Here is a 72,089-nt window from a genome sequence, read left to right as displayed (position 1 = left end):
AGGAGATAATGTCACAGCTCTCTCTGCACACACAGCGGTGGGGGGAAAATGTGTATACAAGGCATCCCTAGGCAGAATGAGGGCAAAACCAAGCGCTTTAAAATGTCTGGATGAGTTTGGCTATTAAAGTGATTTAAAGTTTAAATCCAAATGTGCAAACTTGCCTCTCAGTGTTCTGGACTGCAAGTCACGAATGAAAAACAAACAAAAAAGTCCAGTGGCAGATGAAAGTGTTGAATGTAATACTCCCATGCAGGCAGGTGGAAGGACTCTCCTGGAGCAACGAGAGGCCAGCTGAATAGCTCAGAGCTCCTCTCACTTCGACTCCTCAGCAATCCTGTGGCAGACACTTGCAGAGGGGGGTGTGAGGATCAATAGGCAATCCACCTATTTATCCCATGAAGTGTAACTTGCATTTTTGTTGTGATATTTGTATGCATTTGCAGGCAACACCATCTCTTCGGCTGCATCATGTAACCATATATTTTCTAACTTGCTTTTGTCCTTAATGTATGTGCTCTGTTTGGTTGTAGAGGTATGGGATCCTACAACTCCTCTCTCAGTATGTCTGTCGCCCTGAACAAAACACGGGTAGTGCAACAAAAGGGAATCCACTCTAGCAGCACAAAGAAAATACCAAGTCCCATTCGGAGTCCCAGTTTCAAGCACTGTCCTCTGCAAACGTCCCCTTTTTGTTTCCATTAATCAGGACAACCCACGATTTTAATAAATGAATCCTCGGATGCTGGCATACAGATAGAGATGAATGCAATGCATCTGTCAAAAGCAGCAAGTAAAAAGCAAGAAAAAAAAAGATGAGGGCGCTGATGAAAATGAGTTAAATCTGCAGCGAGGGAAGCGAGGGGACGAAGAGTCCCTCAGCCCTGGTGCAGTGAGAAGGAGAGATGCTGTGACTGGCTTACACTTCCCTCCCTCCCTCCCTCTCCACACAATCTCTCTAGCTTGCACACTCAGCCTCTCTCTCTTTCCACACACATACTCAAAAACACACACACATGAAGCCTCCCTCTTTCTCGCTTTCTCTCCCTGAGCTTTTCGCTCATTGCCCCGCCTCCTCCCATCCCAGCTGCACCTGAGGCGCCCTGCCACATTATTCTGTCTCTCACACTGGCTTTCTCCCAGAGGTACATTTGGATACATTCCCTATTTACATATTACTTATCTCTCAGTCTCTGTTTTCTATTAACTAAAGCCCCCCACACACACCCTCTTTTCTTTCCATTCCTATTTCTGTCCCACTTCTTCCACATAATCTCCATTTTCCATAGATCTAACTATAGCCCCAATAAGTAAAACATTTTTTTTTTTTTTACAAAAAGATATACCTTTTTTTATAATATACTTTAAAACAACCGACAGTATTTCAAAAATAATTATAGATACAATATCACTGATACTGGGGAACATGCACTTTTCATGACATCTTTCTTTGGGGGAAGAAAGTGTCACTGGTCATCAGCCTCACTATTATGTTCATGAATACCGGATGACCCTCGATCTCAATAATCCAATGGAACATCTTGGACATCTAATCCTAGTCAAATGAGTCCTCTCCCCTATTTAGCCAGATACCAGGTTATTTTGGATACTTCATGTATCCTTTATTTAACAAACAGCTAGGCACAGCTATACCTGCCCCTTGGTTACAGTTGCCCAGCATTTGGGCCAGTTGGGAGCATCCTCTGGACGGCAGATGATAAGGAGGATCAAGTGACAGCAAATTGGCTCAGCAGAAGGGAGGATGGAAAGAAACGGTCACGCTTTGTGGCTTGGCAGGAAAAAATAAACTTCAGCGCAACTTTTCTCACATTGTTGTTTATCATCATATTTTACAAGAAAAGAAAAAGAAAAGCAACACGAAGTGGTTTTTCGAAAGATGAATGGAAAATGGCCACTTTGGAAAACACATTTCCTCTCCCAGAGTGTGGTAATTTGATTATTTGGAAAAGAAGCTAGCTAAAAGAGCTAAATTCGAACGGCAAAATATAGACTTTCTGCCAAGCAATTGTTATTCACCTTTGTGTCAATTGGACAAAACTAAATAATTGAAAAGCGCAAATCTACACCGAACCATTAGAGCAAAACCAAATGTGTTATCTAAAAAAACAACAGGAGAGACATTCACAGACAATGGCTAAACCTAGAACTGACTGAGTGTCCTTGAGGAAGATGTAATGCAATGTCAGAAGATTACACAGGAAAATGTGGCATGCAGCCAATCCAATACTTTAAGAGAACTGTTTATCACAGAGCCTTCAATCCAATAAAAACGCCCAGGGACTACAGATGAAAATTAGCTCATCTTACTCTGCCTTAATTACATTCAGGTGGAAGCTGAAATGTTGAATAATGTCCCCTGTCCCTGGTTAATAAACACATCTGCATTTTAGGGTAACCTAGCAATACCCATGATACTCACGATAATTAGTAGATGAGGAATTAAAAAAAATCATTGGATAACATCAACAAACATAAGTATTATTACACTGATCATGTTAATATAATTATTATACAAATAATGGCATATATATATATACACACATAATCAAAATCACTGTTGAGCGAACTCTGTTGTAACACTGTTATAACATGGAAGTTATATCAGCATCAACACCAAATGTAGTTTAAAGTGAGCTAGTGAAACTGTACAACTGGGAGAACATATCATGTGTCAGCTGTTACAGGTTTTAGCTGGATGAGTATTGTCTGTTAACAAATGTTTATGAGATAACAATTAGAGGTTCAACTTGTGATGGAGACCGCATATTGTTCAGCACCTCTGTTGGTAAATCTGTTCATTCAAAATAAATGGTGTCATGGAAAAACAAAAGAGAGGTCAGGAAGAAAAGAAAAGTAAAAATAACTACACAAAGTAAAGACAACAAAAAAGTGAATGTAGACAGTTGTGCTGTCACTATGGAAGGAGTCAGTGAATGGGGATCACTCAGTAGAGTGCTCTTTGGAGGTGGACACTGATGAAAAACACGACCAGAAGGCCATCGTTAATAATTCATTCTGCTCCAAAACAAAGCCAGCAGGGCCACTTGGAAACAAAGGTGGAGGTTGATTCACCTTTCACTGCTTCTCAGCATCCCACCCTCCTTCACCCCTGGGCTCCAGCTGATTCCAGTCAACAGCAAAGCATTGGCATAAAAAGGGATTTACTACATTAGGTGCTATCGACACACAGTACAGAAAGTAACGAGGTAGGGGGTTTAAAATCTTCTTAAAAGGACAAGCGAGTCAGTGAGTAAAGTTTATATATGCAGCACCCTTCTAGAGTCCCTTTCTAGAGACTCTAACACATGAAAGCATCAATCCAAGGCCTAAAAATACGCTTTAAGATACATATAAAAAAGTCAATTTACAGAATGTGGCGGCGATGTAAACCTTAACAGTTGTCAGCCTCGGCCTGTGTCATAATGTTGACCAAGAAATAGCCAGTATTGCCAGACCTAGTCAGGTGAATATGAAATATGAGATAATGATGAATTACATTATGCTTTCCTTACATTGGGGCGATTGCTACATGTCCCAATGTGTGTTACTTGTACACACATAAAACCTGCATCAGACATTAAGTTGTCAAAGATTGACACACGAAAGAAAAAATGTATCCAGTAAAATAGATCATGTTTTAATTAAAGATCTCACTATTTACTGTTTCAGACTTTCTACCTCTCCTGGATCTTTCACATGTTGGAGTGTCAATGCCTGTAATTATCTCTATTGTGAACATCATATTAAAGTCAGTCAGGTAGGGCAGCTAAACATTTGTAATATAAATGAAAATAAAAGAGCAGATTATTGTTTAAGGCAGTGATGGTTGGGAAGGAACATTCTGTTGACAGTTAATGTAAGAGAGAAGATGTATGAAGCAGACACAGTGGGAAGTGGAAAATGTCAAATGTAAAGATAGGAGCTAGCTCACAGCATGCGGAAAAACTATTAACAGCTATAATATTCCTTTAAATTATAACAATTTATGTTGAACACTCTTAACAGAAAAAATGTATATACATAGTGACCTCCAGCACTATGTCACCTTGTATACTGCGCATACAGCAGTTAAATAGTAAAGACGAGCTGAAGGTCAAAGATTGACAGGATGCCTACTTAAATCACCGTCTATCATCTTCAACTCACCTCACCAAACATGGCAATAAAGACACATCTGACAACTCCGGTTGAGACATTACTCTGTTCCACTTATTGTCTTTACACCATGTACAGTAGTTCAGGATGTTACATCTCTTAGTTCTAAGGCTGATGGTAAACAGTAGGAATATGCCTTTAACTGTTGGTGTAACCCAAAATAAATACATTTCTTTTATCTACCTTGAGCTAGTTTTTGCCTAAAATTCAAATAAATCCTATTACTTTTATAGCCTTTGTTTTCAAAGCCTTCTAATACTCAACAGATTGACAACATTGTGTATGATGGCAATCCTAAAGGTTTTGTGCATTTATTGAATGAGAAAACACAAGCTAGTGTGAACCTGCAGTGAGGAAGAGAAAGAAGCAGAGCACTACTCGAGCTGTGAGGCTACAGTCGATCCTTCCAGACAAGCAAGTGTTGTGACCAGAGAAGACGCTGTAGGCTGGATCTCCTTAATCCGAGCTGTCATATCAGTGTCAGCGGGGCCAGGAGGCTATGCTAATTCACACACGCCGTGCATGCAATCCCTGCTGTATGGTAGCACAGTTACAACTACAATAAACAACATTATAAAATGATCACAAATGTGTCATTACTTGCTAATTTCCATCTACACATGAAATTCTACATTCAATTAAAAGCTTTCACGCCTTCCATAAATACTCCAAATGGCTAATAAACTCCATCTTAAAAAGTACTTTTCGCTTGATAATTTGTTCACATGAATCACAACTGGGAGAATGAGATCCAATATTTGGATTTTCTTTTCAAGATATAGATTTTCCTGAAGCATGGGTCCTTCCCTCCTGCGGGTATATAAATGGGAGCTGGAGTGCTGTATTCTGATGGCACACAGAGCCGGGTTAGAAAGGGTTCTGGGAATAGCCCTGCAGTATATTGTAAGGAGGGGAGAATAGAAGTGGTGTTGCTTGGCTGTTTTGTGGCCATACAGTGCAGCCGGTCCCTACAGAGACTATAAAGCAGACGAAAAGTATGTGTGTGTTTTTGTGAGGGAGGCTTTGATTGACAAGACTTAAGACCCCCAAGGGTTTTTTTTTTCATCCATGAATGAATGATGGAAGAAGTCAAACTAGTGGCAGGTCACAAGCTAGTAGAACTATGCTTATGTATGTGCATGATGTGTATCTGTGCATGCATGCGAACTGTATTTTCAGCTGAGAGTGAAAACCTTGCATCTCTTAAATAGCAATGTTGGAAGACCTCAGAAAAGCTCTCCTTTCTTTATGCTAAATGTAAGTATACATTATATGTGTACACATACTGTGGTTGCTAGAACGTTGATGAAAAGAATAAGGTCAAATCTGAGAGTGTGTATTCATGATGTAAGCAGAAGGCCACCTACCCGGTTTGCAATTATTCAAATATCAAGTACTTAATGAACTAAGGCACATGTTAAAAGACAAAAGGAGAAACAGAATTGTCATGGCGACAACAAGCACAGAGAAGTTCATAGACCCTCACAGTTACCATGGCAGCCTATCTTATGTACATTACTCCATTTATCTGTATGTGGGTTATCGGGAGTGGGTGTCATGTTATTCCAGCCTGGCTGATGCAACCTTTGATTGTACACCGACGTTCAATGTCATTGCTCAACTGACACATGGCCTCAATATGATCCAACATCAAAAAGTAAAGCACCTCACAGCCCTATACTAATTTGCTCTTTGATTTCTTTGCATTCTTTGTAAAGTATTAACTTGGGTATTTCTGGAACTTCATAAATCATACATTTCACGTCATAGTACCGGGATTCAATCTGATTTTGCGTAATCAATCAAATAAGAACCACATTTCTGCCCAGATACATTATGTGTTAAGTAGACACTGATGCCAGAATACAGGTTTGTGGAGTTTTCAAGAGTGGAACATAATGATATGACGTGGACACGCTGTGCCTCTTCACCTACATTTTGGTTCTTGTGCTTTCACTTAAATCCTAAAAGCTTGGATCTTATATTTAAAACTAAGGTTATTACTACTTCTCATTCTTCTAAATCTACCTCTGTAATATATTCATTCTATTTTCTCTTTATCCAAAACCTTTCCCCTCTCTGACCTCTCGAGGTTCTATTAGAGAGTAACAGGTTGCAGAGAGGCCTATACCGGCCGGGGAGTGTGGACCGTATTCACAGCGTACCTCCTTACCTCTCACCTATTCCAATTAAGGTTGCAGTGGGGACCTTGTTCCCTGCATGTGCCTCTCCACCTCTGTTTCTTACTGCTTACCCTTTTCCCTCAACCTATCCAAAGGGAGTGCATGTACGTAGCTACGTTGTGCCTCTCCACTTCTGTTCCTTACTTCTTACTTGCTACCCCTAGTCCCTCAACCTATCCTAAGGGAGTGCATGTACGTAGACACGTTAGTTTAGCTGCTATAGGCTCGGACTGTCGGGGGACGCCTTGCTTCCTCCTGTCTGTCCGTACTCTCATGTTCCGATTAACCCAGCCTCCCCCACATTTTCTTTTTTGTGTCTATATCTACGCCGGGATCCTGAGTCGAGGCTAATCCTGTTTGCTGTGGTCGTGTGTCCTGGATCCTCTATCCTGAGTTCTGGATTTGAGTCCTGGACTTCGAGTCGTGGCTGAACCAGTCTCTGCGGTCCTGCCTGACTCTCATCATACTACTTCCCTGATGGCTCCCAAAGGATTGTTGACATCCTCGTGGATTCATCTTCTTATTATAGACACATACATTTTCCAAACATTTGGTCTACCTACACTGTAAAATGCATTTACACACGGCATCTATTGCACGTCTGTTCGTCCTGGGACAGGGATCCCTCCTCTGTTGCTCTCCCTGAGGTTTCTCCCATTTTCCCCTTTAAACTGTGGATTTTTTTCTGGAAGTATTTCCTTGTACGATGTGAGGGTCTAAGGACAGAGGGTGTCGTTTTCTCATACTGATATTCTGTACAAACTGTGCTGTTGTATTTGTTGTAAAGTGTCTTTATTGTAAAGTATTTTTATTGTATATACAGCAGTTTGGCTCGACCAAAAATCATTTTAAAAATGTGCTATATAAATAAAACTTGATTCGATTTGATATGTAATTGATTTAGAATAGCCTCAATAGCAGTGTCTAAGTGTTCCCACACGAGTGAGTCAACTCGGTGGATAGGTGGGTTAAAAGGTCTGGACCAAGGAAGTCAGGATTCACAATGTGTCCAAATAACCAATAAGAGGGACAAGGTGTTTGTCTTTTGTACAGCCACAGGACCAAACAAAGCGACGGTGTTGGCACGAAACTGTAAGTAGCAGTAGATGCTTCTGAAACTGTTAATAAGTAACAACAACAAAATGATTTAAGTAGGAATTATAAGGCTCCTTAGAGTGTGCTGTGGTGAAACCGTTGTTCTATGACAGGCATTGCACCTGTGGAGAGACAGACCTCTGTAAACACACTGGCTGTGCTGTGAGATTGTTGTTTGCAAAGGAAGGTCTGGAAATAGCTAACTGGGCAATTTCTTTTTAGCTGCAAGCGAGGCACACCTTGGGCTTGTTCGGCTCTGGGGGGAGGAAAAGGTTGTTTAAATGTCACCTCCTGACCCTAACTACACACACATTGCTGCGCCAGCCGAGAAATAAGTTATTTGTAAATGTCTCAGATGCCCTAAGGCCATGGCGTGTGTGTGTGTGACAGAGTGTGTATTTGTGACTCCGTGTGTGAAGACTGTAAATGAGAGCTGTACAACACTGAACATGACATTTGCAATATATGATATCAAGCTAGCCAGCCGAAGGCCACATGCTGCTAAATGCTCAGTGAGTTAGTCTAACCCAGTGTTTCTTACCTTGGGAACAGACCACTCAAAGGTGACAGGATCCCTTTGGAAGCTTTCAACCTGTTTTATGAGTAGGTCGATTTGCCAATGTACTGCCAGATTGGCGGGCCACTGGGCCAAAAGTGACCCTTCTTGGGGGTAAGTATCATTTTATAATGTATTTTTATGATGTTTATTTAATAACTCAGTGTGAAAGTTATGTGTACACAGGGTGTGTTTAAGGCCTGCAATTGTATTAAAGATTTTATCAAACTGACCATCTGCCGCCACCACCACCATCTCCATTTTACTAACATAGGCCTGCTATAGTATATTTTATAGGAGAATAAGTGAAGGATTAATTCCTGAGGACGAAATATAGATTGCTGAAGGACATTTTATTCAGGGTGTGTGACAGTTTCATAAAAAAAAAACCGATGCCTTTTTTAAGAGACTTATAATCAGAAAGCGAGAAGCAAGGGGAAAAATTGCATGTTTTATGTACAAAATGAAACACAAACGGTCACAAACTCACACCTTTCAGTTTATAGAAACTTCATGATGTAGCTTTTTTTTCGTGTGAACATTCGTTTAATTTTTTTTAATCTACGCTTCCTCATCACAATAAATATCAGTTCAAATACCAGGTAAAATAAAAAATTGAAATCTGTTTCGTGATGTAAGTTTAGGACTAGAAACCACAGATGGTTTACAGCCCATCCGAACCCAACGCCTGAACAGTGCTGATTTACGATGACGATACCCTTCAATAAAGACGGCGGTCCAATTATTTAAAATTCAATCAGCATTAACGTTGTCACTGAGGCCAGACAACAGACATTAATAGGCTCTACATCCCCTGCGCACTTTGCTGTCATTTGCCTCTCTTCCCTGTTTCCCTCCCTCCTCCATCTTCCCCTAGTTCTATTCATTTGGCGCAGCTATTAATAGCCCGGCCACCCGCCTATCAATACCATCACAACTCCAGCAAGACAGAGGATGTGGGCATGGCCCAAGCCCAGCCAGTGGAATGAGAATAAATGAGCCAAACTTCAGAAACCTGGTCTTATGTAAGGTGATAGAGAGGCTCATCAGACAACTAGATACTATAGGAAAGAGACAGAGAGAGCAATGTAGAGAAATGGGACATAAAGAACAAAAGATTAAAACGTCCCAATTTCATGGATAATTGGAAACTGAAAGATCGTGAAAGACAAAAGGGAGAGATTTACACATTAGGTGCAAGGCAACAACAAATATGTGAGGAAAGCGAGGAATCCACCAGCTCTCTCAACATTTACACACATTCCTTTCCTCACATTCCCCCCTCAGTGCCTACAACCTCATATTTATGGGTCCACATTCCTCCCTCTCCATTTTCATTTTCTTTCCATCTACCCCCCACCTCCCCTCTCACTTTCTACTTATTGATCGAGGCAGGTTCACCCGCTTCTCTGCGGCAAAGAGAAAGACTATTGCATTATCCATAAAAGCAAGGTTTTCTGTCTGCTTTGAGTGTTTATATCACCTCCTCATCGTCTTCCTCCTCCTCCTCCTCCTCCTCCTCCTCCTCCTCCTCCTCCTCCTCCTCCTCCTCCTGCTGCTGCTGCTGCTGTCTGGCCTTTGTCACTCTACCTACTGGTTTACAAATCTCTCTATAGAAATCCAAAGATGGGTCACACACCTGCTTTCACAACTGCTCGATCACATTTGGAAAGTTCCTTTTACTACGATTTACTGTTGAAAACCTGGACAGGAAGGCCAGCTCTAGCTCAAAGAGCTATTGAAAGATACAATCAGACAGAGGTGTGGACTCGAGTCACATGACTTGGACTCGAGTCAGACTCGAGTCACATGACTTGGACTCGAGTCAGACTCGAGTCACCAATTTGATGACTTTGGACTCGACTTGACAAAATCACAAAACACTTGTGACTCGACTTGGACACCAATGACTTGGGACTTGACCTTGAGCCTTCTGACTTGAGGTGACTTGATCATTTAATTCAGAGGTCTCCAACACACGCCGATCGCGAGATGCCGCTAGGAGAGCAGACTCACTAGGATCATACCATTATGTGAAAGAAGGGTGGGGGGCAGACGCTCCAAAGACAGCAGGTGTAATGGTACAGGCCAGCTACACAGAGCGATGGGGAGACGGATTTAAATGCAAGCGCGTCGGAAAAAGTCAAGAAATGAGCGAAAACCGAAAAGAGAAGCAGCATCTGGCTGCATTTCAATGATATTGGAAAAGCTGAGTGCAGGATTTGTAAAATGAAAATAACCTTCAGAGCAGGGTTTTTTGGTAACTACTGAGGATTTATTGTCAGAACAGGGAGAAGTTCAGATCTTGTACTTGAGTAAAAGTACCAGAGTGTAGGAATACTCGGTTACAATAAAAAGTCCTGCATTCAAAATGTTACAAGTAAAAGTACAAAAGTATTAGCATCAAAATATACTTAAAGTACCACCTGCAGAGGGATCTAGATTTGGGTGTTCTTTCCCCCATAAAGACCGTCTCGCTGCACATTGTCCCTTGCATAAAGATAGATTGTGGGTCCCTTTATAGCATGTTGTACACAGTGGAAATAAACATTCTGGTCACCTCAACATCAGGGATCTTATTTATTAAACTCCTTCTGAATCAAACCGTCACGGTAGCCTTACCTTACTTCTACTACCCTCTTAAATTAGAAAAAAACACGTTACTTTACCAGCAGAGAGGAAATTGATTATTACATTAATGTGACAAATAAAGAGCAGTTTGATTATTAAGTATTATTCTGTTGATCGATGTCATTACATTTGTTGACAAGCATATAATGACTTGTTTAAGACTCGTTTTGTTTTGACTTGGACTTGACTTGAACTTGCCCATCCTGACTTGAGACTTGACTTGGACTCGAGCGCAAAGACTTGAGACTTGACTCGGACTTGAGCGCAAAGACTTGAGACTTGACTCGGACTTGCAAAACAATGACTTGGTCCCACCTCTGCAATCAGATGACCAAGACATTGATATATTTAAAACAAATGGTCAAAAATATCAAGCAAGTTTCACTGGATGACAAAATGATGGATTGGAATGGTTATCATACTCACGCAGTCCCTTGTGTTATCAACTCCAGATGCCTCCATAGGACAAATACATACAGCTATAGTCTTTGTTCCTATCCTACAGTGGAACTCAATTTACCAATTTGCTGGAATATATGTCAAATCAAAGAACATAAGTGTCTAAAAACTTGCTACCCAAATGTAATTAAGTGTTTATGTTAATGTAATATATTTGCACCTCTGGCCATTGAGGCTTTAACGTTTACGATCAGCAGTGTGCGAAAAAGCACACGTCCCACCATCCGGGACGTGTTATTTACAATAACGGACAAGTAGATATTGTAATTGACTTGTCCGGTGGACAAGTGACGTTTTTCGCCCTCATTTATTGACAAATTATTGACAAATTAAGTTTACAAAAGGCAGAACTCATTCGCAAATTGTCCGTGTCCGACATTGTTCGTTTAGAAATGTTAGTTTCGGTTCTGCTTGTCAATTCCTAAGGAAATGCATCTCGCCGCTTTCCGTACTGAGACAGGGGCATGGCGTGGCGGGACGTGTAGCACAGTGGCAGGGTTGGGAAGCAAAACTCGGTTCCGAGTAGGAACAAATAACAATTGTCAGGTCCCGGGATTAATAAGAGTTGTGAGGACAGGACGCGAGGCCGAACCCCGCGGACCGCAGCTCTCTCTCTCTCTCTCTATGCTCCGGATCAGCTGATCGCTGCAGCTCAGCGTCTCTCTCTCTCTCTCTCTCTTTCTACACACAGCGGATCCGCTGCCCGTTTAACAGCCTCATCTTTGTCAAACTTTCTTATGTTCTTTCTTTAACACGTAATGAAGATTATTAAGGGTTTTAGCTCCTGTGTTGTTAATATTGACCGCCATTTCCTTTATGAAGTGAAACAGCCTCCCTGTCTGTGTCCTCGCGTTTTCCTCACATCCCCGGACCCCCAGACTCGGAGGAGCACAGGGATGTCAGTATTGTTTATGAAGCAGGGTATAGAAAGTACATTATTGAAATGAACATACTATTTATTTACTTTTACAAACAATGAGCAGCTGGGCAGCTGCAGCATGTGTATTGCAGGACATGTGTAAGCGTGCAAGCTTCTTTAAGTTGTAGAAAAGCGTACGCCTATAGGCTATGAAAATAATGTATTATTATTATTAGGCCTATAGTGTTGGACATGTGTGGTTGGACTCTGTCTCACAGGCAGGTTGCAGCATGTGTGTTGCCATATTTTCCATTCTGGACAAGTGAAAAATGTATTCGGACAAGTAAATTGCCAAACTCACTTGTCCATGGACAAGTACTCTCTAAAAACTTTTTCTCACACTGCTATGACCTCCTAATCACTAGTGGCAAATAACATATTGGGAACAAAATGTAGGGGTTTGTGCTACACATGTTGGATGACATATTAATGTTACTTTTAAAAATAAATGTGATGGTTAAATGACATCAAAACCATGAAAGTCTCTTACCTGGTTTCCACCAAAACCCAACCAAAGGATTGTTAACTTCTGATTCAAATTACGCAATTGTCCATTACATGGCTAATTATTTCAACAAGTTTTTGATTGAGGAAACAGCTGATGGAACTGATGAAATAAAGGATTTCTTGTTCTGCAAGTTTCCAAGAGAAAGATGTAATACTTTCAACAGATTGTTTGCTAAATATTCATAACTTCGGAGGAAAACAAGGAAAACTGATGAGCTGAAAGATCAGAGTCCCCTCTCTAGAACCTGTGAGACTACGGTTTCACAAGTTCACCTTGAGTAATTAATACAGCGCAGGAAGAGAGAGAGAGAACTACACACATGAACCTGTGAAGTAAAAGAAACTCTTGACTCTCTTGTAGATACATGAATACATATAGCGGTAACCGCTTAGCATGCCAGCCCTCAGATCAGAATATAATAAGAATTTGTAATCTTTGCAACGTTGACGTGTTTTGATTTTTTTTTAACTAAAGTATACATATTATGAGCATTAGTCCCTCTATAAATCAGTGTGTGTGTGTGTGTGTGTGTGTGTGTGTGTGTGTGTGTGTGTGTGTGTGTGTGTGTGTGTGTGTGTGTGTGTGTGTGTGTGTGTGTGTGTGTGTGTGTGTGTGTGTGTGTGTGTGTGTACCTTGGTGATGAGGATGCGGTAGTGCTCAAGCAGGTCGTGGTTGTCGTGGCAACCGGCCAGCAGCTGCCAGACTTCTGCTCTGAGTGGCTCGGGAATGCCACTGCGAACCAACGAGGGCAAACCCTTCGGACGGGTGGACAGGTTCGCGTGCCTGATACACAACACACAGAGGTAATGCATTAGTTTCTAATCCAATTCAGCCTCTTTAAATCTTAATGTGAAGTGCAGCTGGACAGGTTTGATAATTGTTTCTTGCGCAGAGACAGTTTGTAGACCAATCAAATCGATCAAGTGCGTTATGCGCCTGTCACACTGAAGTAGACATGTGGCACAACAACATGACTGAGATTACGGTATGAACTTCAGTGAATGCATTATTAACTGCCTTACTAATTACAGTACGACCTACCTCATTAGTTGGAGTACAGTTTGGAGTACAGTAATACTGTAATCACTCTACTAACTACAGTAATCAAGTACAATAGACCAGAGTCTCAACCGCAGTGCTGCCATACTGTGAGAGTTCTCCCACTTGAAATATCTTGCATTTTTTAGAACACAGCGTCAGCTCTTTTTTAATGATGCTTGAAATCTCATCATAATGCATTTATTGAAGCCATATGAAAGCAATTTCTTGATAAACTACTTCACCTCATTGTGCTGAGGCAACAACAAGAAAACAGGCTGTGAAATCAAGTAAAAGTTGAACATCTTTCATCTTTCGTTTGGTTAATATATCTTCACGACTAAAGCTGTATGTAACAAAGTGGTTGCTATTACAGCACAAAGCATTGGAATAATGACAGGACACCGTATGTGTTAGAGAAGATACATTAATACATTAGCTTTGTAAGAAGGGAGCTGTTTTCTATAATACATTAGTTGATATAACAATCAAAAGTTCTCGGCATTTGCACAAGATAAACAGCTGGAATTCATAAATACATTAATGTATCGCACTTAAAATCCCATTGTTTTACCCTTCTTTATATTCACCTCAGATTTCTCAAAATTTAGATAAATATGGAGCATCTGCCGGCTCCAATGCTGTGTTAAGTATATTTTTAAATGCTTGTTATTTTTATTATTAGGATTTAAGTGCCTGAGATATTGAAACACTTTGGTAGCAGCTAAAAACGTTCCTTCAAATCTTCAATGAAATGTTTTCCATTTGAGGGTACAGTATTTCCACATTACCAGCACCTGGTTCCCTCTCTATTCCTCCACCATTCACCTCTAAACTCTGTATCTCTAGCATAGCTATTTCTCCATTTGTATTTCTATTTTTATTTTTATCTATACTTTCCAGTCCTGTATCCTCAATCGTTCCAGTATCAACCTCACCATGTCCAGCATACAGTTGTCTTTAACCATTTAATTTAATCTAAAATTAAATGATTTGCAATTTGAAACGTCTCAGTCTTTCTTTCTTTTTTTAAACCTTACCATCTGGTGAGGATTCCTCCCCAGGACTCCAGGATTTTCTCAGGACAATCTTTGGAAACGTCTCCTGTGCCACTGGAGATTTCACTGTCACTATCTGTGGGAAACAGACACACACAGTTTTAACAAACATTTAGAGCATAAATGGATAATTCCCAATATCTTTAACCTACAGTTCTGAGATCAACACCTCGTTGACAATTGCTTTAAAAAGTTATATTACCAAATGTGTTGAGCTACCTTCATGTCAATTACTATGCAAAGACAACAAGACACATTGTTTGGTCTTGAATAAAGGATTTGTGGAGAGTAATGTGCCATCAGCCATAAGTCAGCTGGAATGAGATTTATACTTGTATATATATATATACCTTTTTTGATGTACTGTATTTCTCAGCAAGGTCTGAACTGTTTGCATTTAAACCCTGTTAATATTGATGCACACAGCGGAATCTAGAAAGGAATTCCATTTTGTTTGTTGGCTTGTAAGGCAGACAAGACGCAATCGGCACATTGAACCACTTGTGTTTAGATGGAGAAACACTAATTGACCGTCTGGCCTGATCTGCTGCTGGAGAGATGAACGGACCACCACACCTAGCCCGCCCACTGGAACAAACACACAGACACACACACACACACACACACCACGCAGAGTCCAGCACATACCGTAGTACAAACACAGTGAAAATGATACCTGGGTATGAAAACCTTATGGTGGCAAGAAACTGTGAAGACGAGGGCCATTAAGGTTACCCTTTAATACCGAGAGGAGCTGTGCATTCACTGTAGGATTACTTTTAAATAGGATCTATCAGATGTTGAAGCCACTAGTTGATTGGTTTTGTCTACATTGAAATTGAGCAGAAATCCCCTTGTAGTGCCATAAAGATCTTCTACCTTCATATTTATAATATTGTAATCAACTTTAGTTTATCTCCTTTTATGTCCTTAACTTTGTCTTGCACTCTCACTGCCTCTTTTACCGGAGTCTACTCAATCAATCAAACTTTTCTTGTATTGTTGATTTTAATAATATTTGTATTATAAATGAACTGAATGGATGTATGCATGTTTTTGATTGCAGTCTATGTGTGTATACAATCAGAACATACATACAAAGGCTCTGCCTTCATGTGTATACAAAAAATAGATTAACAATGAAAAACAATCACAAAGCCTACTCTGAAAAGCTAAGGACACAAAAAGAATCGAGATTGTCAGCTTCGAGCCTATTTTCCCCCTTGAACATTTCGAAAAGAAGAGAAAAAAACCTCCAGATGAATTGAATGTGTGTGTGCGAACAACGGTGGCATCTACGCTAAGAATATATTCATTTCTGTAAACAATGACGGCGACCTCCAGCTTCATGGCCCTGAGCGCCTCCAATGTTCAGCTCTGGGGGAGGAGGGGGCGTTTTAGAAAAGGCCCTCTAAATGGCTCCTGCAGTGCCAGAGAAAGCTGTCAGCTTCGGCCTTGGCGGCTGACTCTTGACTTTGGGTGACAATTTGGGCGTCCCACTCAGGCTGGAGCCACACGAGAACGGTAACAGTCATATCCACTACAATTCTCTATCTTATACCTCATTCACACCAACGCAACTCCGGTTCAAGCTCCGTGCTAGAGCTTTTCAGGTTGTGAACCGGTTCTTCGGTTTAGCTCCGGCTCTTTTCACACTGCCGAGAGTCCGACTGGTGCTGCCTCATTGCGTCATCGTCATGACGTAACCGTTTGCGTGCCTGCTTCATAAAGCCAAACCGCGCGGAAACCCCTCACAGCTCACACCGACAAAAACAACAATGGCTGATTGTGCTCCAGCTTCCTCTGTACCTCTTCGGAAGACCAGATTCCCAGTAGGTAGCTGGTCTCTTCAGTGGACCACTGCTGCTTGTTACGTTTCTCCATCGTTGTGTACAAACTGGATACAACGCCGGCTTTTTGTTGTTGTTCAGGAGTTGATCCCGCCCCTTCCCACGCCTCGACGTAAGCGTGACGTATGTGGTGCTTTTGCTCTGGCCGGACAATTTTTTGGTGCTCGCAATGAACCGGATTCCGGAGCTAAGAGGCTGCTCCGCTGCGGTGTGAAGTGGAAAACCCGGTGCTTTTCAAGCTCCAGCTCCAAACCGGCCCTGAAACACCGTTGGTGTGAATGAGTTATTATAGACGGTTCGGCCACAAGAGGCCGACAAGGAAACGCAGATAACGATAACGGTTCCCAAGGTGGGTAGATCTGCGGACGAAACGCTCTGGGGGGCCAAACGGCTCCATGTCTACGCCCTATACGATAATTTGTTGATAACGATGACGCAATAGCCCCGCCTCCCCTGCTCACCCCCGTGTCACCTGTGTCATTGCTGATGTGTTTAGCCAACAACAACAACAACAGTTTTTCGAGCTAGGTCCCGGCATCTCGCAGGACAGTGCACCCAGCAGTTGCCTCCAACAGACCCCCCCGCACGGCAGAGTTTCCGTTAGCCGAAATCTAAAATTCTCCATTCAAAATGTAGCTTGTTGTTAAGGTGTCCTTTGACACTCAGGCAGTCATATCATTAGCTAGAACTAGCTAGAGGATTTTGTAAAACATTTTTACAGAAAATGAAAGAGCAATTAATTTAAGTTGAGATGTTGAATATTCCACTGAGGTGAATATTCCACTGCAATCCAGTAGTGCTATAAACCCTAACAGGATTGGGACAGGCTCAACACAGAACCACTCTCGCTTCACACACACACACAAACACACACTCTCGCTTCACACACACACTCGCTACACACACACACACACACTCGCCACACACACACTCGCCACACACACACTCGCCACACACACACACACACACACACACACACACACACACACAGTTATTAAACACCCACAAAGACAAATCTGTTGTGAACCACACAGAATCCCTTCATTTACTTTAACACATACGCAAACAAACACACACTAAAACCCATTCCCCATCATCTCAACACGTAGCTGGTATCTCATGCCATGCCTCACTCACTTACATATAAACATGCTCAACACACAACCCTGCCAATGTTTACGTGCCTTAACAAAATGAAACTTCACAGTTGATTCATGTCAGCCCAAAAAATAAACTGAGAAAGTGTGTGTTGGTAAACCTCTATTTCAAACTGAATATCTAGACATATGATCTCATTTCGATGAGGCGTTCATGCAACCCAGAAATACCCCCCCACTAGATATGTGAAACTTAAAGTAAATGCTCGCTCTGACAAGCTATTTGTGCCTGAGAGGGTTCAGAGAAGTCTCTCGTTATGTTGATGACAGTGAGGGATTTGTGCAGAGCTATGCAATGCTAGGTCGCCTTTTTCAATCATGCAAGAAAAATGACTTTGAGATGTGGCTCTTGGATGCATTTGTGAATCTATATACAGTATGTGTGGGGTTTTTTGGGGGGCGGGCATTCTGATAAAGAATGTTGGAGTTTAACAACAATGTCAAGCATTGTGAAGCCTGACGGGCTTTTGTCAGTTATGATTATGTATTGCGGTATAGTATGAGGAGAATCCAAGCGACAGGAGAGAGCGAGAGAGAGAAAAAGGAGGGAGACATCCATACCTTCATCAGCCTCCTCTTCCTCAGTGGGCGAGGCCAGTCGTCCTTCATTGCTCCTCTCTGCCTCCCTCTGAAGACTCACCACCTCATACACAGCATCGCTCTGTCCCACCCTCTCTGGTGCCTGCTGTACACACAACACATTACATTTAGCTGACGCTTTTATCCAAAGCGACTTACAATAAGTGCATTCGACCAAGAAGATACAAACTTGAAGAAAACAAAATCATATAAGTACATCAGGTTTCATAGAGCCAAAACATTTCAAGAGCTGTGACGCTGTGTGACACACACACACACACACACACACACACACACACACACACACACACACACACACACACACACACACACACACACACACACACACACACAGTTATTATCTTGAGTATTACAAGTTAAATCAGATGGATATTTTCTACAATAATTCTAAGCATAATGCATGAAGCAGGCAAAAAATGTACAAAAATGCATTGCCAAATTGCCTTTCACTACTATGGTTCATCAGTACACCAGCCATGAGACAATCAGGTGCTACAGGGCTTGAGGGGTTAAACTGATGCGCAGTTACGATCTTTACTTTTCTATATGCAGATCTCTTCAAGCACAGGAAAGATAGGAAGAGGAGGATAATCCGGTATGAAAATGTTCATTTACAGCATCAAGGTCCTGATTATATCACGGCAGCATAAAAAGCACCAGAGTCGTGGAGTAACAAACGAGTGCTCAAACCATTAAACCCTCTTTTCAGTTCTGCAGGACAGACGGTAGTCCCAGCTCTCCAGAGAACGAGTGCCGGTATTCAAGTGTCAGTATGAGAGTGGCAGCGACAGTCAATCTCAACAAGGCAATCGGCAGGACCACCCTCGGACCTAACATTGAGCAACTGTCTGTATTGATCTTGCAGGTGGTCAGAGCTCACCGTCCAATCAGATGACAACATTAGGAAGAAAAGGGCCATGTATCAGGAGCTAGGGTAAGACCATTTAAAAGACTGAATACAAAAATGAAAAACAGAATGAAATTGTATCTAAAACCAACCCTGATGACTGAGTAGGGTGGGTTATAAACTCTATGTGCTTATATTTTGGTGGCAAGAGATTTTCATTTTTTGTACCTTTATTAGAAGGAGGGGAAGAAAGAAAGACGTTAAAGACTAAGAGGGAGGAGACCGGCCACCCAATATTTTGTGTTGGAGACATTAACTGAAATGAATAAAATAAACAACTTCTCAGGACTCTTGTGAATACTTGACTTCCATTTGACAGGTAGAAATATCTACATCTATTACTCAATTTCTGTTTCTGGGCAGGCAATGTTTTGAAAGGGTTTGCTTCAGTCATACAGTATGAACTAGAAAATTGCAGAAATACATCAATGATCCCTGAAATTAGTTTGTTTTGAAATATATGGTGTTGAATGCTAAATCGAGCCTTAATCTAGTCCTTAAATCCATAACAATAGACTGAAGAAATACATAACACAACCCGGACTACAATAGGATTGACCTTGGATGAGGACCATGAGCTACTGATGTTTATTTCTGGTTTATTCAATTACTGTAGTGCTGCTGCCTCTCTCCTCCACCTGGTCGAATGGATCAATGATTCGCATCGATCTGCACACTCGCATGGCGTCTAATGACCAACTCAAGTCAGTGATGAGAGCACCAATTGGGAGTGAATCTCAAGCTTGGCCTATTTTTAGAAGAATTCTGAAGAGGCTTGGGTAACATGTTGGCTTTGCTACGGTTTATGAGAAATTGTTAAGCCTACGGGATGAATTATTAACAGTGATTAATAATGGTGAGAGAAAAATTGGTGCAAAAAAGATCCACTTTATAAACAGAGTATTATCTATTGTGGTTTTCTAAGCAGAAAAGAAACAAGAAAAAATGATTATTACTTCTCTTTGGTTGATTCATACAGTGTATACAGCCCTATGCTAGATGTTGTTCCATGAGATGAACACATCTTACCTCACAAAATAACAGAATTCCTCAAATGTTGGTCTTTGTAGCATCATTACTATTTTCATCTGTAGATATTTGAAATCTCTGGTAAACAGACGGAATCACTCTGAGCCATAAGTTTCATCAACCTCTGAATGATGGCTCTACTTTTAGACGCTCGTCTTGAAATCATCCAATCTGATCACTTTATAGATGTTCTTTTTTAGAATCAGGAAAAACACACTTGCAGAAACATGTTTGTAGCCTATGTAAATATTTTATTTTTACATATCTGCAGACTTACATTTTTTTTTAGCTGAAGTCTTGACTTATTCTCAACCTGTCTAAATCTGTTCCATACTTGACATCAACGTTGACTTGACACAGGTAAAGTAGCCTGCAGCCCCGGAAGGTTTGTTTCCCAGTGTAACAGACACCAATTACATTTTCTAGAGAAGCCGACGGAGAAAACATTCTGAGAAGTTGGCTTGGATAATGTCTCCCTGGTACTTCAGCTGGCTAATGACAGTTTTTGGATAAATAAGACAATAGGCCTACATATTTTCACATGTGTGTGTATCACCTCTGATTACCATCTTTCACAAAAAAACTCCTCACAATATTATCTTTTAATTTGCTCTTAACCACAGCACCAGTCCAACACTCTTCCACTTTCTGAGGAGATAACTAGAGAGGCAATCAGGCGGACGAGTCAGCGCGCCGCTGTTAATTACCCACATGCCAATAATGAGGCAGTCTCTTATTAGCTCCCTACAATCCAAAGCTTCCCCACACTCCACTGCTTTGCCAGCTCCCTGTGGCCTGCTAAGGAAGATCTGCTTTGAAACAGGAAAGAGGAAGCTTACAGCTTAACTGTTGAAAAAATTAAGCACCTGCAGCAACTGCTAAAGCTGGGTGTCCTTGTGTTGATGGGAGGTAAGTGAAAGTGCTTTCTCTCGCAGCACTTTTTAATAAGACAAGTTGTGAGGAAAACTCAAAGGGCAAACATTTCAGGGCCTGTGATGTTTGCCGTTATACAACACAGAGTGAGGTCCAAGAGGAATACCGTTTATTTGTCGCCATCAACAAAACTTGTCATGTCAGTGGATTGTGGTGAATATTATTCAACTGCCAGACATCAACTCAAAAGATAAATGTAATGCCCGAGTTGAAGATGAGCATGGTTACTATACATCTTAAGAGACGAGTGACTGACCTGTGCAAACATGACATTTAGAGCATTCCTATGCAGAGAGTACACATTCTCTCATCCTATACTTGACGGTGAGAATAAAGAAATCTGACACTGTGTAGGCAGGAGAGGGAATGTCTTGCTGAGCATCAATGCACCAGCATTACAATGAGAGACGGATAATGGAGCAAGGAGGCAAAAGTGGGAGCTGCACAGATGGACAGGGAGGAATGAGAGTCAGCTGATGATACCGATTTCAGCACATTTCTGTAGCACTCAAACATTTCAGCTCTCTGGGGAACAGTATTCCACTGGTCACTGAAAAACCACCAAGCCTCCAAATGCCCGCTCTGAACTCCATCGCTCCACACCTGCTCCACCTTTCCATGTTTGTTATGGAAAGCTGTGGCTGAGTTGGGACACGATGCCATTGTGGGCTGTAAAGCTTCTTGAGACTTATGTGAGGCTGGGAAGGTCTTCTCAGGAGGTTTTGCAATGTTCTTCCAACACCCAGAGATATTAGAGGGAAGGCTCAAACTGTATACACAGGATGGCAAATCACAAATGTGTAAAATCATAATGTCTAAAAGGGACATACCATCCAATCAATCAGAAACCATCCATGAATTACCAACTACTTCATAACCTCACAACAAGCTAACCAATGAGGCTATGAATCATCAAGACCAGAGGCCTGTACTACGAAGCTGGTTCAACCTAACCTGGATATGTTTGAGTTAGCCGGTTGGCCTAATCCAAAACATAGGCGCTCTCGCTAAACTGTCCTATGACGCGGGTTATCAAGTGGATCGCTCAAGCCAGCCGTGTCCTCTCTAGTTAGGTGCGCGTTCACATGAGAGGGGTGGTATTTGGAGCATTCGACCAATCACAAACATGGAGAAGCATACTGACAGCGCAGCGTCATACTTCCTGAATGAAAAGTCAACTATAATATTAGACTTATGAAGAAGTTACACTTTAAACATCCATGACTTAAACACTTTATCCAGGATAAAAGCCACATAGCTGCACCTGCAAGGTGAATACAGCTGGTAACAGAAAAAGTGTTTGAATGCGTATTAACAGTTTTATGATATCACTGCCCCGTCTAAGACACGAGTGGATCTGACTTTAATTACATTTGACTCAAGTGTTTCGTCAACTTAATGTGTTGCTTAAAATAATACTTCTGCATACAGTATGTGACACTGAGTGTTGCACGGCCAGATACGGCTCAGCTGACTCAGATAAGGAAATATATGATACATTATGATGTGATATGCCGCAGACTGTACTTAATGTTACTTTGATCCGGTTACTTATGTTGTGGCAGATATTTAATTAAGCTTTCTTAACGCTAATGTTATAATAGTCAGATTGCTCTGAAGATGGGAGGTGATATTCTATTAATGTTCACGTTCACAATCAGTTGATTTTTGCCGGCCGTCTTTCCTGCAACGGCAGTTTTTCTGTATTTCCTTTCTCCTGTAATATGACTTGATCGCTTTAAACTCCGCACACTGAGCTCTGATTGGTCAGCAGGCATTGCTTTCACTGAGTTGAGCTCTTAGTCTGCAACCTAACCTGCTCCGGGGTAGGTTAGCCGCTCAGCATAAGTTACCATGGAGATCTAGCCTGCTAAAAAGAGAACCAGTATCGTAGGACCGGAAACCCAGAGTTTTCCCTGAAGTTAAGCGAAAATCCTACTTCGTAGTACAGGCCTCTGGGATATCTAGAGGCAATAACTACACCACATTAAGTATGTTATGTAAGGTATGGGAATGCGTGCAGGTAGAGATACCTGTCTGAGTTTGAGGTAGAAGGTCTCACTGAAGGTCTTGCGGCTGAAGTACCAGAAGCGCTCGTTTGATGGATAAACCCTGAGCAGAGTTTCCATCAGGAAGCGAACTGGCTCCAGCACCTCAGTGACCACCAGGTCCACTGCCACCGTCATGTACACCTGCTTATCTGGAGAGAAACAGAGACGGATAGAAAACAAAAGCAATTTTATTTTTTGGGGGATATTATGTGGATAAATATAATTATATTTATTTCACTGGGTGAAGCCTGTTCGCCAAATGTTTGCAAATGAAAAATGGTTTTTACAGTGTAGTGTACACATGATAAACAGCTGTAAGTACAACACAGCTCTCATTGTTTAACCAGCTAATGAATTGTCCAAAAGCTGACACACAATGATGAGTCTGAACCAACCTTTATTACCTATGTCAATGTAGTGTACCATTTGTTTGATTTTAAGAACTAGTCAAATCTAACTTCACAGTTAAAAAGAAATCTATAGATACAAGCCTATGTGTTTAGTTTTTCATCGCCTATGGTGGCAGGAAGTGCATACTATGTATCCTGTGGAGATGCCACACCCCCTGGTGGATAAGGAAATAACTCTATAATGTCCTCGACTCAAGAAATGACCACAATAAACGTATTTTTTTAGGTGGGAAAGTTAAACCTTGGGGCTTGAACTTGTGCTAATAGTACTGAGGATTTCTCTTTATAATAAAGAAATATAATACAGAGGTGTAAGCCTCTAACTAATCACATAATGCTTATGACCTTTGGACAGTTTAATTATAAGGTGAGAATAAACTAAAGGAAAAAAGACAGAAGTGCTGGCAAAGTTATCTCCAAGTAGGGAGGATTTATTATCGTAATAAACTTGCAGAAGGCAACAAATTAACTACCACCATCTTTATTTAAAGATATTTGTGTTTGTCCTTTGGCCTTTAATTGATAGAAGAGCTACAGAGGATAAGGTGGATGAGGGATGCAGCAAACAGCCAGCATATCAATTATGATAATGTGAAGGGGGGTGTGTGTGTGTGTGTGTGTGTGTGTGTGTGTGTGTGTGTGTGTGTGTGTGTGTGTGTGTGTGTGTGTGTGTGTGTGTGTGTGTGTGTGATACTGTCAGACTCCCATGAGGAAGACTGCTCTGACAGACCTGCCATCTACCTTCAAGTCAAATTCTCAGAGCTTTTGAGTCAAGTGGTCTAGTTTGTTAGCTGTAATGGATTTGGCAATGCAAGCGACTGCATACACTGAACACACATACATGCTTCCCTTTTAAAATACAATAACATTGGTCCCTCTTCTCAGGTACAGTACATGAGGATATTCAACAAACGTAAATGTGAATTTATGAACACATTCTGATTCACGATCACACATTTCAGGCAGCTGCTTAAGTTTGACTTTAATAGCGATATTAAGGTTTAACGAATTTGGTGTATAAGAGAACAAGTCAGCATAGCAATACAAGAGGAAACAAGATAAATATGCCAATTGGGATTAGATGGAATGAAATAAAGTATAGAATAAAAAAATGTAGCACTGTATACATACAAGAACATTGGTTGTCTTTTAGTGCAGAAATACAAAATACCCAATACAGTTTTGTAAACATATTGTGTACCTACTGTACTTCATGCATTTTCAATTTGATGTTTTCTTTTTTTAAATGTATGCTCTAGAAGTAAAAATGCGTAATACAGAAGACATAATAAATAAACCCTCCCTCTTTATCTAACTTAATGAAAGCAAAGCAAAGAGCCTTTATAGGAAGGACATGTTTTAACCTCCATTATCTGCATACAGTAGCTTAAATGCTAGCAAACACTTAAAAGTGATTTGCATAAAATTAATCTCCTAAAATGTTGCTTTCAATTTCATTTCTCACACGAGTAAGTGTCCACATCTCTTTTGGCTTTGCTGACTAACAAGATGTGATCACACTCAAATGTGCGAAAATGTGCCAGGCCTGGACAAGTAATGGGTTACAAGGACAGGTCCTTCTCTAGCATAACATTATCACATTGAGGCTTGAATGCAAGCACTGCATAATTTTTAGACATGACCTTGAGCTTTGTGCAGTCCCACATTACATTTTTGACAAATGGAAATAATGTTATACTTCATATGTGTGTTTGCACAACCGGTACACAGGCACATGCTGGTCTCAATTAACACAGATCATAAATGTAGCAAAAGCTTGTGGACAAGGATTCAAAAAGCTAGACATTTCTGCCATGTGCACTAAATTCTATTAAAGAAGGAAACTGTAAATTGAAAACAATTTACAAACTTTGAAACATTTTACCAGGTTATCTTGACGCATAGTTGTAACTTACGTATTTTCTTTAAGTTCATTTTGACATTCAAAAGTTGCTGCGTTTGGTCAATAATATACAACTGCAAACGTGTCGTTTTTTACAGCTATCTTGGTTTTAAAAAATAAATATGCGCCTCACCTTTAGGGGTGTCTTCGTTCAGCGGCTGGAAGGCTGCCATGTTTGGGTTCCATGTTCCTGTGATCACATAGGCCTTCCCATCAGAGCTCTTTCCCATCGACTCCTGTATAGGAATTAATAAATGGAATAGGTTAAAAAATACAGTACAATTTCAAATGTAAAATATCAATACAGGTGGACATTATATTGTAAAAAGGCACATTTATCAGCTTCACAAATATATACTAGGACAAACAAAACTGAGAAAAACAGAGGACAGTAATAATAACTGGCTGAATATTAACCTGGCTATTGACTCTGGTTGTGCTTATTTAGGTCTAACAAATGAAAGGTCTGGTTAAACAAGCTAAGGTGGGTTGAGCTCACCATGTCTAGTAGATGCATGTCACTGTTGCACACTTTCTGTCCTGGACTCAGCAGCATCCCAAAACACCTAGAGCGAAGACACAAGAGATACAAAACACAAATCAATAATCACAAATGTCTCTGCTGAGGTACATTCTGGATTCACCAGCAGAGGGGATCACAGTAGTTGGGTGGGACTGAACTACAATCATAAATATTTTACTGTTGATGCGTTATGAGAATTTCAAGCATCAAGAAGACAATAACTGGAAGAGCCTGTGCATTGCACAATTTAAAAGTAATACATATATTTTAGCCACAGTTTTAAAATATCTTGATGACCTGTGTAGCATGTTTAAGCCGATTCAGGGTGATACAAGATCAACTCTCCCTGCCTCTTCTGGCCTTGCCCCTCACATAGAATAGGGAAGCATGGACACACAGGAAGTTAGCAATAGAGAGTAAAACAGGTACAGGCACACTTCTAAAACACATATCTGAGGTCTTGCACTATACTGAAGCAGCATCGCATGTGTTGTTGCAATTCATCATAACATCCTAATCACTTTGCTATAGTCCCTTCAGCTTTAGGTGGAGGTGCCATCCAGTGGTCAGCACGGAAATCTCCCAATTCAGAAATGCATTATATAAGAACATAAGAATAACTTATCCCAGCTCTTAATGAGGTGTGTTCATATTGGGCTTAAAAGTATAACGGCTGAGTGTCATGCAGAGTGATTTTTCAAAAGGTTTTGTCAGTTTGTATAGAAATATTTCCTTTCTTTAAAACAAAGTGTCCCAGGGTTAAAATAGAACTTATTGCATCTTTACACATGATGCCAAATCATAGAACATTTCAAAGGAATTAACCATCAAGACAGAGGCTATAACACAGATGAATATGGATCAAATAAAGTGTTGTCAAACATGTGCCTAGCCCCTCAGAAAGGAATGAGTCCTGAACACAATAGAGGTTTCCATTGGCACTAAAAATAAAGGAGAGGGCAGGTGTCTCCCTCTGATAGCGATAGGAGGTGAGGGAATGAAGAAGAAAGGAGGGGAGTGTTAACTGACCTACTTCTTTGTTGCTGCCTGCTAGAGCACGTAGAGCCATACAAATGGGGGAGACAGCAGGAAGTGGGAAATGTTAAAGTAGTATTTTAATCATGCTCTATTTGGGTAGCTCGACTTATATTACACCTCTGTTGTCCTTGTTGTTTTTCCTCTGCAATATTTTACCAACAAGTATGTGCACTCACTGTCCTTATTAAAAGAAAGCTAATCTGGTGGTTTCATCTGGAAAGTCATAATATAACAAGGCTTAATATTTTGTATGGCTTAGAAGGAAGTTCCACATTTTTGGAAAAGCTAACCCCTCTGGGAAGATGTGTGAGGAATAAATGCGGTGCAATACATGCGACCCTGCCAACCCATAACAAAGAAAAGCCAGTGGAAGGTTCTCACTGCAGGCCCTCGTCACGCATCACCTCTCTTACAGGGATCCTCACCTCTCGATGCCCAGCTCCTTGTTGCACATTTGCTGAACTGAAACCACAACCTTCTTCTGAACGCTCTGTCGCAGCTTGAAGTAGAATTTATCTCTGTCCTTTGGCACAGGACTGTGGATAGGAAAAAAGGGGGTTATTACACTGAACAAAAATATAAACGCAACACTTTTGTTTTTGCTCCCATTTTTCATGAGATGAACTCAAAGATCTAAAACATTTTCTTTCTACACAAAATAACCATTTCTCTCAAGTATTGTTCACAAATCTGAACAAATCTGTGATAGTGAGCACTTCTCCTTTGCCGAGATAATCCATCCCACCTCACAGGTGTGGCATATCAAGAGGCTGATTAGACAGCATGATTATTGCACAGGTGTGCCTTAGGCTGGCCACAATAAAAGGCCACTCTGAAACGTGCAGTTTTGCTTTATTGGGGGGGTCTGAAAACCAGTCAGTATCTGGTGTTAGGGTTAGGGTTAGGGTAATGTTGTGAATCGAGTGGCCCATGGTGGTGGTGGGGTTATGGTATGGGCAGGCGTATGTTATGGACGATGGACGATGAACATATATATAACCTTTAGGACTTTGGTGTAATTCAAATGTTGTCAAATGTAAGTGTACTGTGGTGTTCTTGATTGCGATTCTTAAGTGTATTTCCATATACCTTGTTCCATGTTATTGTTCTCTCTGTCTTAATGCCAGTGTCTTTAATACTTTGTCATTATCTGAGTATAACTAGCACAGTTAAATATAAAATAAAACGTTTATTTTCTCAAGTCTTCTGAGTTTATCACATTTTACAGGTTGTGTCGTTTCAGAAAAGTTACTGGCTGTTTTATTTCAGAGGAGAACAGAACAAAGAAAATCCATCACTAAAACACAAAATATTTGATAGCGAGTGAAAATGTAAAAATGGTCATGCTGTGCCATTACGTTTGATGCATTTTGAGGATGAACAATATCATTCCGATAAAATAGCAGAGCTGCAGCACATTACAGTTTTACAGATATTGAGATATCTGTGATACCAACAGTCCTGAGCTGATAAGAAACACACACACAAAATGCATTTATGTACACGTCTAACTCACATGTATGCCAAGGCTTTCCTCAATATATGGGATAATGGCGCCATGTTGTCATACTATAATGTCGTACCATCACTCTTCTTTCATAAAACGGTGTTTGATTCTCATGCAATTTGATATAATATATGATATAAGATGTGAAGATAATATTGTTTTTGTACATGTACACAACCATTATAGTCTGAGACACCTTCTTAAAGTAATAAATGGGTTTGTATCTGCACATATGTGTGAGGATATGTGGACCAGGTACCTGAAGTTGCCTTTGCCATCGTCCTCTTTGATCTCCAGGGTGACAGTGAAGGTGTAGAGGTCGCCTTCAGGCGGGCCGGAGAGCGCCGTGTCCCTGATGTCTGCCGGCCGCGCAGAACGCCGGAAGGCTGTGGAGAAACTGTACAGGATACGACTGACCTGTTGGAAAAGACAAGAAACACAAAGGTTTGTAGGCAAGAGACAGGTAAGTACACCGAGAAGATTAAACAGTGACTTTAATTTAATGTCATATGTCAACAGGTTCCACATAATTGTTAGTTTAACGCAATAGTATGAAGTTGAAACTTTTGTTTTTTATTTAAACTTAATATTATAGCTTACAAGTAACCTAATACAATTATGTGCTATCTCTTTACATTTTTCTAAGTGTACCATAGATTTGGAATTTTAAAAAAGTAATTGTAAAGAAAATATTTACAAATCTGAATGGAACTGATACATTTATAAATGCAAGCTGAAAAGATACAGTTAAAAGTTGCAAAAGTAAATTAGTAAATAAAAGACCAGAACTGGACAATTGAATACTGAAAAGAGTATTAAAGAACTGGGCATCATTGAGAAAACACGAGACAACAGCGCCCTCAGCTGGTTCACCAGTGTCAGCACTTATAGGGCTGTGGTAGTAATACAGCCTCACCATTTTCACATCAACATAAAGCGCACATGCTGTTAGGTCTACTATACTGCAAGTTATAACAGAAAATATCTATGGGGTTGATATCTCTAGAGCCTTTTATTAATGCAACTAACTCACGGCCTCTTTGATGTGGCAGGAGAAGACGTGGATCTGGAAGTCCTCAGCGCTCCGGTAACTCTCAGTGAAGGAGAAACAGTCACTTTCCACAGAACCTTCTTTTCCACGGGCACAAAACAACACCTTGTAGATTGGAAATACGGCGATCTCTGTTCCTGAGGCCTGGTCCACAACCCTGAGAAAAAGTGATTCTATTTTAAGTGCAGCCGTCTAACGATAACAGCAAAATATCTTATTATGTAAATGAATTGTTTTCTTTCCAACAACATTTTATTATTACCTAGTTTCTTTTTCCATTTACAGATTACTTTTTCTTTACTTAGGTTACATGACAATCCAGAGCAGTTATCTCAACATTAAAACATCTAAGATTTTGTTTATAGGAAGGTCTGAGATACTTCACACCACCAGGGGGTTACCATAATATATTATATATTTACAATAATCTTCTACCTCAATAAATGTCATTCAACTTTATATGTATCCTGGCTTCTATTCATTCAGAAAGTAAAGCAATCAGGTCACTCTCATCTACTTGAGCGGAAATGTCAGTACTTTCAGTGTGGTAAAAACAAAAAAAAAGCCTTCCATTTTCATTTTATGACTCAGGATGATTACACAAACTCATTTCCTCTCCAACTGTACTTCTTCTGTGGGCTAACAGTCTTTGAGATAAGGGGCCCCTTTAATATCCACAGAATTCAAAGTAAATTCTCTGTAAACACGTTCACCTATTTGAATGTGGCTGTAATACAGTTATACCAGGTTACTGTGATAAACATGACCTACTATTTCACAACAACTCCATCAATACAAGAATATTGTGTGATTTTCTTTACTGCCAATATGTATAAATACAAATATTTTGAACTACACATTTTAATGGAATATCTAACCCCAAAGGGATTATTTGTGAAACAGTTTTTCTGCCCGTGTTTATTTGTTCTCACAAGATGTATTTTCTCTTAAAAGGTCTCCTATTATGCTATTTTTAGGCATATACGGTGGGGCAAAAAAGTATTTAGTCAGCCACCAATTGTGCAAGTTCTCCCACTTAAAAAGATGAGAGGCCTGTAATTTTCATCCTAGTTACACTTCAACTATGGGAGACAGAATGGGGGGAAAGAATCCAGGAAATTGCATTGTAGGATTTTGAATGAATTCATTGGTAAATTCCTCGGTAAAATAAGTATTTGGTCACCTACAAACAAACAAGATTTCTGGCTCTCACAGACCTGTAACTTCTTCTTTAAGAGCCTCCTCTGTCCTCCACGTGTTAACTGTATTAATGGCACCTGTTTGAACTCGTTATCAGTATAAAAGACACCTGTCCACAACCTCAAACAGTCACACTCCAAACTCCACTATGGCCAAGACCAAAGAGCTGTCAAAGGACACCAGAAACACAATTGTAGACCTGCACCAGGCTGGGAAGACTGAATCTGCAATAGGTAAGCAGCTTGGTGTGAAGAAATCAACTGTGGGAGCAATTATTAGAAAATGGAAGACATAGATCTCCCTCGATCTGGGGCTCCACGCAAGATCTCACCCCGTGGGGTCAACATGATCACAAGAACGGTGAGCAAAAATCCCAGAACCACACGGGGGGACCTAGTCAATGACCTGCAGAGAGCTGGGACCAAAATAACAAAGGCTACCATCAGTAACACACTACGCCGCCAGGGACTCAAATCCTGCAGTGCCAGACGTGTCCCCCTGCTTAAGCCAGTACATGTCCAGGCCCGTCTGAAGTTTGCTAGAGAGCATTTAGATGATCCAGAAGAGGATTGGGAGAATGTCATATGGTCAGATGAAACCAAAATAGAACTTTTTGGTAAAAACTCAACTACACGTGTTTGGAGGAGAAAGAATGCTGAGCTGCATCCAAAGAACACCATACCTACTGTGAAACATGGGGGTGGAAACATCATGCTTTGGGGCTGTTTTTCTGCAAAGGGACCAGGACGACTGATCCGTGTAAAGGAAAGAATGAATGGGGCCATGTATCGTGAGATTTTGAGTGACAACCTCCTTCCATCAGCAAGAGCATTGAAGATGAAACGTGGCTGGGTCTTTCAGCATGACAATGCTCCCAAACACACCGCCCGGGCAACGAAGGAGTGGCTTCGTAAGAAGCATTTCAAGGTCCTGGAGTGGCCTAGCCAGTCTCCAGATCTCAACCCCATAGAAAATGTTTGGAGGGAGTTGAAAGTCCGTGTTGCCCAGCAACAGCCCCAAAACATCACTGCTCTAGAGGAGATCTGCATGGAGGAATGGGCCAAAATACCAGCAACAGTGTGTGAAAACCTTGTGAAGACTTACAGAAAACGTTTGACCTCTGTCATTGCCAACAAAGGGTATATAACAAAGTATTGAGATGAACTTTTGTTATTGACCAAATACTTATTTTCCACCATAATTTGCAAATAAAGTCTTTAAAAATCAGACAATGTGATTTTCTTTTCTCATTTCGTCTCTCACAGTTGAGGTATACCTAGGAGGAAAATTACAGGCCTTTCTCATCTTTTTAAGTGGGAGAACTTGCACAATTGGTGGCTGACTAAATATTTTTTTGCCCCACTGTATTATGGGTCTCAGTATATACAAATATATAAAAACATTTCTATGATGTGTTTTGCTCAAACTACCAAACAGATCACGCATTTTAGACATCTCTCTATTCCAGCCCTGTTAGAGAAATGCTGATTTTTGGTCCTTAGGTTGAAAAAAAAGGGGGAGCTAATGTCAGAATTCTACCGGCAGATGCAGCTAAATGCTGCCGTGATTAAACGCCATCATGTTCCAAACCACACCAAGGATTATTTCTGAAACAGTATGGAGCTCAAATGCTTTTTCTCTTGCCGGTTTACCACAAGGTGAGTTCCTTTTGTTATTTCCTGCTTTTTACACATACTCTCTCCAGTACTGGTTAGCTCTGAGTGTTAGCGATGCTTGCTAATGTAAACTAAGACCATATTACATCCAAAACACGTCGCACATTGTTTCTGATAGCAACGTTTCTGATAATGCCGTCGGTGTGAAGCCAGCCCACATTTCCGCTATTACGTAAATCTGGATCAGCTCCGTTGTACCCCCGTTTTTAGAAATGTGGGTACGGAGTAAAAAGAGAGAGTGTTTTGTTATCTGACACTTTGTGAGTACCCTGACACACCGGACACACATATTTATGGATAAAAGACGTAAAAAAAGTGCATTTCGCATGATAGGTCCCCTTTAAAATCAAGGCTTTTTGTTCACAAATTCAAGGTTATATGAGGTTTCGAGGGGTTAAGTACTCCTTTAACAAACTGTTCTACATTTGTTTCATCAAAGCCTGGTTTAAATAGACCCAGGTCTCAACACACACAGTCTCTGTCTCAGTGTCTGGCTGACCTGACGGAGCCGTCGGGGCCACAGGGCACGTGCAGTGTGATGGGGATGGGGATGGCGCTCTCGGCCCGCAGGGTGGCCATGGCCCTCTGCGCCTCGGCCTCGTTGCGGGGGGCTTTGACCCAGGTGCAGCCAAGGTAAGACAGCTTGTTGAACTGAACACTGTCCTCCTCTAGCACTGTGGGGGTGGATGGTGCTGGACATGTTTCTGTAGACAGAAAGATTTAGGTTGCATTGTTATTTGTTTTTTCTTGAGATCTCTGTTCTTATTTTAAGCAAAACAGATGTTTGCTTCTCTATTTTCTGGCAAACTTTTAACAAAATTTGTATCAAGATAATACAGCAGTTGTGTATCATCAGGGTAGACAATAATATTTCACATTTGTCTGGTGTGCCGTTAAACCATCATGAGATGAGATTTTCCACATCCTGTAGCTCTACAGAACGCTGCATTTTCAGGTGTGAAACAAAACCACAAAAACCCAACTGAGAAGAAGTGAATATAAGCAATACGTGAGAGAGACCTTCTACGGAAGTTTTGGAGTCTTCTTTGAAATTAATTTGACCTGGTACTCACACTTTCTTTAAACAGGAAGTAGAACAATGAGAGCAGCAGCTGGACTTCCACTGCTGACTGGCTATTATTCTACACAATGCTAACGATTTCCTCTTAGTGTACTCAGCAGTAGTGAAGCACACAACCACTTTTACAGTATGTGACTGCAAGTACACAAATACGATGTGTAGTCCCAATGTTTATTTTTTTTATTTAACCTTTATTTCACCAGATAAAAAAGCATTGAGATAAAATCTCATTTACAATGCTGACCTGGCCAAGAAGGCAGAACGTTACACATAACACAACATATAAACTACAGAGAACATAACTAAGAAAACAAAAGACAAAAAGCAGTTACTACATTGTGAACATTAGGACAGTAACTAAGGTACACTACTTATTACTGCAAGAGCAGCTGGTGGTAAGGACTTCAGACAACTTCAATTTAAAACATGCTATTGAGACAAGTGCCCTCAGTTTGAGGTTTGATTGAAGGTCATTCCAAGACCAAGGACCAAAATAAAAAAAGACTCCTTTTTCCAGCCTCAGTCAGCAAGAACCGTATCCAGGCACTGGATGTGAGGTTGTAAGAGTCACAAACTGGGGCAAATCTGGCACATATGTACAGTGGGAGCTTACCTAAAATGGCTTTATACATTAATCAAAACAAATTCTGCATCCAACGCATAGTAAGTGAGGACCATCCAGATAGTCAGTTTGCAATGATGAGTCCTATAGGGTGCATTGGATATATATATATATATATATATATATATATATATATATATATATATATATATATATATCGCAGTGCAGCATGGTCGAGCGGGTCAAGTTTGGCCAAAACAGTGGGACAGGCAAATCTAATGTGTTTTTATTTATTGTTTTAATTACAATTACAATTTATTTGCTGAATTGAAAAATATATATCTTTAACTCTGGTAGTGCTTATGCCTTGCACCTGCAAAAAAAAAAATGTGCGGTATATTGTTGACCATGTCATGTTGATTTTGCCTTCTTGTTTGTAGAGCCGTCAGGGCCAACCTGTCCTTGCTGATATACAGAACATTTAAGCCAATGTCAGAGGGTTCAGATATCAGCCTTTGCTAATCTGCTATATTTTCCTATATAAATGCATAGCTTGGATTTCAACATTTGTGCACATTGTTATTTCCACTTAAATGTCAGTGCAAATTCATTATAATTACGTACACTTCTCTAAAACAAAAAAAGCGCATATATCCATAATAACTTAGACTGAAGACAATAAAAAAACAACAGTTTTAGTTTTTTGGTTTCGTTTTTAAATGAACAAATGGATTTGGGAAATGTTCAGCCATATCGTGAATACAAGTAGGACTAGACTCAATCTGCTGCTTTTGACGGTGATAGCTCACAGAAGAAAAGGACATGAACTAGATAATAACGTTACAGTTTATCTTCCCATCTAGATGCCTGAGCAAGAATAGTTGACTGACAGATTGTAATTACCTGTGAGTAGACACACTGATCGTAAATAGACCTCTACCTGCAGGTTGGGGCTCCAGGACTTGGCTCTCTGGGTCCCTGTGCTTCTCCATCTTTTCCACATTGCTCTTTTCCACCTTCACCTCATCATCATCGTCATCCAACACATCGTCCATAGCTTTCTCGAGCTGCTCACTCCCATTCCAAGACATCTAAGAGAGAGAGTGGGAGAGAAACATTAAGCTGGGGATGAGAAAAGGATGGATTAAACCTGGTGGAGATAAGGACACAGTGGAGCTTCCTGGACTGAGTCAGCACATTGGAAAAATCTTGTCAATGACCTTGTTTTCATTGGCTTTTAGCATGTTTTCATGGGCTGTTTTACCACCACGCTGCACCTTTTACAACCCTTTACAGCTGCAAGTCTGACCAGCGTGTTGTATGAGGGATGAATATGACATATTGTTCTGACCTTGAGTCTTGGTTTGTTCTCGGAGCCTTGTGGTGACCCGGCGACACCGGGCTGTACCAGAACAAACTCCTCGCTGGTGACGGTGGCCACGGACTCTGTGGAGCTGCTGACTTTTCCAAGAGAGGACCGGTCATCCATGGCTGGCTGGTTTACTCCGGGTCAGCTGGGGAGACCAGAGGTAAAGCTCTCCCCTTCCCTCTCCTGTCCACCCAGCTCTGAGGGAATACACACAGATTGCATTAGACAATTTAGGAGGTGTTTTCTTGGTATTTATGCTGAAATAAAATAAAAAGCTTTAGCAACAAGTGGATAAGAGTTACGCCAATGTTATCCATGAAACTTACACAATAATAGAGTTACAAGATCTCTACACACACAAAGTGGGCATGTCCACTTCGGATCTATTCAACTAATAGAACAGGATTAATTAGATCACATGTACTGTGTGCAATGTTGTCACGGTGATGTGCAATGCCAAACCACAACACACCCATTCAGTACTCACCCAGAAAGGCACTACCTGAACAACTCCCTGGTTTTGTGGGCTCTACTTTAGGGTTATGAGTCCGAGGCAAAGTTGTTTAAAGGTCCCATGTCATGCTTTTCCGGTTATTACCCATCCCCTATTGTGTTATGAAGGCACACACACACACACACACACACACACACACACACACACACACACACACACACACACACACACACACACACACACACACACACACACACACACACACACACACACACACACACACACACACACACACACACACACACACACACACACACACACACACACACACACACACACACACACACACACACACACACACACACACACACACACACACACACACACACACACACACACACACACACACACACACACACACACACACAGTTTGGGTGCTAGTGGAGCCCCCTCAGCACCCCACTTCCCGCGTCCATGGTGCTCAGGCTGAGTTCAGGCTGAGTTTCGCGATGTCTCGCGCAACGTCCCGCCAACACGGCACCCAGAACCCACGCAGCATTCTCTTCTGTTTGTCCTTACTGGTAAAATGTTCTGGTTGCTAACGCCATTTTAACACATAATCACTGATGTTCCGCTGTAACGGTGGTGGAGGGGGGGGGGCAGGAGCTCCAACAAGCCGGGTAGGACAGAGAGTGAATACACACACTACAGAGATGCTGTATGAGAAACCAATGTGAGTTTGGAACATTGAACAATGTAAATCTATTCTAGGCTGAAGTTGAATAGTCCATTTAGCTTAGGAACCTTCCTAACGGAGTGAAATGACCCGGAAGTCCCTCACTGGCAGCCATGATATAAGTGCCGTTCGAATTCTCTTTTATAACGTATTAGAAAATAGGAAAAACATGACGTCAATGAACTCAAGCATAGCTGAGAAAACACAGTGGAGTACTTCAGAGTGATTACAAAAAAAGTTCTTAATTATATGTGTTTATTTATGCTTACTTTCTTACAGCCAGGTATCAAGCAGCGTTGCATGATGGCATGTTTGTCTGTGCTGTATTCCAACTCATGATTCAGCAAGATGTAACATGTAGAGGCACTGTGCTGATACAGATGTGCAGACAGATGTTGTCAGTGCGTGACTGTTGGTGATGTGCTAGCAAACATAAACTCAGATGGTTAGTGATTCCTAACTCCTACCAGTATACTGGGCACCGAAAAATACATTAAGCTGAAATTAAAAATTTAAAAACAACTATTATAAAAAAAACTTCTTACAGATAATGGTTCAACAAAGGCATTTAGCTAGTGTGACAAGGCTTGTAGATATGTGAATGGTAACAGATGTATCTACTGTGAGTAGTGAAGCCAAACATATCAGTTAAAATGCTAATAACTGTACAGACAGTGGCTGCTTAGCAACAGTATGTTTAACTAAAACCAGCTGCTGGTGGCAGGATACTACAGCACATATTACACTTCTCTAATGTTCATAACATTCATTATGAACATTTGAATATTGAACCATACAGTAATGTGGCTGCCAGACTATTGGGCCTGCGCCTCTGTGACAGACAGCTGCTAAATATTGTAAGAGTGATGTGGAAGACACTGACTGCACTCTAATTACTGAATACTTCAACAGATTTCCAGTTAGGTTTAGAAAATATGCTCACTTTTTCTGGGCTCTTATCAATACTTTGAAATAGAGGGTCTTAAAGATGCCATGTCATGGCCATTTCTACTGATCATAATTCCATTGTTGAGGTATACTAGGGTTGCGGTCGGATAATCCAAAAATCAGCTCCTAACGTCTAACCCTATCGTCTATTCCTTGACCTCTGAGTGAAACGTCACGGGGTTAAGGGATAGTGGATAGGAGAATTCAAAAGGACTTAGGAGAAGAGACTGCGGTACTTTAGAGAATCCGACTGCACTTTCACTATCCCACTATATTATGATGCGCCAGCGGACATAATGAATGTGCGTCTGCTGCTGTCGGGAAACTATGGAAACTAGTTTTCTATACAGCGGACTACAACATGGATGTTTAATAAGAACGAGGGACTACTGTAAACTCATCTAGAGACTCTGCACCGTGCTCTGATACTGTTGTTTTATGCTTTATGAACGTGGACAACAGAGAAACATATTCTTCACGACCAAAGTTGGAATTGAAATAAAAAAGGAAAGTGAAACTTATGCTCGTCACCCTCTCCCTCCGGTCCACATTAATACAAATGATCCCAATACGTATGATTGTATGAAAAGATCTTAAAATAAATACAAATGTATTTATTATAAACGTTAGTCCTTAACATCTATCGCTGTGTATATCACCATTCAAACATCTTTTAAAAGTTGAACAACCCCCACACAGCTCAGTAAACACTGTGAAATGTTGACTTTATTTGATCATTTCGTTCAACGTTCATATTTCTCTTTTTGATTATAATACTGATGAACGTTCAAAACAAAGCACTTTGGCAAGTTACCACCTACGTTTTAAAATGCTTAATAAGCACCGTAACGTTCATGATATCATTTCTCGGTCATAATCGGTTGTTTCCGTGAACGGCCGACTGTTGAGTGACGGCAAATGCTGCGGCTGCAAGGCATTGTGGGGCAGCATTTTCTCCTCTCCTTTCGTCAAGGGAGGTCCAGTGGTTCCTAAGCTAAAGGAGGTTATAAAGGAAGTTTGAAACCTCCTTTCCTATCATCTAGAGGGTTCAATTACATGCAAAGTTTATTATGATGCCGTGAAGAACGATGCAAACACAACCAAACACACAAAGGTGAGATAAAAGCATGAAGGGGCATTCATTCACACTCAGTGACATGATTACATACATACAAAAGGCCTTCATACACACTTAACTCGAGCAAATATGCACCAATGTGCCCACTGCACACCCAAATAGACATATATGAGGAAGGCAGCAGGGTCATGTGCTCCAATCACACTTTTTCAATTACACAGAGCCGCGTGAAGCAGAAAAGTGAACACTCAACTGATTCACTTATGAAGGCGGGCAGTGAGAAGAATACTACAGTTTGTTGTTTGGAGCTAAAGTATTTATTTGCTCTATTGGATCACAATGTCGCCTTTTCTAAAGTCAGACTGGATCTGAAGCACGATATGAACAGCAGCCAAACTCAATTACTTAATGTTGACTATGCAATAACAGAACATCCCATATTCTCCCTCTCACACACAAACAAACAGCCATGCAGGTACCGGAAGATGTTGTAACGTGGCTTTTTGTAAAAAAAGGGTAGACTGAATGTGACTGTTTTATCCACTACTGACTCATTTAGATGGAATCCGTAAAGTGCCAGTTGATCATTCTAAATGTGGTTATTCCACACAGATTTATCCAGATTAGATCGTTTATAAATTCTCTCACTTTTGCTGGCCTTGTTTGGCCGAACAGTCATTTTCTTTTTGGCAGAAACTCGCACTTTAAACACAGTTTGCACCCAGTCATTACCAGCCTGCCTATCCACTGAAGTCCCAGTTGGCAGCCTTGCTACCCAACCCAGGGCTGGACGGAAACTGTGAGTGTCCGGCGCTGCAGACAGGCTGAACAACTCCCACAGGCACCGGGCCCTACACACACGTGATGTCTGTGAAGGAGTTAAGTGATTTTCTATGGGTAGCTAAGGCTGCTTAACAAGTTGTAATTTATTCATATCACTATATCTACACATTGCTATTGACTGGGATCTTGTGGCCAATGAGTGAGTCAAAAGAGTGTATCAATAAACATATGCACTTTTAAATGAATTAATGACACTTCACAGGAAGTTTGAGGCAAATGTTCGTTGGCTGGCTGTTTCTTTTGTTCTGAGATAATGACGGCCAAAATGTCTGATTTTAGGTTGGATAACAACATGGTATTAATCCCCACTGAGAAATGAATATGCCACCAAATCAACTCTACAGTACACAAACAGTAAAGGCAATACATTCACACTACTACTCAACAAATACACATACACAGTGCAACAATGCCCAAACTGCTGACTGCATCTGTACTGCCTCTTTGATAATGGAGCATAAGCACACTGAACAGACCTGTTGAATAGGTATACATAATAATAACATTGTTAGGGTTGGGCTGTTTACAATAACTTATTATGACAGTATTAACTTGTAATGTATCCTTGTTAAACATTATTTGGTCTTGTAATTTATTTATTTTTTAACCCCGTTACTTACTGAAATGTGTTATTACTGCCAATCTTAACAATGATGTCTGGACAAGTTACCCCATACTGGGATCAGGGTGTGACAATTACTGTCAGTGTTGCCAATTAATTACCCTGTATGCATCATGTTCTGGAATCCTTTCAGTGCAAAAGCATCCAGCACACATCTTGTAGCCTCAGTCCGTCCGAACGTGAATGAGAATGAGCCAGGTGATGTTTGCTACCAAGATCTGAAACCTGATCTAAGGCTTATTTAGGCGACCAACACAGTAGCTGCTTTCACACCTTACACCGGACTTTGAATAACTTCCTGTTATGTATGATGCTAAATCCATTCCAGTTATTTTCATATTCAAATGAGATGAATACCTGGTTTCGACCTCAACTATGGTGATAAACTTGTGTTACACACAACAAAACAGCAGCAGCACAACACTGTATTCAAGTCTATCAATAGACGAGGAGATTCAGAAAATGTGAATTATCAATGGGTAATGGAAACTTCTTAATTCCTGATATACTGGTTAGTTATGTGGCTGGTTGTGTCATGCTACTCATTATCAGACACATACTTTATGACAACAAAACACTCCATCAAGACACACCACAAAATGACACTTTGGTTTAGAGCCAATGCTAAAGCCTGGCCTTCATCTGACTTATACCAGTGTATTCCTGTTTGTTTATATTACTACAATGATCTACTGCCTGTGGTGAAGCTCTGAAGTTTGCTAGAGCTCTAAATTATTACCAGTATTTCTCCTTGCCACTTTAAACGGCAGCAGTTCTTTCATATCCCAATCATCATTTTCATTAAAATATCCATCCCACTAAGGTAATGTCTCCAAATGCCCACCAAATGTTATATCAGGTACTTTACTTACTAAATATTGTTAATACCAGCTCAATGTTGCCCTTTTAATGAGTAACTCTTATAGGGCTAAATTAACTTCAAACAAACTGTTAAATATCCATTTCAATTTCATAAACATATTTATATTTGTATTAATATCACCCAGCCCTGCTTTAGTTATGGGTTCTGAAATGTTAACTCTCGAGTCTCTCCTTTAGTTGAACATCAATGACACAGACAATGATGTAATCCAAAAACACATCCTGAAGCTTATGATCAAACAGGGAACAAACGCTATGGCACCATGACATTAGTTGCAGTGACTGAGGTATGGCTAGTTCCTACTACACACCTTGAGCCCTAAACGCCTAAAAGTTTAAAAACGGTGGCGTATTTTTCAAATTATTTCTTAATTGAACCATATTCTGTGTACATCACTAATTTCCAAAAACAGTCACCTGATTTATAAATTCATAATGTTTGTTTAAAAAAAAAATCTGTTGTTCAGAGACCTAATGAAATATAGACTTTATCTGTGTTTGTGTAGATGTTTTCACTAATTACTGCAGTAAACTGTTACTGCTGCTATTATCTGTGTCTGCAGGCCTGGATGGAGCACATCACAACCCCTCACAACATTAGCAGTAAGCTAGTTTTATAGGGCAGCTTTTCTATTCGAAAGGACATCTAGCAGTTTAATGAAATGTACAGAATACTCGTCAAGCGGACAGGATGAAATCACAACAGCTAGCTGATACAAACTACAAACACAGGCATGCAGTAGACAAGCAAAGCAATTCAGCTAGCGGAAAGCTAACTTATCAGTTCAGTCACAGCAGTCTTTATCCAATAACGTAATGACAGCAACAACATTGGTTAGTCACGAGCCGACCTGTAGACGCGGGGCTATCTGCCAGCCCAGGTGAATGCAGGCTAAACAGGAAGTACCAATGTGTACCAGGCTGCGAGCTAAAGCTAAGTTTGGCTAATGCTAACTAGCTCGAAGTCCAAAACAGTCGGACCTCTATCTGGAGGAGCGAGCTCACTCAGCAACACCCCGCCCGGCTCCGGAGGAAAAATGAAGAGAAAGAAGAAGGAAAACAACATTTCTCATTTCACTGAAGGCTAACGGGAGACTAGAACGAACACAAGTGTTGAGAAAATAGCTGTCAACTTACTTGTTAGGAGCGTAGAGGAGTTGATTGCTGGTAGTAGCTGTCAGAAGAGTTGCAGCGAAGATCGTATATGTTAAACAAGATGAATCACTCGGGAGTTCAGTGACACGCCTTCCGGTTTGGAATGTAATTCACGCATGCGCTGTGAGTCTGGCACCTACCTTACATATTTTTACAGGGCAATATTTCTATTTTTGACTTTAACATTTCCCATTTGCTATATAGTTGTATACACATTCACATTTCTTGTTGTATAATTACATTGGAAACATGCATATGAATACAGTGAGACATCTATTGAGGCTTGTATTTTACACAGAAGAGCTAAAGTATGCATTGGCTCTGTTGATTCACATCTGTCTCTTATTCAAAATTGGATCTGACAGCTGCATGAGAGCCACAGTATCAAGGCTTACACTTTACAATGAAGGATTCCTTTCGAAAAAAACATAGGATAAGTGAATGTTTTGCTCTGATAAATAGTTTTAGCATCTGATGGTGGTTGTTTGCCGCAGGACAATCATAAGCTCAATGTCAAAGTTCATGCTGTCTCCAGAGCTCATGGTTAGTTATGGCAAGGGTTTGCATTTATATAGTGCTTTTCTATTAAAAATCTAGCAATTCAACTACACCCAATTAACTTTATGATAAAACTGTGGATGTGATATTAATTGGACATAACGTGTATGTATGTGCCTTGTAAATCATCACACAAAGAGACATTTCAAGCAGTTACAAATATTTTATAGTCAAAAGTTAACACTGTCAAATATTATTGTTTCTGTATTTGTCAGGTACAATATCTGTTTTAACCACATTTCTAAAAATCTTCTTATCTGTTGTTAAAGATAACTGGTTAAGTATGTAAGTAATAAAATATATAGTTGATACAATTCCTAAATAAACAAATGACAATGAATACTCTGTGGTAGTGGAAACAACATGAAAAAAACAGTACTTTTATGTCTCCTTTCTCTTTAGAGATTCTAGACGTATCAAACTTGTCAGCCTTTGGTGATGAATTTTCCTTTTGCCAGGCTTCTACAGTATTTACTTTTTTTTTTATCCTTTAAGTCAATCCAGAGAAAAATATCTACAGTTCTATTGTAATAATTTTGAGATAGTGTATTGTAATGGCACTGCAGTTGACTTTTATTTAATCAAAGTGAATGAAAAGGTAAGAAAAAATAAATGAAAAAGCTTCTGATCAATGAATTCCAATAATGTAATATGCACTTTCGTGTATTGCTATAATGGCAACACTAGGCCTCTCTGGAAATCTTGTAAAATAACATAACCCAGCATTATACTACACAAGTCCTCAATGTTTCTTGCTTTGCTTATTTAGCCTCACTTAATATTAATGTCGTTATAGATTGAAATAGAAATAGAAAAAATCACAGGAAATATTTAAATATAATGTTTTGTCTGACAAGCAATGCTGGGTGATTGTAATGTACAAAATGAGCACTGTGCAACAGTTTAAAATCACATAAATGTGTATTATGACTTCTCACAGTATGAAAAAAAACATAATGAAATTACATGATTATTTGCTTTTCAAAAACTCAACATGAGAGTAGTACAGGAGTACATAAGGAGTGTGTAGACATAATATCACAAACTACTGTAGTTAATCACACTCGCTCAATCAAAATACATCATGTTTTCCAGGGGGTTTATGGTTTTCGTCAAGAACACAATGGGATCAAAAGATGCGTTCATTGCTTTCTGGTTAATATTTACAAATCAGACTTTTTGCATCACTGTCAAAAGAGATATTTACTCAGTTCATTTCAAGCTTGCCATTCTTGTTTGTTCACAGGCCTACACCTTTGTAGAGAAAGTGGGGATTCCGTGTGGATCTGGCAACCCAAAACAACCACTGTATTCATGATCCAGTTTTAAATTGCTTTTATTTATATGTACATGTGCAGCATTGTCATATCTTCCTCAGAGTCCACCATGCTTACAATATTCCTATAATTGAGTTGCTTGATGAGACAAAAGAAGCTGAAAGGTGATGACTGGAGATAAAGAACTGCAGTAGTTTGCCAGACAGCTTGCATAGAGTAAGCTCCAGTCGTCCATCCTCTACAACCTTCTCCTTTAACTCAAACATGCGTCCAGAAATCCAGAAAACTGCAGAGGGGATGATGACTTTTCCTTCTTATAACTTTTACAAATGTATTTCAGTCTCCATCATGAAAACGTGTTTTATATTTACTACACACTCCATCATACTACATGTTTGTCCTTTGGCAGTCATAAGGAAAATGTGTAGCTTAAATTATCTAAGATAGCCCTCAGTCAGTAAAGACAGTAACAGTCAACAGACAGATTACAAGTTTACAACTAGACCCTTTATGTCGGAGCATAAAGAGACATGTTCCAACAAGAAACCTACAGTTTTATCTACAATCAATTACATAATTACTATCATAGTGAAAACTTCAAATGAAAGGATATAAAGTTAGGAACTAGGTTTGAAAGGGATCCCTGTTTGTCACACTTGAATCTTCAGCAGTTGAAGTCTTAAACCCCCTTAAATCCCCCCCAATCCTTAAATAAATGTGATAACTTCCACAAACATATAATCCATTATATTGTGGTCTTATTAGAAGAGCTGTTGGAGTTTGTGTAAGTGAAATTAGGGGTGTGTTTGGGTGTGATTTCCTTTTTTCAGAGTGGTCACACCTCGGTGCTGATGGCTCGGGTGTTGGTGTAGAAATCGGGTGGTCGGCCTCGCTGGGTCTCCCTCAGCAGGGAGCCTCGGACGGTAGGCAGCGGCATCGCCAGCGCCTGGTTCTCATAGTGTGTGGGCATGTAGGTAATGCGCTCGCCACCGTTGCGCATCTCGTCAGTGGTACGGATGTAGAAGGGCGAGTCATAGGGCGAGCAGGTGGGGCAGTAGGTGCGTGGCCCCCCTGTGGTTTTGGTGGGGTCGGAGGCTCGGGGCAGGTCTGGTGGGGACATGGACAGCGGGGTGATGATGGACCCATCCAGGCCGGAGACACTGCAGGCGTTGCAGGCAAAGTGTTGCTGAGAGATGGAGCCGCTGTCAGACCCATTCTTCTTACAGCAGTAGTACTACAGAGGGGAAAATCCATCACAGTCAGACAACAAAACGAACTGCACTGCAGTGTACCACTCTACAACACTGAGGTTGTTATTAAATGCTATCTTAGTTTCTTGAAACAACTACAAATTTGAAGATACAATGAAATAAATCCCAATAATAGATGTAATCAACATGCTTTAAAGATGTGTTTCTTCATAATAACTGTCCTTTTAAAATGACTGGAATACAATTTCTACAATGTCCCTAAAACAAAACAAGCTGCACGGACTAAGACTGAAGTTGTTGAAATAAAACTAAGTAGGTTTATCAAGGTGAGATTTATTTTTTCGTTTACTAAGCTATTGTAATATTGATTAAAATAACTGTAAACTACAAATTCTTACTGAATATTCAAAACACAATTTCCATTTAACTGAAATAACTAACATGTATTGCTACCAATAATGTTAATGACCATCTTCCAATTTGACACAATATGTATAGCTTACAGTCTCCTATAAGGTGATATGTATATCATATATATATATATATATATATATATCTACAATGTGGCAGAATGATTCATATTGAAGTGTGATTTGACTATCTTTGAATACAAACACACTGAAAGAGTTGTACCTGGAGTCTACAGTAACAGAGCACAGCTATGATACACAGAAGTATCACTGTGGCCAGTATTCCTCCGGTTATGACAACAGTTCCAGCTGTCATCCGACCAGCTCTCCATCAAACTCTGATACAGGCACAGGAAGTGACATCATTAACAAGAGACGCCAGCTACAACAGCAAATTTGACTTTCAATCAAATCATGCAAAGGTCAGCATCACAGTAAACACAGACGCAATGTGCTGGAATATATTTTCTCTGTTAGAACGTTAATAGAACAAACTCAAAAGGTCATTCTATAATTATGTGTAGAGAATTATGTGAAGAACATGAAAAGTGTCTTTGATACAAGCATAATACATAATCGCAGGTAATACAGCAGACAACTCTCCTAACTGCAAAACTGAAACTGAATCATAAAGAAAATGTAATATTTATATTGATAATTGTAAACCTAATATACTTTTTATACCCTCCACAGGAGGTAAGGTTTTTGATTTGGTATAATTGTTGCATGAGACGGATAAATGGAAAAACTACAGGCACAATTTTCATGAAACTTGGTGGAGGGGGGTAGCATGATTCAAGGAGGAGATCATCACATTTAGAATCGGATCCTGGTTACTCATACTCACGTTCAGCAAAGTTGCTTAACACCTGAGGAGAGAAAAAAGGTGGTTCCTTTGACTTATATATAATAGAAAGGCAGGAACACAGACAGACAGACAGACAGACAGACAGACAGACAGACAGACAGGCAGGCAGGCAGGCAGGCAGGCAGGCAGGCAGGCAGGCAGGCAGGCAGGCAGGCAGGCAGACAGACAGACAGACAGACAGACAGACAGACAGGCAGACAGACAGGCAGACAGACAGACAGACAGACAGACAGACAGACTTACATCAGAAGAGTGTTTAAAGGTTGTACGGGTGAGGAGAAGTCACATTAGAGGTCAAAGGTGAGAGGACTGCCACACTGTATGAACATATCTGAGGACAGAGGAATTGGAAAGAATAGTATTATATAAAAGTATAAGCTTCAGTGAAGAAGCTTTACACATATTCTCCACAAGGTGGCGCAGACAGAACAGACAATAATCTCTCACAAATACATGGCAAAACAGAACTCCACTTGATACAGTAATGTCTTTGAAGAATTAGGAAAATGGCCACTTGTTCCCCTTGCCCCGACCATTCTCAAGTCAGCAAAAATGTAAAAGACCATACCGAATCACACAACAACATCAACAGCTCCTAAGATGTGTTAAAGATCTCAAACGCATTTATGTATATGATAGTGCTAATAGAAGCTGAATTTGTTTTTTCATTCACACACAAATGTTGACAGTCTGACGAGAAGTAAAGGAGGCAGTACTGCGGTCTCAAGCTCATAAACCATGTTTCTGTCAGAAAGTACACTTTTCTCTTAACATCATTCATCATAACTCTCTCCAGTGCGTGCAACCTGAAACTCGGTACACCAAACTATTTTTCATAATTAATGCCAGCGCGGTGACTTGTACTCCAAATTGAAATGAAGTCACCGCTGTCACCACGTCATCCCTAACTCAGACACAAAATAACAGATCTGTTTTTCTTCCTGTTTACATGTTGCTCTGCAAGCTCTTTCAGGCAAAGTTGGTGGTTAGATCAATTTGAGTTCACTTCATTTGACAAACTACAGAGAGAAATGAGATGTGTTCAGTACACACTCACACAGTGTGCTGCTGAGGCAGAAAAAAGCTGGATCAGACACTGCTGGGTTCAGATTAGAGCAGTCTTCAATCCCCAATACTGCCTGAAGAGACTGATAAGACTCTCTCACACAAATACAAAACTCAACAAGGCAAACATGTTGTCATGAATCACCACAAAAATCAGTAATTCCTAAAAAGTATGTTTGAACAACAAGGCAATTGAAAGTGCTTTACAAAAAACATTGAAAGCACCAACACATGCAAAATAACTCAATAAAATGACATAGTACTGTATAGATCATATTAAAGATAACCGCTCATGTTTTTAAGGATTCAATTATTTAAGGGATCTTTTCATCCAATCATTTATGAGCTCCTTTAGGCTATAGATGTATCTAAAGAAGTTGCAAGCATATTGTTGTTGTCTTGTCTTTATCATGGAACATTTTAGCTTGAGGCAGAAAACACATGTTTCAATCCCACCATGTTCAATGTTCAAATTACATCACTGACACCTGTCAGTCATCTCAACTGGCTTACAGTATGTGTACCCTGAGGCTGTCAGCGATGCTGATGTTTGTAAATCTTCCATCTTATATTACATCTTGATACACTATACTACCGGTATGGTGTGTTCGATTTTGGGACGATGCAGTATTTGTTGTTCATTTGAAAGACAGGTGACAAACGAAATGTTTGATTGGTTGCCAACCTTGACAAGACCCCAGAGGAAACAATAAGAGTAAGATGAGCGCTCAACTACTTTGGTTTAGTTTTGGTCTGAATCAATTTGCTAAGATAGCAAATTGAAAGAGCTAACATTAACACAAGGAGAGTGCAAGAGATATCAGGGATCAGGTTTTCTTTTTTAAAGCATTTGTATTTTGAGTTTTATTTATTTGTTGGCACTCTATTGTTTCCATTTATTTTTTCTTCCAAAGTGTTTTGGTTTGTAGGCAAAAAAACCTTCATGCTGTACAACTGCAGCTTTCCCATATGCTGTTTTTGGCAAATCAGAGTAACGGGAATATCTCCCCCCCTCTCTCTCTCTCTGATGGAGTGTTCCCTCTGGACTCTCGGCCATCAGTCTTCAGGAACAGCTGAAGGACCTTGACTGCCCCGGAGGATTTTTACAAGATTGATTCTTTGGATCTTAAATTGCTCAGACCAGCAGTCGGCCAATGTCAGTCTCTCCTCTACAAAACACACCACAAACAAAATCCATGCTTGTAACATAAACGCCACAGGTCCCATCCCAACAGTGTTTTTTTTTGCATAACAAAGTATGTTTGAGAAAGACACCAACCTGCTCCCTCATCGATTAAATGTAAGCAGAAATGTGAAAAATTATAGAAATATTATTCAATTTTGGATAACGGTTTATTAAATGAACTTTGAATCTTCCTTGGAAATGAAAGCAGTCAGTCAAAATGTTGCGATCAGAAAAACACAAACAGAATAGAGAAGTATATTCTTATTTAATCCTGGTTTTAATAATTTTGAAATGTTTGATGTTGTTCAGAACTGATTATTACACGGACTCGTCCAACCAAAAAGACGAAATAAAAAATTGTGGGTTGCTTTTGATTCCCAAAAAGTGTGGGTAAGGTAAATGGAGGGCTGAGAATTTTCCCTCCATCAATGTCAATCCAAGTCCTAAACCTAGAGCAGTGCTTGAAGATGTGTTATTTTTAACTTACTACCTTCTAAGTGAAATTATTTAGTTTTCCTGACAACTTCAGGTGTTGATCCCAGCAGCAGCTCAGACCCAGAGCCAATCTACCTAGGCAATAATCCAAATAAAAAACCCACAAAATGTCATCACATATTTTGGAAAACCTCCATTTTGTCATCTAAACTCCACGGCTCTATAGCTGCTGTTGTGAGCGGAGAGAAAACAAGTGGCACATCCAAATGGGATTCATGGTCACAGTTGAAATGTAATTTGTCTAATCCTGTTATCTGGCGTTCCAAAGGCTTTCCTCTATCTGTTTCCTCTCAAACGTCTCTGTTGCGGCCCGGCGTGGGCGTCTGTGTGTGTGTTTGCATGTAAGTGTGCATGTGTGTTAGTTCACATGCGTGGGTGTAAAGTTAATTAGGTTGGGGGTCGGTTAAAACATTGTGGTATTTCTTTTTCATAAAGATTATTCAATGTCAAAGTAAAATTAAGAGTAAAATGACAAAACATACATCCATAATCTGTTAAAGCTCCACTGGGAAACTTCACACAGTGGCAAAATTAAATTACAGGATGAATGTTTTGATCAGTTTTATATATTGCTGTAAGGGGATGACAGCAGATTGAAAGAGTTTACTCATCTGTAAAATCACTAATGTTATTTGAAAGTAACATTAGCTGAACTTCTCTGTAAAGGTGTGGGCACTGTCCTTGGTGCTGAAGTGCTGTTACTGGAAGAAAAACCTTCTGTGTCTATGCTGTTTTGTCCATGTTGTGAACCCCACAAATGTATGAAATGATTAGGCAGGGTGGATTGAGCTGTATGGCAGGTAACTGTGTGGACAATTGCTTTGGTTTTGCAACAAAACATTCAGATTATCTTCTGCACTCGCCAAAGTTGGTAGTGGTTTCACCCTGAAATGTTACTGTTTTCATTTGCAACAAAGTGACTTTAGTATAATGTAAAAATGCTAAAGTTAAAAAGCAAAAAAATCAGTACTGTATCAAAAAGTGTAACTACTTTTCGCCTGCATGTTTTTGATGTAATAATGCTTCAGTGATGTGACCTTGACAGCCTTCTTAATGTACTTAGGGACCTATAGGATCTAAACCAGCCCTTGTCACATCTTCTCTCTTGAGCGGTTGCAGCAGTTACGCCCCAATGGGCAGAGATTGATGACACTGAACATTTCAGTTCAATTACTTGATTTTGCTCGAGGTCATTTGGGGCGAAGAATGCAATGAATGTGAAGAACCACTCCCCAGAATGATCCTCTTGGCCCTATAAAAGTACATGATCAATACAGGCAGTAAAATGCCTTTGCCCCTGTGAGGATGGAGAGAGACAGGACGGCAGAGAGTTGGAACACAGTTTCAGTCTTTTTCTCCGTCCAATCTGGACCATGTTCTGATGCTGTATAGGCTGCTGGCAGCTTTATGACTGGTGTACTTTGTGCAGCTCTGCAGGCTACTGTACTCCAGCCTGCCAGCTCCTGATTCAGCCTTTCTAAACACTTGCTGTGACTCAAGATGTGTTGAATACCTTCACTCACATGGCAGGCAAAAGATTCATTAATCACGGTCCATCTGTAATTTCACACACGTCAAATTCAACTTCCTGCCTTTCAATATAGGCCTATCACCAGATTCCTGGGCCAGTAGGATGGCTGTGGGCCCAGCCGACATCCACTGCACCATGACTGCTGTAACAACAACAGGCACTGCTGCTGCAGATTCTACTAATATTGTGACTCAAAATTAACCTTCTATGATCACAACTAATGCAATAAAGTTTAATTTTGACAAATGCTGCCACTGTTCAAACTTTAAATCTGCTTTTGGTTTAATGTGTATAGTATATCCTAACTTCTCCTTTAGATAAAGGCTTCCAGTTTCTTTTGACACTTGATTATTTGCATTAAAAATGCTTTAACGATATGATTTGTATTTTAACCAATCAAATGTTGTCTGAGGTTGATATGTATTAATTTCTAGCACTAGAACATTTTTTAGTAATCTGCAGAAGGTAACTATAGAATTATGTCTTCTTAACATGTGCATGGCTGTTAACAAATCAGAGTCACATATCCGCTGTGACACCAAATGCTAAACTATTAAACATTGTCTTGAAATCCATGAGCTGAAATAATATCGATGAAAAAGTTTCTGGTTAAAGTCTAGGAATAAAAACCCTTATAGAGCAAAAGAGTGCCCTTAGGAAAGGCACTGTACTTGTGTAGCTGCGGCCTGAAGCTGGGGCCAACAGCAGTAGGTTGTGAGCTCCCAGGTCAGGTGACTTGTACATGTATGGTGCTTAGCCAATTTCCCCAAGATAAACTTCCCCAAACAAATTTAGATATTAAACAGATATATACACAGCAGCCCGCAGCAATGCTCAGCAAACATGAAAGGTAAAGCTGCACTTGTGTTTCTCATATTTGATGAGTGTTGGTTTTGTTCAGACAGGGCCAATACTCTACATCAGGGGTGTAACGGTATCCGTATTCGTCCCGAACCGTGTTTTTGTTTTGTTTTAATTCTTTATTTATTTGGGGTCACATTATAGTACAAGTACAGTTTTTCAAATCATATATTTTTAGAGACCCGAAAGTGACAAATGAAATAGCAAACAAAATTAATCAAAGTAAAATAAAAACGAAAAAGTACACAGGGGTTGTTTGAAATAGCAAATGTCTACACATGTACATATGCATACATATCAAAATACATTCAATACACATACATGTGACCATACATACATATCTATACATATACATTCAATCGGTGTATAGAAACAGTCAAACAAGGGATGGTCGTCTTTGGGATATGTAAATTCTCCACTTTTTCCATATTTCTTCAAATGTGTTTTCCTGAAGCCTCATTGAGAAGGTGATTCTTTCCATAACATAAATTTCATGGATTTTGTCGTACCAGTTGTCAAGAGAAGGGATATCCGCTTTGAGCCATTTTCTAGTTATTGCTTTTTTTGCTGCAACAGTAAGAATTCCAAATAATTGTTTTGTTTTGGAGTTTGTGGGGATTGAATGTACGAGCCCAAATAGAAATTCGTCCCAGTTTAAAGGGATTTTTTCCTGTAGTATTATTTCAATTTCGATATGAATCTTTTCCCAAAAAGTTACTATTAAAGGGCAAGCCCAAAACAAATGGTAGTGATGTGCTAGCTGAGAACCACATTTCCTCCAGCAGCTGGGGGGCCCTAGATGATGTGATGACTGAGCAGGGCTGAAAAAGTACCTGCTCAGCATCTTCCAACTAAACATTCTGTAGGTGCCTGAGCTCGAGATCTTCCATTGAAAAGTACAGTAATTTGTCCAGACTTCGTCAGGGATTGTTTTTTTGGTTTCGTTTTCCCATTTGTGTTTTATATAGAAAGTGTTTTCCTTTTTAATATCTTGAAAAGCTTGGTAAAGTTTTGAGATTACTTTCATCCCTGTATCTGATGTGTATGCACTGGTGAAAACTATTAATAAAGGATTTTCAAGGGCCTTCTGGCTGTCTGACAGGGACCTATTTAAGTAATGGCGTACCTGTAGAAATAAAAAAAAATCACCGTTATTCAATCCATATCGTTTTTTTAGTGTTTGAAAATCAAACATGGTTCCTTTGTTGAAAAATGTGCAATATGAAGTAAGGCCATGTTTGGCCCAATCTTTAAATGTTTTATCAAGCTTGCTCGGGGTGAAATCAAGATCATGTCAGCACCATCTTAATATCTTCATTTCCTCCAGCAAGTCACTCCTGGTAAGGAACCGTAACCATAATTTTAAAGAGAGGTTTATCCAGCGGTTATCTTTTTCCAGTAAGTTTTTAACATGTCTTTTATCCCCTAACCTTGCCTCGATGGGTACTCCTCCTGATACATTATTCTCAATTTCTTTCCATCTAGCTCTGTAGTCTGGCTTGCAACAGCAGAACAAGCTTCTTAATTGGGCTGATATATAGTAGTCCTTTAAGCAGGGAAGCGCTACTCCTCCCTTGTTTTTTGCTAGTTGAAGAGTACAGAATCTAATCCTTGGTTTCTTTCCTTGCCAAATGTACCTTGATATGGTTTTATCCCATTCGTTAAACTGCTTGTCTGTGATTTCAATTGGTAGATTCTGGAAAAGGTATAAGAGTCTAGGTAGGATGTTCATTTTCACTGATTCTATTTGAGATTCAAAGCTCAGCACTGGGATCAAGTTCCATCTATTTATGTCTTCTTTTATTTTCTGACTTAGAGGGTTGAAATTTAGTGTATACAATTCCTCTGAATCTTTAGAGATGCTTACTCCCAGATATTTTAAGTGGTTCAGATCCCAATTAAGATCAATGAGTGAGTTTATATGTTGGCTTGGCTTGTAATTAAAGCTCAGTATTTGGGTTTTTTTTATATTGAGTTTGTACCCTGAGACAGAACTATAAGTATCCAAAAAAGTCAGTAAACTCAAGAATGATTCATCTGGGTTTGACAGGTATATTAATATATTATCAGCAAATAATGATAATTTATGTTCCTGACCATATACTTCTACACCGGTAATATTGTTATTTTGAGTAACCCCCAAACTCAGAGCTTCGATATAAATTGCGAATAGCAGAGGGCTAATTGGACATCCCTGTCGTGTCCCTCTCTCAAGGTAGAAAGAATTTGATATGGCTCCGTTTATTTTTATTCTTGCATAAGGGTTGTCGTACAGTGCTTGAACCGTATTAATAAAGATCTTGTGAAAGCCAAACTTTTCAAGAACTTGGTATAGGAATTTCCAATTAACTCGATCGAAGGCTTTTTCTGCATCGAGGCTCAAAAGTACTGCCTGGAGTTTGTTTTTGGATATATGTTCAACTATATGTAGAGTTCTGTGGATATTATCTTGAGTTTGCCGTTGTTTGATAAATCCTGTCTGATCTAGATTTATTATCTGAGGGAGGATTTCTTCGAGTCTTTTTGACAAAATGTGGGTAAAGATCTTATAGTCCTGGTTTAGCACTTATTGGATGATAGCTTCCACAGTCACATTTGTCTTTCCCTTCCTTCGGTATCAGGGAAATTACTGCTTCCCCCCATGAGGGGGGAACCGTGTTTTTAAGAAGCCAATAGATATGCAAGCCGAGAGACCAAAATAAATAACTGAAGCTATTGGCATATATATTGTATTTCAACGGATATGCGCCCTTGAAACACTTTCTTATTATTTATTTTGTAATATTTTCAAGACATTCTTTTTAGTTTTACAGCTTGATAAAACCTTTTTGTTTGACTTTAGCCATTATAGATAATATGGCCATCTGAGTGTGTGTGGTAATGTTTGTGGTTTGTTTTGAACTGTGTAATACAGTTCATTATTCAAAATGTTAGAGTTCCTTATTTTTATACTGAAACTTGCACTACTGTTCAAAAATAAATAACAACAAACCTGGAATTATGCATTTGGGACTTTTTTTGTGCTTTTTCTTGTTGTACTAAACCCGTACCGAACCATGACCCCCAAACCGAGGTACATACCGAACTGTGACTTATGTGAACCGTTACACCCCTACTCTAAATGTATCTGATATTGACAGATTGTTTTTCACCGTGTTAGAAAGAATATTTGGAGATGTTTCTGCTGATTTGTGTTTAAACTGTTTTGAACATCCTATTCGTCCTTTAGATGCCAAAGAGGGTTAAAACATTTCCAGAGCCATTGCTATTGTACACAACCCTTTGTGAAAAAGAGAAGCACAGAGAGTAACACAATGTGAGAAGGGACAGCAGATACCAAAGTTTTCAGCTAAACAAAATGGTGTTTAATGCACAAACGATTGCAACAGTGGAAACAATTCACATATACACGTAAGTTTGAGAAACCGGCTCGAGATACACTTTTTGTTATATTCCATGGAATGCTCTTAACATCCCGATAGCAATGAATATCTTAAGAGCTTTGACAAAAAATCCATTAAAAACGCCATCTGTGGAAGCTGTAGTACTGTAAAAAGCACGACCAATCATCCGAGCCGGCCCGGCTAAAATAACTGGATGGCCTACCTGCCTGTCAGCCTTCCATCTGTGCACAAACTTATCTCGTGCCCTCATTGGTCATGTGCGCGTTCGTGTGTGTTGGAGGAGGGGCTCTGTAAGGAAGTGGCAGATTTGTTCCGGCTGTGTATTTTCAAATTCTAGTGCACTCGAGCTGGTTTCTCCAAAATTACCTACCCCACCTTTAAGAGACAAATAATATAATGAGGGCTTAGGTCAAACCTACAGTCATTCAAGTTTATACAGATAATGTAATTATAATATTAGTTTTCCTTAAAAAACTGGTCTTAGCGACATTTCTCTCATCACGACTTAGTGGGTAAACAATCACACAGTTAATCCATAGTCCACTTATTGCCATGTCTATACCCACTGGGTGTCGTTTCCAGCATGCCTTAGGTACAAGGGAATGTCTGAACATAGAGACACATACAATCAGAACCACAGCTTATTAAAGAGACACTTAAAACCCTCTGTACATCTGGCCTTTGCTGACCTTCAGTGGTTTACCTTCTCACCTTCCAGCAGTGGTATATCAGACAGAATATCCAACTCTTTACACTCCGATTCCCTCTTATGCCTGACATGGCCTCCATTCAACGCCTCCAACCAATTTCTGTAGCGAGGGGATTTCATTTTCTTTGACCGATTAATGCTTTGGTCACTAGAGACCAAAGTATGTCCCTGATTTTAACAGCATTTAAAGTAAAATCTGATGTGTAGCCATGCCAACATACTGCTTTGATGGTTGGTGTTAAGAGTGGAGTGGAGCAAAGTTTAAAAAAACAAAAAAACAACATGGATGTAGCCAGCTTTGACCGGACAAATTCGAAGGTCTGGATGAAGGAAAGTGATGTCGAGTTGTACACTATGACTCTGTGACATCACTGTTGGGTGTGGTTATTGCACATTTAATCTAAACTCATGCATTTCCACTGCATGTTACGTCATGGCTTCAGCAAAAATAAAACTATTCTAGTATGGTAGAGCCACTAATTGAAGGTGGAGTTTAAGCACTTCAGACCACTGATTACTCAGACACTCAGTTTAGTTCCCAAATGTCCTGTTGTTGCAGTGGCGGCTAAAGGAAGGGGGACAATATGCAGTAAAAAAATACATAAAGAGACAATCACAATCGACTGCCTCTGGCTTTGTGGGGACAGTATTCACCACTGAGCCACTGACTCGCTCGCACTTCAAACTGGAAGGCTCAAATTGATTTTCTAGTTAATTTATGTCCAGTTCAGAGAGATTCCCATTGAAGAACTTGAGCAGGAAAAGGGACTTCACGGAGAACATGCATGCAGCTCTGTGCCTGCCTGCTTTACGAGGTTTGCAGAGGTGTCATTATGGCTGCTCAGCTCCTCCTCTGCTGTGCTGTGATATGCCAGCCTCTCTTTCACACTTGGCAGCATAGCAGCATCATTGAACGCACACCCAGTGTAGGGCTGCGGACAGCCGGGACGCTGTAATTACTGTTCCTCCATTCTGCTGGTCAGCACGGCAGCCTCATAAAAGGAAATGAAATGGTCCCGCTTATATCTATGGGGGAGTAATGTACCAGGAATATGACATTAGCATACATTCACATGGACATTTTATCTGTGACAGTTAATAGAGTGAGGGAGCACAGCCACAGATGACAGGGTTGGCAGGATGAAGGCAAGGCTGCTGAGGTGCTCAGGAGCAAACATAAACGTTAGGGTTTAATGAGATGTCAGCTTTCTCTTATGTAAATATCTGTAGATTTTTTTTTTTGTCCATAACAAATTAAACCACCACATTTTGAATTAGTCATTTTTCTTTTGTGGCCACTTTACTCTAATGGCAGTACATGTTCACAGCTAATTTCTTTAAATATATATTACTAGAGGTTGTTAACTTGAAAGCACTATACAATGTACATGACACCTAACTACTTACTGTAGCAGTTAATCTATTTAAGTAAAATAGATTCAGGTACTTTTCTCCAGGGTCTAAGGATCAAACAAATGTTAATGTACCTCCACTTTTATATTCCTTGAATAATTTCAAACTAAGGCTGGGCGACAGAGTAGAGAGAGAGAAAATAAAAACACAATATTTACGACCAAATACCTAAATGTTGATATTGCAACAATATTGAAGGGTTGGCTTTTGGTTCTTTAATAAATATTAACACAACACTATTTTTGATAAACAATCAGTCATGTGGATAAAAGGACTTGGTGGCTAAAGCTAAATAATAGAAAAGCAGTCTAGTGAGTTCAGACAATGACATCACTTTCCTGTAATGCAGCTATTGAAACAAAAGGCAACGTGCCATATTACAACACTTACAACACAACATCTACTGCAAGACAAAAAAATTGGTCTCATCACCATATCTATATGATATCCATATATTACTCAGCACTAAGTCAATGATGTTGCAATAAAACATTGCCCCCTAGAAAAGTCGGTCTGCCGATTGTAAAACTGTCACCAGTCAAGTCTTTGTCATTTCTCAAGCCTTTCCCACTCCTGTGAAAATGGATGAATTAGAAATAAACCAGCATGAGCACCACTTCCTTTGCCGTAAGCCATACAATAAAGGAGGTGTGAATTTGAGAGTGTAACTCAAGGCCATTTCAGCACATGGCTGTGCAAAAAAACACCTCACCTATGACCTTCACCTCACCGGACTGTAACTGAAGCCAGGGTGCACCCTGCCAACAGCCGGGCAGACACACAGAAGGAGAGGCTTTCAGGACAAACACTGACTCAGGTCCCCTCTCATCTCTCTGCATTAGTTAGCACTAATTGATGTTACTGTAATAAACAACAATTTGATAAAAAATGAACAAATCTGTAAAATTCAGAAGGTTATACAACAAATCAAACAGAAAGGTTTGACACCGCATCCAACTCTTTCCATTAAGCAGCCTTAAAATCCTTTTTTTCTGAGATAAATATGACCTTGTTGCACATGGTACAGTATGTCTCCATTCTTTTACAAAAACAAATAAAATAAAAATGATTACCATCACACAATAATAAATAATACCACGTGCAAGTAAAAATAAATGATATCTTGTATTGTGTTTATAAAGACATTCTGATAAATGAATGAGATGAGGACAGCTGATACAAGGGGCAGCCAGTGAATGACTACGATCATATAACGAAATGTAATAACTTCCAGTTGAAAGTGTTGATGTCAGCACTAAGAAGTGTGATATGTTTTATTCACACTGAATATATATTTCAGCACATTTTTCTTCCATGTTCACTTCAGGCCACAGGAATATTATCTGGGTCTTGTAACCTCAAACTTTTCTCCTTCTTAATATTCGTTGCATGTGCATGTTTGTGAGCTACGGACCGTATTGCAGCTCGCTCTGGGTAAGGGAATTAGAAAAACTGCTTTTTGAAAGTGTAAATGTTGGATTAAAGCTTCAAGCAATGCTTAGATGAGAAGATTGCTACAGAAAAGGGCATCATATCTAAAAATGATAACAATTTGCTTGTTGATAATGATGATAAAGGGATGGAAATGTACAAAAGAAGATGTTTAAACTATTTAAATACAAGGGAAGGTTTATTCCTTTAAGAAGAATACAAATATTCACATTTCCAAATGTTTTTCTTGCACATAACCTTTTTATCAATCTCTATTACAGCAACACAAATATAATTTGAAGTCAGTTTGTTTGTCAATGTCCATTTGTGTCTTTGTAAGAACACAGAGTATTTGTCTGTGTGCATGTCTCACGCGTATCCAACTGTATTTGAGTGTGTTAATGGCGATGGGCATCATTTTAAGTGTGTGCACGCTTTTGTTGTCAGCCTGATAAATTCAGGAATTGTGTCTCTATAATTGTGTGTATTGTGTGTTTCTGATGAGTCACCACAGATACAGCAGCCAGCAGCAGAAGAGCAACGTTAGCAGATAACAGCATTTATGTTCCAGAGGCCTGCGGCTCTGCCAACAAGCCTTCTTCTCGCTGGCCTCATCCTCTCCCAGCTTGGCTTTGTTCACATCTGCATGCCACACATCACCTCTCATTACGCCACAGCGAGATTCACAAACCTCAGCAACTGAAAAACAAATAATACCTGCTCAGGCTTACCTGATGCTGGCGAGGACTAAAGTTGTTAGTATTTACAGTAGTAGCAAGGCTTAATGTTGATTCCCCTTGATCTAACAACAAATCCTTTCTCCAGTCGAGATAAACCATAAGGTTTAACGTCTAGAAGGATTCTCACAGTATTACATCATGGTGCAGTGAGATAACCACCTCAAAGAAATATTATTCTTATAATAAACAATTTCAAACATTTAAACATCAGCTGTGAGCTTTTTAAAATAATTCCTAGGATAATTAACATACTGTAGGTGCACACCCACGCAATCAGACACTAAAACACAGACACCACACACATATACTGTTTCCAATACGCATAGATAAGCGAATATACATGGTATGAGAACCGTACATTTGGATACAGCTATTCGCTATACCATTCTAACTCTATGTACAGTAGATTTTAAAGCTCCATCAAAATCCACACAGACCTATGTTCTTATGATGTCATTCATATATGGCAATCTGTGTTTAACACATCCATGGGTAAAAGTGGCTGATAAGTTATCTTCCTCTCCCAGACACCATCCATCATGAGGAGACTGAAATCTGTTCTTCAATTTAAGCTGGTTGATCATGGCAGATCTTGAGAAAAGCTGCCTGACGCTGAAAGCAGAAGCTGGAGTTAAGTTTCCTGTCCTGCTAAGTCTGCAGTGCAGTTTGGATACAGCTTGTTTCACCTTTTAAGAGTGACTACAGTACACCCGACTCACGACTGTATGGGAAGAAATACCGATCTGGCAGCCAGGAAAACCTTCAGGGCTTCTCAATAATTCACACAGAACTTCTTAAACACAGACTCTCTCTCAGCACCCCCACCCACCATGACCACCACACACACACACACACACACACACACACACACACACACACACACACACACACACACACACACACACACACACACACACACACACACACACACACACACACACACACACACACACACACACACACACACACACACACACACACACACACACACACACACACACACACACACACACACACACACACACACACACACACACACACACACACACACACACACACACACACACACACACACCTCTTAAAAACACTTTTCCATGTTGTCCCAGAAAATACATCCATTGTAGTGTCAGCAGAAGGAAGCAAGACATGGCTTTACAACCAAAAGCAGGCTGAGTACACTGCCTCCAGAAAGCCTCACAGACAGGATGGGAAGTGAAATGTGTGAAGTTACCACAGTAACAGTGCCCCTACTTTGATTTAAAAATGGTTCATTTAAATTCCTCAGTACAGATTTCTGTGATGATGCTGATATTTTATTTACACTACAATATGTTTGTCTCCCAAACATTGCCCAGTAAGCTTCAGATATTTTTGCCAATGTTATGTGGAGATGATGCAAGACTATGGCTCAAGCTCAACAGAAACATTAAACCATAATCTGCTTGACTAAGATTACTTTCACCAGCCAGCCTTGCTCTTCAATTTGAGATCTTTTCATGTATTATTTAGATCCCGACCATGACTTAGACATTTCAAAATGTTGGAGGAACATTTATCCATTAAATTTTTTTAATGCAGTTGGTTGTTCGAAGCCACTACTCAAGGTCTGCATAAGGACAGAGATAATGATTACAAGGCTTTATATGTGTACATGTATATGTATAACATACAACATGTGCAGGTTAGTGAAGAGCATATTGCTGCCTTTGGCCATAATCATACCAGAGTGTATTTGTCCAAAAGGTTTTTGAAACTGTTTCTAATCAAGGTCACAAGGTCAGCTTTTACTGAAGGTAAAACATAAAACGTAAAATTCATGGGCCATGAGGATTCGTCTGAGGTAAAAAGGCAGCCTGGGTTAACTGTTTGTTGAATTAAGGTTAATCAAATATTTACTTTGCCAGCCAGAAAGGCTATTACAGAACAACTTCGCCCTGGAAGACTGAATGCTGCTAGCATCTAGCTGTCTTTTGTTTATTGTTTTGAACTGTTGGCACAGCACACCATTATACAACCTGTGTATTAAATACATGTTGTCTCTTGCTGCTGTGTTAGCTGTGACAGGCCTTGACTGCAGACTCCTCTGGGAAATCAGCCCACTTCCTGTATACAGCCACTGGAGGTGGAGGAATTACGAAGTGTGTGTGTGTGTGTGTGTGTGTGTGTGTGTGTGTGTGTGTGTGTGTGTGTGTGTGTGTGTGTGTGTGTGTGTGTGTGTGTGTGTGTGTGTGTGTGTGTGTGTGTGTGTGTGTGTGTGTGGAAAAAGAGGATATAGAGATGCTGCTCTACCGTTATTTAGTCAAGCTGTATTTTCCTGTAGCTTCCTCTGTGAGAAATGGGTCAGAGCAGCACGGCACCTGCTGCTGGCTGTTGATGTGGAAGATCAATACTCTTCACATATTTCTACTTTAGCTGCTGCGTGCATAGAGTGAAAGAAGATTCAACTTGGCAAGGTTTTGTTATATGTTCATTATTAACATATTTGAGGCTGTCACATTCAGCTTCAAGTGCGTGGACCAATAAGTTTAAGCATGTTTAATCTAAAAGCAAAAAAGATAAAACTCAAGATGAGAGATTTTGTATCAGCCTTTTATCTATTGCATGATGCTAATTGTATTTGTATAAAACAAACCTGCTTATGTAACACAAGAAACCAATTAACTACATTTGCATCATTCAAACAGTGACAGCTGGGTGATATGTTATATCCAATTTTATAAATGGGTCTAGTGAGTTCAAAAAGTATAAACTTGGGAATTCTGAGTTGTATAGCTAAATGAAATAACTTGTAATTGCTTCAGACCGTTATGTTCCAATTATTGATAATTGCTCTTCATTTAGAAATATCTAACATCTTATACAAGCAAGCAATTCTTAGGGTTTGAATCTGAAATACAGTGAAGCACTTCAAACGTAACCCTTTTCTTTTCATCAGCAATTGAACCCCTGCTGTGTGGGTGTTTTGCTCAACTCAAATGAATGGAATATAATTTAAAGACAGGTGACCAAAGTGGATATTGGGCCCCAGCCATGGCAGGCTCTATCTTACTTTGTTCGCCATCTTTTTAACTAGAAATGAAGCTGCTTTTTTAAAGCCAGCAGTAGCAGGCCCCCCACACCAGACTGAAGCAGAGTGAAAGAAGATCACAGCAGCAGGAAAATGGCAAAACCCCAAGACTCTACTGTAGCAGCTCCTGCTGAGCTGCTCCACTGTCACTTCCTCTCCTCTGGCAGCCTTAAAGGCACATTTCACTTTGAATTGAAAGAGGAAATCAATTGAAGTCACTAATCTCTATGCTAGTCACTTTGCACCTTTACATCTGCAACTGAGAAGGACTCTTTCATACCAGGGTCCGGCTCAGAGAAGTATGTGCCACCTCTGACAAAACCGGAGCCAATCCGTAACATGTAACAAACATAAACCCCCATCTCCTATTTTTTTCATAATTGCACATACCTGATCTGGTTACATGGTCCGTTTGTTAAACTCAGGCTTATCCTGTGGAGTTTGACCGTGTAAAGCCAGCAGCATCCTTATCGCAGCAGGAGGGGGAGGAGAGAAGAGAAGCGCTATGCATGGGACTGCGGCGGAGGAACTTCTCCAAGGATGAGTCGGAGTCCTGAGCGCACAACGCCGCTAGGATATCCTAACAATCCCGCGGTGGGACCAGCAGACTAAAGGTCAGAGGGACGACTGCAGACACAGCAGAGAACAGCAGACACTGACACACGGAGCATAGCCACGGTACGCCACCGGAGAAATAAACACTTAAGGACGAGGACAACACTTCAGGATAAGCGCTTTTTACGCGCATGTAACCTGTAATACGCATTAACCTTCACACACAGTAGCGGTCCTTTCGGGACTCCGAGAGGGCAAAAAACCATCAGGTAGCTTTGAATCGCTGAAATTCAAACGCACACATCCAACAAGTGAGAGGCGAGGAGACGATATGACGGAGTCCGCTGCTGGGCGGACTGGGAGGAGGCGGTGGGAGGAGAGGAGCCGCCCCACATCACACTACCTCCCTGGCAATGGACATGATATGGTACAGGATACTAAACAAATGTGTGGAAACATAAGGTTATTAATATTATCTTAAAATGGCAACAATGTTTTAGAAAGGTCTCACGTTTGGCACTTGAAGTTCCACTTAATCTATATAACCATACTATACCAGACCACAAGAACAACATGTACACAATATGACCTTTGAGTATTGTTGATTTATTAACACGACTTAATACTATATTTGATAAATATATAATATATAATAACTAACCTGAATATGAGCACACATAGGGGCATAGTAATATAAAATGATAGCAATGGCAGAGAATGTTTTTAACAAGGTGTTTAAAATTAATAAAGGGTGAGTATACATGTTCCTGAAAGGATAATAACCTGAATATTATAAATGATGGTGTTCAGCATGTTCCCGTTAGAAAAGGATGCTGGGTAATTTGATTATGCCTTGCACACAGTAAAAAAAAAATGCTACAGTAAACCCCCCCAAAATACAGACCACTGGGCTACAGTAATTGATTTGCCCTCAATCACTGGTCCCTTAATCTACTTACTGTTGCAACCAAGTCAAGGCCAATATCGACAGAGAGGAAAGGCCTGGCGGGCCAGCAGGTCTATGCTGCACCACAACACTGAGACACTGATAGACTCATAATACTGAAACCAGGGTCCAACTGGAAAGATAAGGTTGTAGGAAGTCAGGGAATTTGGTTTGGGGCTCAAACAACACTTCAAAATGAAGTATGTATAAGGCTTCAACAGTCAGGTCAGAGAGGCAATACACGGCACATTGAAAAGAGTTATTCTTTTGGTGTTGGTGAAATTTTAGCAAATGTATAGTTGATTTTACTCTTGAAAGACTCAAATCTCTTTTATTAAACTGAATTGACAAATATCCGAGTGTGGAAACGATGTGTCTTGAAATCAGACACGGTAGTGGTATTGCAGTAACACTAACTCTGAATGTTTTACACCAGCACTGTAAACCCGAACAGTACTATAACTCGTAAGTATTGGTATTGCAATCATAGCCCACGATCACTTTAAATGAACAATGAAGGAATACGTTATTTTAATGACTATTGCTGTTTAATTTCCTGTGGATCATAGTTTCTAAGGGAATATACATATCTGAATTTTAACTTTGTGTGAACACGTTGTCTGAATTGGGTGCACAATCACACAACATGAACATAGGGGCTGCATACAGCGCTGCGTTACCATGACAACACACACCCCATCCCTTTAACATGTCAACACAAAACAAACACCGGTTCAATGACAACACACCCTGGTTCCATGACAACACACAACATACCTGTTGCGATAACAGCACACAACCCCCCTTGTTACCATAACTACACCCCCTGCTACCATGACGACACACCCAATTACTATGACAACAAACCCTGTTACCATGAAAACACACAGCACCGCCTTACCATGACAACACAATCCATTATACCATCACAAAACACAAAGCCATTTAACCATTCCAACACACCCGTTACCATGACAACACAAAGCAATCACTGTTACCATGACATCAAACAGCACACCCCGTTACAGTGACAACACACCGCTTTACCATGACAACACAGCGTCAAGTTACGATGAAAACACACAGCGCCATGTTAACACAACACACCCGTTACCATGACAACACACAGAACATCCCCTTCCCATGACAACACACAAAGCTCCATTACCATGAGAACACACCCTGTAACCATGGCAATGCACAGTGGTGTGTTGCCCTGACAATACACCCCGTTACCATTACAACCCACAACCACACCTGTAATGAACTGCATGTAACACCATGAAGAATCACTGCCAAGCGATTTTACCACTAGCTGCCTAACAGACAGTCGAGGATTGGGTTGATGAGGAATAGTGGCCCATGTTATCTTCAAAATAAATCATGTGTACAAAGGTTAATCGACTGGATACAAAAGTATAATAGGTGAACAGAACACACTTACCTGTTCTCCACTTCAAAACCTAATCTTCCTGACATAGAGCAAGGCACTCGCCCCCAGTTGTTTCTCTTCAGTAGACTCACGTGGTCCAGACCAACTCATGTGAAGCAGAATATAACTTTCTTTTTATCTCAGGAAAGAAAGGTAAAAATAATTTGTTTAAGATGCAGGGAGAATTGAACAACCCCAACAAATATAAAAACATGACAAGATGTGATGTTACAGTGGGGGTTTGTGCCAAACTATTTATTGCCTAGGAGCAATGATGAATAAGCGAAGTTCCTATGATTTATTAAAAAAACAAAACCAAAGTGACCCACAACCACTAAAATTAAACGGATTAAACTAACGATGCCCGTCCCATAAAACATGATTGATTTCAAGGATTTCATTTTCACACTTTCAAGGAATCTTATCTGCAAACTAAATTAATGTTTAGCTTTCTTCAGTAAAAAAAAACCTTATTAATGCAGCTTACTTGTGGAAGAGCGGGAGAACATCCACAGAGCAGAACAGGCAGAAGCAGAGGTATTGGCAGTATTTTGGGGGTGTATATGATTTAAATTCATGGCATTGACTCTGCGGGAGATGCAGAAAACTGTCCATATGACACTAGATCTGGGCTTCAAATTCCTGGGTCAGTCAGCAATGACCTTCCCTCTTTGAATCCACGAACAAAGTCCTACAGTATTACATTTTAGAGCAACTGGAAGCAGGTTAGGCACGAGTTTGTGGATCACAGATTTAAAGTTCAAAAAGTCAGTGTCAAAATAACACTGGTTTAAGTAAAAGTAGTACAATTTGGGGTTTGAATTTGTGGTTAAACATGGAGCAAGAACATGTCGGGAAGCAGGGTTATAGTTGGTGATGAGTATTAATGAGACTGACTTTGAACAATTTATCCTACAGTAATAAGAGCCTCAGCTAATGAGAAGCAAACGTTCGATTGGTCTGCCAGACAATCCATTACAAAGATGAGCTCGATCCAGTGGTTTGACTCTCACAGTTGAGTTAAATATGGAGAGGAAACAGGACACACCGCTCCATAGGAGAAAGTGTGATACTCTTTTCTTTGCAGGATGAAATATTTAACAAATATGTGTTTTTAAATTAAACAGGAACTGGATGGTTAGGATTAGCAGTCGTAGCTTTGGTTGATCCCATCTACTTCATTAACTTTAAATCACTGTTTGATGGACAGGTGGGTTCTGGGAAATTCACCTTGCAATGTGTTCTGGCACTGAATATGTAAAATCTAATGAAGCAGTGAATCTGGTATGGTATGCATTATGATATATCTAATGCACATACAAGTCATTTCACACACACACTGGCCTTCATAGGGACAGCGGTTTCAGGGTGTGTAAAGAGTGAGCGGTATCGCTATGGCAACCTGGGGAGAAAGAGGTCACTGTGTGTGTGACAAAAAAGCTAATGCTATTTCCTGTGCTGGGAGGCAGCTCTGACTTGATCCTTATCTGAATGTGCCCATCCCTGATATTCTAGTATACTGCGCCTCTCTGTCCATGTTCACACTAATGAGAATAGAGATCAGTTTCATGTCAAATTTTCAAATCAAACTTCTTAAAAGGTGAATTTTGCATGTCCATATATTTAGTATAAAACTAACATTAATGTGATGAATGAATAAACAGTTTGATGTTATGTCGATCCCCCGTCATACTCCAGCTGGAGGAGATCCGCCCAGAAATGCTCAAGGCTCTGGGTGTTGAGCGACTGTCATGGTTGACACTTTTCATCAACGTTGCATGGAAGTCGGAAACAGTACCGAAGGAGTGGCAGACCGGGGTGGTGGTTCCCCTTTTTAAAAAGGGGGATCAGAGGGTGTGTGCCAATTACAGAGGCATCACACTATTCAGCCTCCCCGGGAAAGTTTACTCTAAGTTACTCGAAAGGAGGGTCAGGCCGATTGTCGAACCTCAGATTGAGGAGGAACAATGCGGATTCCGTCCTGGTCGTGGAACGACGGATCAGCTTTTTACTCTCGCAAGGATCCTGGAGGGGGCCTGGGAGTACGCTTATCCAGTCTACATGTGTTTTGTAGACTTGGAGAAGGCGTATGACCGGGTTCCCAGGGAGTCACTTTGGGAGGTGCTGCGGGAGTATGGGGTGAGGGGGTCTCTACTCAGGGCCATCCAATCTCTGTACTCCCAAAGCGAGAGCTGTGTCCGGGTCCTCGGCAGTAAGTCGGACCCATTTCCGGTGAGGGTTGGCCTTCGTCAGGGCTGCGCTTTGTCACCAATCCTGTTTGTAATATACATGGATCGAATTTCAAGGCGTAGTCGTGGGGGAGGGGGTCTGCAGTTCGGTGGACTAAGGATTGCACCACTGCTTTTTGCAGATGATGTGGTTCTAATGGCTTCATCGGTCTGCGACCTTCAGCACTCACTGGATCGGTTCGCAACCGAGTGTGAAGCAGCTGGGATGAGGATCAGCACCTCCAAATCTGAGGCCATGTTTCTCAGCAGGAAACCGATGGACTGTCCACTCCAAGTAGGGAATGAGTCCTTATCCCAAGTGAAGGAGTTCAAGTATCTCGGGGTCTTGTTCTCGAGTGAGGGAACAATGGAGCGTGAGATGGGTCAGAGAATCGGAGCAGCGGGAGCGGTACTGAGGTAGCTTTACCGCACCGTTGTGACGAAAAGAGAGCTGAGCCAGAAGGCAAAGCTCTCTGTCTACCTGGCCATTTTTGTTCCTACCCTCACCTATGGTCATGAAGGATGGGTCATGACCGAAAGAACGATATCGCGGGTAAAAGCGGCCGAGATGGGTTTTCTCTGCAGGGTGGCTGGTGTCTCCCTTAGGGATAAGGTGAGAAGTTCGGTCATCCGGGAGGGACTCGGAGTTGAACCGCTCCTCCTTCGCGTCAAAAGGAGCCAGTTTAGGTGGTTCGGGCACCTAGTTAGGATGCCACCTGGGCGCCTCCCTAGGGAGGTGTTCCAGGCACGTCCAGCTGGGAAGAGACCGAGGGGTAGACCTACTGTAGGACCAGGTGCAGGGATTATATCTCTTCGCTGGCCTGGGAGCGCCTTGGGATCCCCCAATCAGAGCTGGTTGATGTGGCCAGGGAAAAGAAAGTTTGGGGCTCTCTGCTGGAACTGCTACCTCCGCGACCCGACCACGTATAAGCGGGAGAAGATGGATGGATGGATGGATGTTATGTCAAAGACAGGTTATATTTCTAAATGCTTTACTTAAAAAAAAAAAAAAAGAAGTATTTTCAAAATTTTTCTCCCAAATTAGAAATCCCATTTCCCAAAGCACTATGTTCCTTTATCATCAACCGGAAAGGTTTGGTCAGCCCCCGAGCTTCTTCTGTTAGTCCTGGAGTCACCAAATGCTAATTTGTACCACTTTAGTAGGCTTAACATATTCGTCCACTTCCAAATTATGCTTTTTTTTCACTCTTGTGAGGCTCAAATGGGTCACATCTTTACATCACTATATAACTTTCACATGTACTCAAATAAGAAATGTTGCATTCTCTGCAAAAACAAATAAAAGTACAAAGTGTATATTAGCCTAAACTTGGTGATAGACTAAGTAAGCTTTGATCTATCTATAACCCAGGAATGATGGTAAGGTCCAAAGATTGGACCTGACGTTTTGTTCCACAGGGCTTTCTACCTGATATCATGTTGTCCTATATATAGTACTTTAATCTTCAGCTGGTCAATACCACTTTCAAATATAACTTAATAAACACAATGATTACAGGAGACATTTCAATTTCCTCTGTCCCTGCTAGGATATATTTGGAAGAGCAGAAGAGAGGAAGAAAAAAAGGGGATGAGAAAACCGAATGAGAAAGTAGTCGGATAGGAAAATGACGAAAAATAGGGAGAAGAGAGAAGATTAAAGCGCAGAAAGAGGTATCAAGAATGGAGACATGGAAAGAAGAAGAATGAAAAAAGCAGAGGAGGCGAGAAGTAGAGGAGAGAGGAGTAAAGGCATGTGGGTGATGATTGATCATGACTAAGCATTATGCTGCTGGCTGTAAGTGAAGCCATTCATCAGGTGACCTGCTGCTCTGTCTGCTCTTCATTCAACGCTGCTTTCTCTCAACACAAAGTTTCATTACTTAACTGCAGACAGACGACGTCGGTTTGAGATCGATTACACCCAGCCAGTTAACATCAATTTCTATCTACGCTAACTCAAGTGCTGATAAGCAACTTTTTAAATCACAATAAATGAACTTGGGACATCCTACAAGATCAGTCACCAGCAATCTAGCAAAGTCAGGAATGAGCGGGGATACAGGGCACTCAGGGAGTGAAATGTTTATAAAACACAACCACAAAATCCCTACAACAACTCCCCCCTTGTGTTTTCTAAAGCTATTTTATTAGAATGTAAATCTATCGATCATTTTGCTCCATGCTTCTGGGTCAAGGACATGGTGGGATCAAACTAATAAGCAAGGTAGGCCGGACGTCCTTTTCCCCAGACATGTCCTCTAGGTGGGGACTCAGTTGGACATGCCAAGAATAAATAATACATTCAAAACCAACTTTTTTCTTAGAACAATGGATGAAGTGGTTGAATCCAAGCTCCTTTATACTCTTCATCCACCCTTCTGTTTTTAAGACTTATCCAATACATAAAGGTCTAGGATTGGCCAAGCTGGCACAAAGTACTGGTTGCTCAACTTGTTCAGGTCCTATCTCTAACACAATGGCCTGACTTGCATTTAATCGGGTTCCAGACCAAGCTTTAAGGATGGTTACCTTTGAAGTGAAGCTGGGTCACTGTTGTGGTAGATCAGTGTTTTTTACATTTGTATGAACACAATCTTTTAGAACAGTCCAGTTTATGGGACAACTCTGCAGCGAACGATTTACGTCCAATGACAACATTCGGTGTAGAAAATATTGCGGCAGAAAGTCTGCAGTTTTTGGTGAGTTGGTTAGGCGCCAGACTTTATGCCACACCACAGTTCAACGAAGAACTGACCCTGACTTTTTATGTTGTCATTAAATGTGATCCAAGATTTTTAAGTTTCAATATGAACGCTCGGTCTCCACTGACCCTATTTATTTGCACGTCTTCAGTGGTTGTCCTTCCAAAGGGAACTGTCTTTTGTACAGAAGCCGCAGCCTGTAGTTTCATTTCATGAATGTCCAAGCTGGAGGGTCACTGAATCTCACTGCTGTGACGTTGCCTACTGTATATATGAATGGGTTTAGGTCTGTTAATCCCAGATATGTTGTATAGCTGAGTGTCTTTTGTTGTACAAACCCTGTCTAATGCACCAAAGGGACGGACAATGGAGTGAGCAGAGAGGGTCTTAACTACAGATTCACATTACTTTTGGGAGGTCATTCCTTACAGAAACATTCATATATAGAGTATGTCTTTTAACCTTGCCTTTTATATAATTAATGATACAGGCTTTTTGAAATAGAAAATCGCAAAACTAGACAAAAGCAAGGAGGAAGAGATGACGATGGAGAAGGACAGAGCGGATAAGAGAGAAATAGAGAGAGGGAGAGTCTATGGGGACAAACAATACCCAGTGATGGTGTATATTGTCTCTGTTGTCACTGAGCATGGCAGTTTGATGCATCGCACTGCTGGACCAAAGACAATTCTGCGAATGCGGACAGCCTAGCGTATCTGCATATCGATTACTTGTGGCTGCCATAAATACGGTTTAATGGAACTGTCAGTGTGCCATCGCATATTAACTGAAGCTGGAGCTGAGCTGCAGCTGGATGCTGCTGCCAAACAATACTGGCCACATCTGGATCCAGGTTGAAAACAGCAGCGGGGGGAAGCAGGTGGTCTTATAAACCTGTACTGACCTGAACATGGCGACTGTGGCTGCGAGGGAGTGCGGTCGTCTTTCAACCAGAAGGTTGTGGGTTCGATCCCAGCCCATGCAGTCAACATGTCGATGTATCCTTGGGCAAGATACTTAACCCTGAGTTGCTCCCGATGGCATGGCCAACGGTGTGTGAATGTGTATGAATGTTAGGTCCTATAGAGTAAGGTACACTGCTCTGTATGAATGGGTGTGAATGGGTGAATGACATGTAGTATGTAAAGCGCTTTGAGGGGTCTTAAAGACTGGATAAAGCGCTATATAAGTACAGTCCATTTACCATTTACCATTTAACATGACCAACGCATGTTTGAGAAAGATATAACATTTGAATCTCATTAACTTCACTGTATGTTTACATCATAATAAAGTCTATATCCATGTCTGCCTAAAATGTCATCACATCATGTTTTGGTATTAAACATCTTTGTGAAAATGTCATTAGCAATAGCAACACATCAATTATTGAGTTATTTGCAAAAGTCTTTTGAGAGCCTTAAACTGCATTCACATGACACGCGATTTGCTCACCAAGAGGTTGGGCGTTACGGTGAAAACAGCTAGGTATGTTGTTTGTGTGGTTACCTCCTCTGGTAGCTTGTGCCGCAACATACAGCTGTTATCTGATTTGTTGAGCTTTGAAAGGTCAGTGTTAAGAGAGGTCAAAGATGCGCAATGCCCAGGTCTTCCGTCTTAGCAACGCCAGCGCAGAGCCTCTTAACCATTTGTCTTGTGAGTGTAGCTTTACTGATCTTGACCATTTGACCACCCTATCAGTTCATCCAAGAGTCAGGACGTTGGTGACGAATTTGAAGTTCCCTTCAGGCGTTCCTGAGATATGGTGTTCACAATAACGACCGTATGGATTGATGTACGTACTTTGGA

General features: G+C 40.5%; 2 protein-coding genes across 5 annotated transcripts; both read right to left on the bottom strand.

Moving 5' to 3' along the window:
- Positions 1-13,012: 13,012 nt before the first annotated feature.
- LOC307031170 (rab GTPase-activating protein 1-like) lies at positions 13,013-42,315 on the bottom strand. 2 transcript variants are annotated; one of them, XM_079668027.1, is made up of 13 exons: positions 42,171-42,315; positions 35,453-35,667; positions 35,042-35,192; positions 32,958-33,162; positions 29,565-29,739; positions 28,791-28,948; positions 27,450-27,560; positions 25,963-26,029; positions 25,597-25,699; positions 23,133-23,299; positions 18,192-18,315; positions 14,606-14,699; positions 13,013-13,310 (listed from the first exon to the last, which is right to left on the bottom strand). In XM_079668027.1, exons 2-13 carry the CDS (start codon positions 35,588-35,590, stop codon positions 13,028-13,030), a joined length of 1,776 nt encoding a protein of 591 aa, XP_079524153.1. In that variant the 5' UTR covers positions 35,591-35,667; positions 42,171-42,315; the 3' UTR covers positions 13,013-13,027. The 2 variants fall into 2 exon arrangements, with proteins under 2 accessions (XP_079524153.1, XP_079524154.1); XM_079668028.1 differs by having other exon boundaries at positions 18,192-18,312.
- A 602-nt stretch (positions 42,316-42,917) lies between these two features.
- Positions 42,918-63,404, bottom strand: fam163ab (family with sequence similarity 163 member Ab). Of its 3 annotated transcripts, XM_079651867.1 has the most exons (5): positions 62,805-63,403; positions 46,756-46,843; positions 46,492-46,513; positions 45,868-45,982; positions 42,918-45,257 (listed from the first exon to the last, which is right to left on the bottom strand). In XM_079651867.1, exons 4-5 carry the CDS (start codon positions 45,958-45,960, stop codon positions 44,859-44,861), a joined length of 492 nt encoding a protein of 163 aa, XP_079507993.1. In that variant the 5' UTR covers positions 45,961-45,982; positions 46,492-46,513; positions 46,756-46,843; positions 62,805-63,403; the 3' UTR covers positions 42,918-44,858. The 3 variants fall into 3 exon arrangements, with proteins under 3 accessions (XP_079507993.1, XP_079507992.1, XP_079507994.1); XM_079651866.1 differs by lacking the exon at positions 46,492-46,513 and having other exon boundaries at positions 62,805-63,404; XM_079651868.1 differs by having other exon boundaries at positions 45,868-46,843; positions 62,805-63,404.
- Positions 63,405-72,089: the final 8,685 nt, after the last annotated feature.

Source organism: Notothenia rossii, assembly GCF_949606895.1.
Source record: "Notothenia rossii genome assembly, chromosome: 1".
Taxonomy (NCBI): Eukaryota; Metazoa; Chordata; class Actinopteri; order Perciformes; family Nototheniidae; genus Notothenia; species Notothenia rossii.
Note: the sequence above shows the minus strand (reverse complement) of the source record. Positions and strands in the feature narration are given on the sequence as shown.

What these genes read in the sequence shown, in the direction of transcription:
- LOC307031170 (XM_079668027.1), bottom strand. Translation starts at nt 35,590, where the DNA reads ATGGATGACCGGTCCTCTCTTGGAAAAGTCAGCAGCTCCACAGAGTCC. An exon ending in GAACGAAGACACCCCTAAAG is followed by an intron (nt 23,300 to 25,596) that starts GTGAGGCGCATA and finishes GTTTCTCTCCAG; the next exon opens with ATAAGCAGGTGTACATGACG. An exon ending in GGAGGAATCCTCACCAGATG is followed by an intron (nt 13,311 to 14,605) that starts GTAAGGTTTAAA and finishes GTTGTGTATCAG; the next exon opens with GCACGCGAACCTGTCCACCC.
- fam163ab (XM_079651868.1), bottom strand. Translation starts at nt 45,960, where the DNA reads ATGACAGCTGGAACTGTTGTCATAACCGGAGGAATACTGGCCACAGTG. An exon ending in TCTGTTACTGTAGACTCCAG is followed by an intron (nt 45,258 to 45,867) that starts GTACAACTCTTT and finishes TCCCCTCTGTAG; the next exon opens with TACTACTGCTGTAAGAAGAA.